The sequence below is a fragment of the Somniosus microcephalus genome, chromosome 6 (genome assembly GCF_052327205.1).
Source record: "Somniosus microcephalus isolate GS21.2 chromosome 6, FLI_Smic_1.0, whole genome shotgun sequence".
In the NCBI taxonomy this organism is placed as follows: Eukaryota; Metazoa; Chordata; class Chondrichthyes; order Squaliformes; family Somniosidae; genus Somniosus; species Somniosus microcephalus.
Genome location: NC_140992.1, coordinates 83,884,932 through 83,947,360, shown reverse-complemented (window position 1 = coordinate 83,947,360; position 62,429 = coordinate 83,884,932). Strand labels below are relative to the sequence as shown.

The window sequence follows — 62,429 nt, the reverse complement described above, 5'->3', positions numbered from 1 at the left end:
CCGTGGTCTCAACCGTCCCGCCGACCTCACAAAATGGCGGCCGCCCTTCACCCACCGGGCTCTGAGTCCAGCCCCTTCCCTCTCTCTCGCTCTCTCCTTCCCCCAGTCTCTCTCTCGCTCTCTCCTTCCCCCCAGTCTCTCTCTCGCTCTCTCCTTCCCCCCAGTCTCTCTCTCGCTCTCTCCTTCCCCCCAGTCTCTCTCTCTCCTTCCCCCCAAGTCTCTCTCTCTCCTTCCCCCAAGTCTCTCTCTCTCCTTCCCCCAAGTCTCTCTCTCTCCTTCCCCCAAGTCTCTCTCTCTCCTTCCCCCAAGTCTCTCTCTCTCCTTCCCCCAAGTCTCTCTCTCCTTCCCCCCAGTCGCTCTCTCTCTCTCTCTCTCCTTCCCCCAGTCGCTCTCTCTCTCTCTCTCCTTCCCCCCAGTCGCGCTCTCTCTCTCTCTCCTTCCCCCCAGTCGCTCTCTCTCCTTCCCCCCCAGTCGCTCTCTCTCTCTCTCTCCTTCCCCCCCAGTCGCTCTCTCTCTCTCTCCTTCCCCCCAGTCGCTCTCTCTCTCCTTCCCCCCAGTCGCTCTCTCTCTCCTTCCCCCCAGTCGCTCTCTCTCTCCTTCCCCCCAGTCTCTCTCTCTCTTCCCCCCCCCAGTCTCTCTCTCTTTCCCCCTGTGGTGATTATTCCTTGATTAGTAAAAGTATTGTGATTCGTTGTTTGTTAACTGCCTTGGGATATGTGTTGTAATCTCATTGGTAGTTGATGATCACATGATGTGTTGTGGCTACCTTAAATTCAGTCCTTTTCTAGCTTTAGTTGGGACTGGATGTAAAAAGATATGCTGCTGAGTTTAAAGTTAATAAAGCCTAGCTTTGGAAGACCAATCTATTCTTTATTTCACCCCCCCCAGTCTCTCTCTCTTTCCCCCCCTGTCTGTCTGTCTCTCTCTCTCTCTCTCTGCTTTCCCCCCCCCGTCGCGCGCTGCGCTCTCTCTCTCTCTCTCTCTCTCGCTCTTTTCTTCTTCCCCCCCCCAATCGCTCGCGCGCGCTCTCTCTCTCTCTCTCTCTCTTCCCCCCCCGTCGCTCACGCTCTCTTTCCCCCCCACCCCCCAGTCGCTCGCTCTCTCTATCTTCCCCCCCCCCACGTTGCGCTCTCTCTCTCTCTCTCTCTCTCCTTCCCCCCCCAGTCTCTCTCTCCCTTCCCCCCCCCCCCCAGTCGCGCTCTCTCTCTTTTTTCTCCCCCCCCCCCCCCCAGTCGCTCTCTCTCTCTCTCTCTCTCTTCCAACAACAACATGCCCGCAAAAGACCCTCGGCACCGCCGGGCACTTCAGCTAGTACATACATATATATATAAAAGGATCGATCTGTCTGTCTGTCCTCCGGTGTGCGTCTGTCCGGCTATGCGCTCGAAAGTTAGAGCGTACCTACGCATGCGTTACCTCCAAAGAAAGCTTACGGTTCCGGGACGGTCGTAAGCGTATTTACTTTTCGGTCGGATGAAAATTGTTCACAGCCTTATGCAAAAAAACCTTCAAAACTAAACTCATTATCTGCTAATTAGCATTGATTGACTGACGTCAAGGTTCGACCAATCCTGTGCCGTCACCATTGACCAATCCTACAGTTCAGTTGCCTGATGGTTGGCCAATCGCTGCGTCTGTGGGCGGGACTAATACTTTTCAACTCCGGCATCGGGCAGCCATTGCTTCACTACTTCCAGCTCAAACTACTCTGCTAATCCAGCTTCGAAAAAGTTAGTATCTCTTTTAAAAATTACATAACATTTACCAAAAACGTTTTATAAGTTCACTTTCATCTTTCAAGGTATTAAAAAGGTAGAAATGTTGCCTGGCAGCAGATTGAGAGAGGGACAGACAGGGCCCAAAAGCCTGGGACTCGATTTAAAATGTTGCCCGGCACCAGATTCACAGAGGGACACAGAAGCCCCAAAGCCTGGGACTCGATTTAAACCGCCCGGCCCAAAACAGCCCTGGCAAAGCCAGGCTCCCCCAGCTAGTATTCTTATAAAGCCACTGCAGAAGACACTGAACACAAACAACATTAATTAACAACAACTGACATTTATTTAGCACCTTTAACATAGTAAAATGTCCCACGGCGCTTAACAGGAGCGTTATCAAACAAAATTTGATATCGAGCCACATCAGGAAATATTAGGACAAACAGGTAGGTTTTAAGGAGCGTCTAAAAAGAGGAGGGAAAGATAGAGGTAGAGGGGTTTAGGGAGGGATTTCCAGAGCTTAAGGCCTAGGCAGCTAAGGCACGGCCACCAGTGGTGGTGCAATTAAAATCGGGGATGTGCAAGAAGCCAGAATTGGAGGAGCACAGTGATTTCAGAGGGTTGTAAGGCTGGAGGAGATTACAGAGACTGGGAGGAGCGAGGCCATGGAGGGATTTGAAAACAAGGATGCTAATTTTAAGATTGAGGTGTTGCTGGACCAGGAGCCAATGTAGGTCAGCGAGCACAGGGGTGATGGGCAAACGAGACTTGGTGCGAGTTAGGATATGAACAGCTGAGCTTTGGATGAGCTCAAGTTATTGTAGGGTGGAAGATGGGAGGCTGGCCAGAAGAGCATTGGAATAGTCAAGTCTAGAGGTAACAAAGGTTTGGTGAAGGTTTCAGCAGCAGATGAGCTGAGGCAGGGGCAGAGTCGGGCGATGTTACAGACGTGGAAGTAGGCAGCATCTCATGGTCAAATACAACACCAAGGTTGAGAAATGAAAAAAATTATGTTGGCACACGAAGCAAAACTTATTGGCCTAAAAATATCCAGCCATGCAGTACTTCTGAACTATTCTGTTTATATTTCACAGGTAGGGGTTAGAGCATGTTACTGAAAAGAGTAATATATTTGTTTGAAAAAAAATCAGTTTGACAATGAGAATTTTGTGGGAATTAGAAGATTATAAATTCTGTAATACTATAATTTTCTCCTAATGCAACTGACTCACTTCACTTTTTCTTCTCTTCTGACTGAGCACAGCAGTAGCTTTGACAACAACAGCACATCTCAAAGGGATGCTCTGGGACTTTTGCTGTTCTTCAACATTTCCCTGACTAGGTTTGCTTTAACTTCACAAAGGCTTTGCTTATTTACACTCATTGCCATTTGAGCTGCTATTCTGAGATTACTTTGCAAGTCGTAGGTTGCAAATATTTAAAATTCTTTTATGTTACCAATTTCACAGTCACCTTTCACTAAACTCCCTTCAATTTATATCTAAGGCATCATTTGCAATGTACTATTATGTCATCATAGTGTAAAAGGCACATCATACCAAGTAACCAGGAGGGGTAAAATTACTGATAAAAAAATTCCAAGTAGCTACAATTTTCATAGCTCTTAAAATTCCCATGAAAAGTAGAGATTCTTCTCAGTTGAAGAAATAAGCACTGTAGATGTTTTACTGAATTCCTACATGTGTACTGTTAAATTGATATTTACTGAAGTATCCCTTTTGAGAAAAATGAATGGTGCTAACCATATTTTGATCATTGCTTTCTCACATCAAGTATGAGGTAGCCAATATATAGAAGAGGTATTAATTCTTGGATGACTTCTGTACTAATGTATAACAACTTATATTTATATAGTACCTTTAACGTAATATAATGGCCCAAGGCACTTCACAGGAGCATTATTTTTATAAAATTGACACCGAGCCACATAAGGAGATGTTAGGGCAGGTGACCAAAAGCTTAGTCAAAGAGGTAGGTTTTAAGGAGCGTTTTAAAGGAGGAAAGAGAAGTGGAGAGGCGGAGAGATTTAGGGAGGGAATTCCAGAGCTTAGGGCCTAGGCAGCTGAAGGCAGTGGAGCAATTAAAATCGGGGATGTTCAAAAGGCCAGAATAGATGGAGCGCAGAGGTCTAGGGGGATTATAGGGTTGGGGGAGATTACAGAGATAAGGAGGGGCGAGGTCATGGAGGGAATTTGAAAACCAGGATGAGAATTTTAAAATTGAGGCGTTGTTTAACTAGGAGCCAATGTAGGTCAGCAATTACTGGGATGATGGGTGATTGAGACTTGGTACGAGTTAGGACACGAGCGGCAGAGTTTTGGATGACCTCAAGTTTATGGAGGGTAGAATTAGGGAGGCTGGCCAGGAGTGTGTTGGAATAGTCAAACCTAGAGGTGATAAGATTGTAATTAGTTTATTTAATAACTACTGACAATTAAGAAATTAAAGCTGATTTTGTATATCTAATTCTAATATACTATTTATCCATAAAAATCAAGCGAAAGAGTTTGCAGCTATTGGAGAGGACTGGAACAGTTTGCATGTTTTGAAAGCTTAAAAACCCTTGAATGCACAAAGGGTTGTTTAACAACAGATTGCATCTGGTGGCTTGAATGCTATTGTGATGTCACAATGCAAACATCAGATTACAGCCAGACATGAAGGTTGTAGGGATGCTGCCATTTTTGTACCAAACCAAAAGCGGCAACAACGCTCCAAAATCAAGTCCTGCCCTAATTCTGGAATGCAGTGATGCGAGGGCCAGTGCAGTGATAAACTGGGTTTAAAAAGATGTTGGATCTTTTGAGCTCTTCATAAGCTAACTGCAGAGTCACTTTTAGTGTTATGATAAACTGGCACCTGTGCTTTTAAAACTTTAAACATTGCCCATGTCCATAAGCACAGATGCACAGAACTCTCTCTGGCATCCAGCGTTCAATTCCCAGCCAGGTAACACAGCAGTGGTCTTTATACTCTGTACCTATTGGTTGTGGACTAGAAGTACAACATAATCACTGCGAAAGAGGTAGCGTAACCCAAGCTATCCATAATTATCTACAATTGTTAGGGATTAGGAAACCACAACAAAATAAAATCTTCACAACAATTTCTTAATTAGCAGTAGTTACTAAATAAACTAATTATAATGTAAAAATATTTAACATTATGGGTGAATAGCATATTAGAATTAGATACAAAAATTTAGCTTTAATTTCTTAATCACAATGTAAAAATATTTAATGTTATTTAGCTCATAACAAGTACAAAGGGACAATTTCATTTTGCTTCCAGCAAAATTTCAGATAGTAATTTCTTAAGCAGTTTATTTTACGTAAGGACTGAACAACCCAAATATACATTTGGACGCATTACTGAAAAAAGGAAATGTAATTGAAAAGTTTAAGACAGAATATCTGAAATTGACTTGGCTCCATGGCCTCGCCCTTTCCTATCTCTGTAACCTCCTCTAGCCTTACAACCCTCAGAACTCTGTGTTCCTCAAACTCTGGCCTCTTGTGCATCCCACACTACTTTTGTCTCATCATTGGTGGGTGTGCCCTTAACCATCTAGGCTCTAAGTTCTGGAATTACCTCACCAAACCTCTTTGCCTCTCCATCTCCTTTAAGACGCTGCTTAAAACCTACCACTTTGACCAAGCCTTTGGTCACCTGTCCTAATATCTCCTTCTTTGGCTCAGTATCAAGGTAACTGATTCACACAAGGTGTCACTAACATCAGGACCATGAATAAGTTATAATAGCCCATAATTTGCTGTCAAAATAACGGCAAGGCTAATAGCATTCACCGTTATTTATGCACAACTGTTACAGCAACTTCAGGCGAGGGCAGATGCGTGGTTAAACGCGGAAATCCAAAAGTTGCTGTCTGAAATGAGCCGCTTCGCATTAACTTTGCGAAAACCGCATCTCGCTGTCTGCCTCACTATCAAAATGCATTTTCAGCAACTTGCCACGCAAAAAGCTAAATGTGCAAGGCAAAGTCTAACTAACGGCAGATGCCATTAGATTTACTCCTACAGCAAATAATGGCCCAATGAGCTAGTCCTTGAAACAAATATCCTTTTTCAGCTTTTCTGTTGTACTTCTGATGACAAATGGAATATTTGCAGGTTTCATAATTTTATATAAACCAAGCCATTTTACAGTTGTATTATTGTTAAAAATAAAAATTTCTAAATGTTACAAATTAACTATGCACGTAATACATGGCACATAGGAGTGGTTTATTGGGGAAATAAACATCAATATTATTGGACCCAAGAAGCACAACAGTTATATTGGTCCTAATGGCTCTGTAATAGATCCAATAACTCATAAGCTCCACTCTCAAAGGCTAATAACTGACAAGTTTCATAGTAAATATGGACCATATGATTCATAAAAAATACCTGATCAGTTCTAGACTGTTACTAAGTTACGAGATATGTGGAACACAACATATACTGGTTGTTTACAGTGAGACATTGGGTTTAACAATTCACTAGTCTCACAGGTGTAAGTGTGTTATAGGTCCCAAATCATAAGACCACTTTTTCACGTAAATCACTGCTTACCTTCACGTATTATTTTTGTTTTAGTCAGATAAATCTGCCATTTTTCACTAATATTTCTAACTATGAATGTGTAAAATAAGTATGTATCCACCTTATTACACATCACTGTACCTCTGTGGGGGTCATATAATGCAGCTTGCTGATTTATCTGGAGCTACTGAACAGGAGCAAGAGTTCTGTTTACACTGGTTAGTGTGGGTACGTAGCTCAAATCCATTTTTTTCATTTCAAAAATATAACGGATGGCGATGCATGGAACAACAGTTACGTGTCTGTTTATCTGGTCGCTAGTTTGATGAAGGAACAGATCATGAATGGCTGGAGTGAGATTTTTTTGTGAACTGTCTTAGGACATAGATGACTATATTGCTGCAAGAGAAAAGGCAATAAGCCACTAGAAATAGTTCAACAAATGGTACATAAATCAGTAATTGGCTTTTCAAAAGCCAATAATTTAACCTTTTGTAACAAGTACTCGGAATTGGTTGTTGAGATGTTTTCTAGTCTCTCACCAAATGGTTTTGATCCCTCCGAGATCACTATGCTCCTCCAATTCTGGCCTCTTGCGCATCCCTAATTTCCTTTGCGCCACCATTAGCAGTCGTGCCTTCAGCTGCCTAGGCCCTAAACCTTGGAAATTCCTCTCTAAACCTCTCTCTCCTCTTAAGTCACTCCTTAAAAACCTACCTCTTTGGTTATGGCTAAGATTTCTTTAATTTGTCATTCTTAATTATTCAATTAGTATTTTAGAAATTTGTGGTTTTATTTAGCATTTTGTGTTTAATTCCTTTTTAATTTGGATTAAGTTCAGAGTAATATAATTCCATTTATTATTATACATTTATGTAGCTTATTTTCTTTATCTATTTCCTTGATAACAGCACTTGGATGAAGGCTTTGTTTACATAAAACTCTTAAGAAAAAAAGCAGTACAAGGATAAATCAGCTGCGAGAGGGCACTCCATTACAGAACATTTATTTTTAAAGGGTTATATTCTCACATGTTCTAGACACAAGAATAAAAGGTTTATTAAACCAGTTAAAGTTTGACCCGGCATACTTGAAAGGTCCCTCATGACTGCCAATGAAGTAAGTCTTTTGGCTGCTCATTTAGTTGGAGATTTAGGAATTTATTTCAGATTAAAAAAACTGGTTTGCAACATAGCTGCATGTCCCTGATGTGGGTCATGATGCCTAAAAACATATCTTGGAGTACTTTCATGAGTAAATATTGGGTATTATTTTACATGAAGAAATGTGTTATTGGGAATTTAAGCCATGATGTTGGAATATTTTTCATTATATTTAAATCAACCATTGGACATATAGGCTGGAATCTTTACCTTGGAGTCAGGTTGCGTGCGTGCGGGGCGCGTAGCGGGTCGGGAACCCAAAGATATGAACAGCGCATTCTGCATTGCGCATTTAACTTAAAGGCCCCAATTAAAACAGTCATGCGGGTTTCCCGGCCCAATTAAATGGAGCGGGTCTGATGACTACACCGATGACTCGTTTTCAGTTCAGATATTTAAAGCAGCTTTGCACACATCTCATTTGAAGGTTGATATACAGTGCATAAGGTGGTTTCCAGAGGTCTCAATATCATAATAAAACTGTGGGTCATGGAGACAAGGCAGAGGGAAGCGTCAAGGTTCAACAATGCCTTCCTGGAAATTCTGGTGCAGGCAGTAAGAGCATGTAGGGAGGTCCTCTTCCCTCGCGATCGACAAAAACTACCACCCAAAGACACAAAAAGGGCATGGCTGGAGATCGCAGAGGAGGTCAGCAGCAAGGATGTGGTGAGAGGGTTTTGTATCCAGTGCTACAAATGATTCAATGCTCTCATGAGGTTAGGAAAGGTGAATGCAATGCCACACTCACCTACATCCTGATGTGCCTGTCACCACAATGTCATCACTCTGCCTTCCCAAGCCAATTCCTGCACACCAACCTACCTTGCAGGTCCAGCCATCCCTCTGTCTATGTACCTACTCACATCCCCATCTGACTAACCACCACTGCCACTCACCCTTATCCTAATGCAATCATAGCAAGTAAACCACAGGTACCGTGGCTGCAGTGTGTACCACCTACAAGCTGCACTGCAGCAACTCACCAAGGCTTCTTCAGCAGCACCTCCCAAACTTGCAACCTCTTCGACCTAGAAGGACTAGGGCAGCATAGGAACACCGCCACCTCCAAGTTCCCCTCCAAGTCACACACCACCTTGACTTAAAAGTATATCACCGATCCTCCATCATCACTGGGTCAAAATCCTGGAACTCCCTACCCAACAGCACTGTGGGAGCACCTTCACCACACGGATGCAGCGGTTCAAGAAAGCAGCTCACCACCACCTTCTCAAGGGCAATTAGGGATGGGCAATAAATTCTGGCCTTGCCAGCGATGCCCACATCCCACAAATAAAAAAAGTAATTTGTCACATCACGCCCTCATAGTCACCCTCTACTGATGGAGCCCATCTTTTCTTACACTCATTCCATCATTCTCACTCGAAGTTCTCTTCTTTCCCTCCTTGCAGGAGAAGAGAGCCCACAACAAAAAAGAGGCAGAGAACCAGAGGAGGCCTTCCAGTCTTCAGTCAACTGACTCCAGCAGAGGAGGTGGCCCTAGAGATCTCAGGTGTTGTAGAGCTTCTGGTGGTGGGAGACAGAGGGAAAGCAACCTGGTGACAGAACTAAATCTCAAAGCCACATGGCATATAACAGTCACTCATATGGTGACTAGTCAGCAGCCAGTAAAATATCATGTGTGTTACGTCCGTGTATAAGAAACGGACTGCGGAGAACGGTACAACAGGCTATTTACTCAACGTGGCTCAAACTGCAACTGATCTGTACAGATTACTACTCAGCGTTATATACAGGTGTGGTCACTGCCGGTACTACAGTATACATGAGCTGTAAAAAGTAGTTCCCCCCCTTAAGGTACATACATTACAATTCCTCCCCTTTTAGATTAACAGTACCATAATACTCATTTAACAATTAAATATCAAACTAATTACAATTAACACTTTTAACATGCAACATTAGCTGAAAATAGTCTATTTATAAATTCAGTCTTTGGGGAGGCTTCCTGATCCTTTCTGGATAGTGCCTTTCCCGAGTGTCTTGCTCTTGGCGCGGAGGCGATTCTGGCCCCCTGTCGTCAGTTGGTTCATCAGCTTCCGATGCTACTGTTTCTGGGGTAGATGCTACCTGTACGTCGGGTTCATCACCAGGTACGTATGGGCGAGGCATGGGGTTGTCTTGTTCCTGTGACTCTAGGATCTGGTCAGCATAGCGTCTCACGATGCTCTCCCCAACGTCCACTGTGTACATTAGTGGGCCCTGCCGTGTGCATATCGTTCCTGGCTGTCATTTTTTCTGTTCGGTAGTCGCGGGCCAAGACTGGTTGCCCTGCATTGAAGCTCCTTGTTGGCTTCTCATGGATGTGCTGGAATTGCTTACTCTCAACATCTCTTCGTACGTTTGGTCTGAGCAAATCCAGGCGAGATCTTAACCTTCGGTTAAAGAACATCATGGCTGGGGCCTGGTTGGTGACTGCATGTGTCGCATTCCGGTAGGCGAACAGAAAATTGTCCACCTTGTGTTGCAGCAGAATGTTGTCATTGTACATAGCCTTTATTGCCTTCTTAAAAGGTTTGTACGAACCTCTCAGCCAATCCATTTGTGGCTGGATGATACGGGGCGGATGTGTAATGCCTTACCCCATTCTTTTTCAAGAACCTCCGGAACTCTTCGGACACAAACTGTGGTCCGTTGTCGGAGCAAATCTGTTCTGGCAAGCCGTTCCTGGCAAAAATGGTCCGTAGGACTGCAATAGTTTTCTCCGTGGTGGTGGAGGACATTTTGATGACCTCAGGCCATTTCGAGTGCGCATCCATGGCTATTAAAAACATTGAGTCCATGAATGGACCAGCAAAATCAATATGCACCCGTTGCCATGGAGATGAGGGATACTCCCATGGGTGTAGAGGGGCCTGTGGTGGTGCATTTTGGACTTTCTGGCATCCTGAGCAGCTCTTGGTCAGGTCCTCGATTTGTTTATCGATTCCCGGCCACCACACATAAGCCCTGGCTAGGCTTTTCATTTTTACCCCTCCCCGATGACCCTCATGAAGCTCATTGAGCACTCTATCCCTTAACTTGGGTGGAATTACCACTCGGGATCCACACATCAAGGTCCCCCGGCACACTGACAGCTGTTCTCTCCTTGTCGAGAATGCTGGCAACAGTGAGTCGCCATGTGCTGGCCATCCCTTCACCGTCAAATCATATACCCGAGACAGTGTCGGGTCATTTCGGGTTTCCTTTTCGATACAAGCGTTAGTTACCGGTAGGTATTCAACTATAGTCGAATGGAATATTTCGACAGGATCCACTGCTGGTGCTTCCTCCGCAGTAGGCAGTGGCAGGCGTGATAGCCCATCAGCATTTCCATGCTGTTTCGTGCCCTTATATTCAATCTCATAGTGGTGCGCCCCTAGAAAATGTAACCATCTTTGTAGTCGTTGCGCAGTCATCACTGGAACGCCCTTCTTCGGATTAAAAATGGAGACAAGAGGCTGGTGATCAGTCAGCAAGGTGAATTTCTGCCTGTGCAGATAGTGATTGAACTTTTTCACTCCCCACACTAGGCTGAGTGCCTCCCTGTCAATCTGGGCGTAGTTACGCTCAGCTGAGGTTAGTGATCGTGACGCAAAGGCTATTGGCCTCTCTGAGCCATCCGAGCATTTGTGCGACAGCACCGCTCCAATGCCGTAGGGTGACGCATCACATGCCAACCGAATTGGTTATGCTAGGTTGTAATGGGCCAATACCTCTTTCGATGCGATTAGTGTTTTGCTCTTCTGGAAAGCTCGTCTACATTCGTCATTCCACTTCCATGGCACCCCAGTTTGCAGTAGGGTGTTCAGTGGGTGTAGTATTGTAGACAAATTTGGCAAGAACTTATGGTAGTAGTTTACCAGCCCGAGGAACGACCTCAGTTGTGACACATTTTCCGGTGCTGGGGCCTTGACTACTGCCTCAATCTTCTCTGGGGACTTATGTAACCCCTCTTTATCGATAACGTGGCCACAATACGAGATCTGTTTTCTAAAAAACTCGCATTTGGGGCGGTTAGCTCAGAGCCCATATTCCTGCAATCTAGTGAGCACCTGCTCCAGGTTGGCAAGGTGATCACTGTCATTTTCGCCCGTGACCAGGATGTCGTCCAAATAACACTGGGTCCCTGGGATCCCTTGCAGGACTTGTTCCACTGCCCTCTGCCAAATAGCCGGAGCTGATGCTACGCCGAATACCAGCCGGTTGTATTGGTAGAGTCCTTTATGGGTGTTGATTGTGAGGTATTTTTTTGATGCTTCTTCTACCTCCATTTCCAGATACGCTTGGGCCAGATCAATCTTAGTGAAACATTTCCCTCCGGATAGCGAGGCAAAAATATCTTCAATCTGCGGAAGTGGATATTGTACGGTGTGAAGGACCGGGTTCACTGTTACCTTTAAAGTCCCCACAGATGCGAACCTTCCTTGGTTCCCCAGGCGTGCTGCTCAACGACTTCTTCATCACAGGGACGATGGGTGTAGCCCACTCGCTCCAGTCTACCTTGGACAGTACACCTGAGTGTTCCAGACTCTCCAGCTCTGCTTCGACGGCTGGGTGGATCGCATAAGGTACCGATCTGGCCTTAAAAAATTTTGGGCTTGCGTTTTCTTCAATTTTAATCGTCGCTGTCATGCCTTTTAGTGTTCAGAGTCCTTGCTGGAACACTCTTTCACGTCAGTTAGGATCTTTGACAGTCGCCCAGGTGTGACGTCGTCATCCTTTTTGTCGGCCACAGTCAGTGCCTGTATGGAATGCCAATCCAGTTGTATTTTCCGGATCCATTCACGTCCCAGTAATGGTGGTCCTCCATCTTGCAATACATACAGTTCTAGTTTTGGTGTTTCCTTACCGTTATATATAACGGTCACCCTTATTTTTCCTTTGGCGTAGACTTTTTGCCCCGTGTACATCTTCAAAATAATTTTTGTGTCTCAAGGGTATGTGTGAGAATAGCCGCTCGTAGTCCTGTCGGTTTATGACTGTTAGGGCTGATCCTGTGTCCAATTCCATCTTTACCTGGACTCCTGCTATCTGGAGAGTGACCCAAATGGTTCGGTGATCCTCCGTTGTGATCACATTATGTAGTTTCAGACAACTCAGTTCCCTGCTTTCGGAGTCGTTATCACCCTTTTGTTCGTCGGAACTATTCTCCGTTATCTTATGTACCTTCTTGTGCTTCCCTTTGGTCGGTTTCTTATTGCTGGTTTTCTTTCCCGACCTGCAGACTCGTGCTATGTGTCCTACTTTTCCACACTTTCTGCACACTTTGTCCTTAAACCAGCAATCATTCTGGTCGTGTGTTGTTCTGCTGCAGCGATAGCACTTCTCTGTTCCAGATGACATTTCGTTTGTGCCATATTCTTGCGGTCTCTGTTGTATCTCTGCAGCGCCCCGTGCTGCTGCTTCATATGATACCGCAATGCTGAAAGCCTTTTCCAGCGTAAGGTCCTTTTCAGATAAAAGCCGTTTCTGGGTTCCTTCACTTTGAAGCCCACACACAAACTTGTCCCTTAAGGTATCTGCCAGTCCCGCTCCAAACTGGCAGTGTTTCGATAGTTTGCGCAGTTCTGTTAAATAATCAGCATTGCTTTCATCCTTATGCTGGTTCCGTTTGTGAAACTTGAATCTTTCTGCTATCAGCAGCGGTGTGGGGTTTAAATGTTCCTTTAGTGTCGTTACTATGTCTTAAACTCTTTTCCATTGGCTTCGTTGGGGTTACTAGATTTCGTAATAAACCATACGTCTTTGCACCCATTAAATTTAACAATACCGACGCTTTCTTGTCATCTAACACCTCATTTGCCTTGCAGTACAACTGTATTCGTTCGACATATGTAGTCCAATCTTTGACTTCATTGTCAAATGCGGTGATACTGCCACTCTTCGGCATTTTGGGTGTGGTTTAAAATGGCATCTCCTGCGCGTTCCTTCCTCCCCCCACTGCTGCTGATGCCGCTCCCGGCGGTTCTCGTGGCAATGGCGGCGCCCTGTAGGTTTCGCGCGCTTCTCTCTCTCCCTCTCTCCAACGCTGCTCGGCCCCTGAACACTGGCTGCACCCTGCCCTCCCTCCCTCTCTCTCCCCGTTGACGCTGCTCGGCCCTTTGCTGTGCCGCTCGGTCGGGCTCTAGCCCACCGCCGTCCAGGAAGGGTCTGCGCACTACCTGTTGCCAGCCCGTTTCGCTGGACCACCTCGACTGGAAAGCCAAGCCTGGCTCTCGACAGCCTCCCCCGCAATTCTCGAGTCTCTGCAGGATGACTGGCCGGTTGCCCGTGGTCGATGCCCGAGTCTCTGGCCTTGACCTCCAATCCACTGATCTCCAGGAACGAATCCCCGGGAGGTGATGCAGAGTTGCAAGTAGGTTCGAACCTGCCTCGTCGCCAATGTTACGTCCATGTATAATAAGAAGCGGACTGCGGAGAACGGGTGTTTACTCAACGTGGCTCAAACTGCAACTGATCTGTACAGATTACTACTCAGCGTTATATACAGCTGTGGTCACTGCCGGTACTACAGTATATATGAGCTGTAAAAAGTAGTTCCACCCCCTTAAAGGTACATACATTACAATGTGCATAATGGTAATGTTACCCATTCTTATTATAACATATTTCTATTTCATCTCTTTACTCTCCCACAGGTCGATCAAGTGCCCCCACCACTGTCCAGCCAGAGGAGGAAGACGACTTCTCAGAAGAAGCTTCAGCCTCTGAGGGTGCACCATTACCAGGCCTAAGAGCAGCCAGCACCAGCGCAGATATCCACACCTCGGTGGGTCCTATGCGAGATAGTCGTGTTGTCACCTGGTGTCTCACACATAAGTGAGCAAGAGCAGATGGTGTTGACGGGGACAGCAGTGGATACTCCTCATCAGAGAGCGCAGGACGCTCCAAGCTCTGCTGAGCTGTATGCAGATGCTGAGCCTCGGGGGCCATCGAGAAAGAGGGTGATCTTGGAGGGGCAGCAACAATTGCATGAGGCTCTGGCAGCTTTTGTAGCCGTGATGTCTGCAAATGTGCAGAGAATGGAGGAGTCCATCTCTAACATGAGCACCACCATCTCGCAGGTGATGGCAATGATGTGCTGTTCCATGGAAAGGATAGCCACCTGCATGGAGCAGCTAATGCACCAGACACTGGAGAACATGCTAGCTGTGGACAACAGATGGGAGATACTCATTGACCTCATCTCGAGGAGGAATATAAACGTCACCCCACTGATGTGCAGCAACGTGTTCTCCAGCTCCTTGCTAGCAGGGAAGAGTGGGTTGCCCATGAGAGGGATAATGTAGAGGGGACATGGAAGTGGGGCTCTTCTCAAAGCACTCCCACTTCTCTTCCATTGCCTCCCCCTCAGAGCCCCACATGCTGCCTTGGATCCCGCTGGCCGAGTCTGCCTCTGCACAGTCGCAAGCGGATCAGTCTTTCGTGGGGCACTCACAGGCTCCAAAACCCAGAGGACGTCCACCCAAAGTGTCTAAGCAGTCACAGCAGGGAAGTGAGCAGCCTGCTTCTACCTCTGTTGAAGCCACAAGGATTGTATCTCGTAGAAACACACAGAAAAGAAAAAATACACAATCATAGATGCACAAGGGTATGCACGTGGATGTATGAAGAAATGTTAGTGATAAGTTTCAGTTATATTTATGACACAGATAAACGTATTACTTTGCAGTCTTGTCCATTTGTGCCTGCTACCTGGGAAGTGGCTTTGTCACTTGGAGTGAATGGTGAGACATTACTTAACCTCGAGCAATGGGAGTTTGGGTGAGAGGAATAGCTTGGTCATTGTGGCACTGCTTTGTGGTGTTGTTGATGGCAGTGGGGGGAATGAGTACAGCATGTGGCAGCCATATGTGTGCATTGGAGCAAGGTAAGAAAATCTGGCCATTATGAGGCTAACCTATGCCTCCCGGGCAGCAATTTGCTGGTGCCATCTCCACCTGAGGTTCATCCTCCTCTGAAGAGGCTGTGCACTCTGCGCCTTACTCCTCCTGCAGCTCCAATCCTCGCTACTGCGCTATGTTATGCAGCGCACAGCAAACGACAACGATTTTGGAGATAAAAACAGAAAATGCTGGAGATACTCAGCAGGGCAGGCAGCATCTGTGAAGAGAGAAACAGAGTTAATGTTTCAGGTCGATGACCTTTCGTCAGAACTTTATGTACTATTGATTTTGGAGACCCTGGCTGGTGCATACTGAAGGGCTCCTCCAGATCTGTCAAGGCATCTGAAGCACATCTTCAGCATGCCTATTGCTTGCTCTATGACACATCTGATGGCGATGTGGTTCTCAGTATAATGCTCCTCAGCCTCAGTACTTGGCCTCCTCGAGGGTATCATGAGCCACGTCTTCAGTGGATAGCCCCCGTCTCCAAGCAGCCAGCCAGTAAGTCTGTTTGGAGGTGCGAAGAGCTGAGTGAGGGTGGACTGGCGCAGAACAAAAGAGCTGCCAGGGAATCTGGCGCACACATGCACGATGATCTTTTTATGATTGCAGACGAGCTGCACATTGAGGGAGTGGAAGCCCTTATGGTTCACAAACACTCCTGGGTGATGATGGGGTGCCTTGATGGCCACATGTGCAGTCGATGACGCCCTGCACCTGTGGGAAGCCAGCCAGAGCCGCAAAGCCGAGCGCCCGCTCAGTAACACTGGCCTCATCAGTGGCAAAGTTTACATAATTGGCTGACTTGTGAGACATGGCATCCATCACCTGCATGATGCATCTTTTGGCAGCCGACTGCGAGATCCTGCAAATGTCTGTTGCAGATCCATGGAAGGAGCCTGAGGTGAAGAAGTTGAGCGCAGTGGTGATTTTGACAGCCACTGGTAAGGAGTGTCCACCAGGACCTCTGGGCAGCAGGTCTTGTTGCAGCAAGCTACAAATGTCTGCGATGACCTGGCGCAATAGCCTGAGCCTCCTGAAGCACTGCTGCTCAGTTATATTGAGGAAGTTCATCCTCTGCCTGTATACCTTGTTGGGAGTATCACCTTCGGCACAGTGCAGCCCTGTGCTGAGCCCTCTCTCCTGTAGAGCATCAGGTCATTGAGGAGAAGGCTGGTGTTGTGGTTGTTGTTGCTGGTGTGGCTAATGTTGGTGCTGGGGCTCATCTTGGTCCGATTCTGAGATCCAAGGTGAGACAGCATACGCGGCACCCATACTAATCTAATAAATGGTGGGTAAAGTGGAGATCAGAAGCCCAATCCTTCAATGTAGTGATAGTGACTAGCAATGTGGTGAGAATGGCTTCCGAGGTTGCAGAAATCACCTGCAAACTCCTGACAGCTAAATCTCTGCATAAGATGGAGTCAGCAAGAGCCTTTCTATTAGCCAAGTAATCAGGTGTGTAATGTGGGAGCATTTTTGTGTTTTTCCCAGCTGTCAATTAATGAACTCGCACAATGGCCACTGAGCTTCCGCCTCCACTTCACAGGCAAGGATCCCGAGGTGCGTGAATGCCATGCTAAAGAAGTTAAAGCTAAAACCTGCTGTTAAAAAGTCTTGTAAGGGTCTCCCAACAAGCATTTAATTACTTCAATGAGGTCGCCCGCCTCTGCCAAGCGGTTCCGTGGCATGCTGGGAAATGCAGAAGTTGGTGGGTTCCCGACATGCTGGCAATTTCGGTGATTTTTACTGCTGACCCGCCCCCAAACCTGCACCCTCAGGACTGAGAAAATTCCAGACATAAAGTCAGTACATGCTTCTTTTCATAAATGGTTAGAAGCAAGTATTACATAGAATTACATAAAATGTACAGTGCAGAAATAGGCCATTCGTCCCAACTGGTGTATGTCGGTGTTTATGCTCCACACAAGCCTCCTCTAACCCTACTTCATCTAACCCAATCAACATATCCTTCTATACCTTTATCCCTCATGGTTTATATAGCTTCCCCTTAAATACATCAACTATTTGCCTCAACTACTCCTTGTGGTAATGAGTTCCACATTCTAACCATTCTCCGGGTATAGAAGTTTCTCTTGAATTCCCTGTTGGATTGATTAGTGACTATCTTATATATATGGCCTCTAGTTTTGGTCTCCCCCACAAGTGGAAACATGTTCTCTACGTCTAACCTATCAAATCTTAATCTTAAAGACCTCTGCCAGGTCTCCCCTCAGCCTTCACTTTTCTAGAGAAAAGAGCCCCAGCCTGTTCAAGTATTAAGTATTCATATTACTGCTTGTAGGATAAAGTAAAGCCAAATGAACTTCATGTGTTTATTTATTGTCTCATCAATATGTGGAACTAGCTGCTTGAGGCCCCATGAAAATTCTTTATTCTAATTTTACTTTAATTGAATCATTGACATAAGTGGACCATCATTGCTAATGCTGTTAAATGTCCCACCTAGTTATTACTTTAAAATAGTGAGCATAATTCTTGATGATTAGTTTTTGTTACATTCAGATTAAGTATAGATAGTAACAGTTACAGGGTGTTATTACAGGGTTGTTATTACAGACTTTCTTATTCAAAACTGCCATCGGCAGGTCTTCCCATTCGAGGTCAAAATACAGCAGACATTTTACAACCAGCATCGAGCCTTCTTCTGAATGCAATCATCTTAGATATTTTAGAGATTAGAGGGTTGATTTTCTGAGTCCTTGCCCACCATGAGCAGAAAATCATGGGCCGCATGCAACAGGCGAGGAGCCAGAAAATCAAGATGCTAATATTTACTTTTTATAAGAAAATAGCTACAATTCCAAGATGCTAGGTAACCACCACAGAGTGCGTGTAAGCACAAAGAAGCACCATTATGCCACTTCCCACTAAGAGCGGCCTGATAAAACACACGTTACTGTGAATAATTTATATACATGCATAGGGTTTTCTAGGTTTTTAATGATATATTACAAATAATTTGAATTCTTAGCTGACCTGTACACCAAAACTATTATCATAAAAGCTTGTGACCTCAATCCACTTAGTTGAACAAACATTACTTTCATTTCTCACACGTGTTCCTAAATAACACGAGCATTCAGGGAGGAAGTTAATAGCCTAAGAGGCCCATATGAAGTTAAAATTGAAGTTTAACAGGAGATAGTGAACATTCTAAATAACTATTTATTGGAGTTTTTAAACCAGAGAGAGAGGATGTTAACAATATACCATTCAATGACAAACACACATTCCTTGTGCTCTGGGATTCTGAAGTTTGTGAAACAGAACCTCGAGATAGGCTCAATGAAAAACACAAAATCCACTGGGATGGATGAACTACACCTCAGGGTATTTAGAGAAACAAGGAAATCAATTTATGAAGCACAGATGGTCATTTTGAGGGAATCAATGAACAAGTTCTGACAGTCTGGGAACAGGCTCATATTCAGGAAGAGAATTGAGTAGTACAATTCTCTACAGACATATTAGCCTGACTTCAACAATCAAAAATTTGATGTAATCAATAATCAGAATGGATGAATACACATATGAAAATAACCTATTAAATGGTACCAATAAAGGGATAAATATTGTGCAACTAATCTTTTTATCTCGACAGGCAGAAGTCATACCACATGTACCTGGACTTCCAAAGGGCTCTTGAGAAAGTTTTACATGACACACTCCTTTAAAAAAACTAAAGTCTATGGCTGGAATTTTCCTTACCGCGGTGGGTCCGGTGCCCGTGGCGGGCCCTGACCCCGCTGCTGGCTCCATCCTGCTGTAGAAAATGAACTTACCTTAATGGGGCCTATTAAGCCCACGCAGCACGTTACCCGGCCCAGTGAGACAGAGCGGATATGGTGACGTCATTCATGATGCATTTTCAGTCGGGATCTTTAAAGGGACGATGGCCACATTAAATTTTAAGTTTAATCTAACATAGTGGATGTTGAATCTTTACTGTACAATAATATAATAAAAGTTATATGTGTGACAAAGAAATATTTAAATAATATCATTAAGTAATATGACGCCACCTATAAATACGATCAAGAAAATAATTAAAAAACTACATTCATTGGGAAGTTATTGGTGCTTTGGTCACAAATCTATAGGGGGAGAAATTCGGTTGCTAGCGCCAGCGATTAGCGCCTAAAGAGGCCGAGAATTGGGGCGTTACCCAAGTTTCAGGCAGGCGCAGCAAACCCAGCGCCTCTCGCCATATTGAGTGGTATTTTAGCGCCGGCACTAAGTCTTAGCGCCCGGGCGCAGGCAGATCATGACGTCATTTCAGTGTGCAACGCCTTCTTGGCGCCCCGGACCGGAAATTCAGTGGCGCCCCCCCTCAGTTCCGCCCGGCGCTAATAAGGACAGCTTCCAGGAACGTTCCCCAGTGGCTCTCGGGCTTAGGGGGGCGCTATTTAAAGGGCACTGCACTGGTATAAAAGCGGCAGCCATTTTGGGAGCACAACTTATTTGTGATTTACACAGATTGGAACAGTTGAACTCTGGCCATTTCACTATTGACCCAGCGCTGCCAGAGGACCTTCAGCCTTCATACCATCACCCTGCTGCTGGTGAGCGCTTACACCCTTTTAAATTTCTGCTGACCTATTATTATGGGGGCTGCTTTGGAGGGGAACGTCCTGCTGCTCGACCATCTTGAAAGGGCACAGGGACGGAGGGAGGGCCAGGAATGGCCAGATGGAGGAGGGCCAACAGACTTCGCCACACCAGACCTTACGCTGCCAGGGTATTCAGGCAACAGTTCTCTTACCTCAACATGTCAGAGGAGCAGTGTGTTAGGAGGCTGCGATTCCGAAAGGAGGTGGTGACTGAGCTGTGCCACCTGCTTCAGGAAGATCTGCAGCCGCAGATAAGGTGCAGGACCTCTGTCGGTGGCTGTGAAGATAACAGTGGCATTGAATTTCTATGCGACCGGCTCCTTCCAGTCAGCAACTGGGGACATTGCCAACATATCCCAGTTTGCGGTGCATAGCTGCATCCTGTTTAAAAGGCGGCATCAGTACATCTCCTTCAATGTGACACTGGAGAAGCAGCTGGAGTGCGCAGAGGGTTTCGCGGCAATAGCGGACTTCCCCATGGTGCAGGGCGCCATTGACTGCACGCACGTGGCTTTGCGGGCGCCTGTACAGAATCCTGAGGAGTTCCGCAACCGCAAGGGGTTCCACTCCTTGAATGTGCAGCTGGTCTGTGACCACCGACAGCTGATCCTGGCGGTCAATGCACAGTTCCCAGGCAGCAGCCACGACGCTTTCATCCTGCGCCAGACTTCAGTCGCTGACCTTTGAGGCCCCGGCTCACCCAGAAGGCTGGCTTCTCGGCGACAAGGGCTATCCACTGTGCCCATGGCTGATGGCCCCGCTCCGTACGCCCAGCACCCCTGCAGAAGAGCACTACAACGTCAGCCATCAGGCGATGAGGAACATTGTGGAGCACACAATCGGTGTGCTCAAGCAGCAGTTCTGCTGTTTGGACCATTCGGGAGGAGCCTTGCAGTACTCACCAGAGAGAGTCTCCCACTTCGTCGTTGTCTGCTGCATGCTCCATAACCTCGCCACCCTGCGCACCCAGCCAATGCCAGCAGAGATTGAAGGACCAGCAGAGGAGGAGGAGGAGGACCAAGACGGGAGGGTCCGAGAAAGTGGAAGGGCCGTCCGTCTGAGGCTGATAAGGAGTCGGTTCTAGGCCCCTCTCACGGACTGCTTGGTGCCACTGGAAGACCATGAATGGAACCATTCGGATAACCCAAAGCCTATGAAGGCCACAATGATTGTAAATAGCAGACATGGCCAATGACATTAAAATTCTTTGTTTATTTTGAAAACTTTGCTTCCTTCCAACATGACAAAGCAATGGCAACTGAAAGCTTAACTAACAAACTAACACATAAGTGACTCGCACACCCGGGAGACTATCCAAAACATGACTAACATTCAGACCACCATCCACGGCCTTGATTTCTAGAAATAGGACATTTCTGCAGCTCCTTCTACTCTTTCCCCTTTGATGGAGATCTACTTCTCTTGCGAGAACGGCCCCTTCCCTCCCTGCAGCTCCTCCGTAATGGGACCCCAGTGGCTGCATGAAGGCTGGGGGACGCCTGCTGACTGTTCGAATGCGCTGATGCCCCTGAGGGGTGGCCTGGATGGACTCTGGGCTTGGAGGGGCTGGATGCTGACTGCTCCAATTGGGCATGGGTGGAAGCAGTCTGTCCTGCAGGTGATGGCAGCTGCAGTGGAGACGTGCCAGTGTTGGCATCAGAAATGCTGACATCCTGAGAGCGGACACCAGCTCCGTGGTCGGCAGACACACTGGCACTCTGACGGGGCAGCACCGCAGCATGCGGACCCATCGGCTGGTCCACAGATTGCTGGCCTGATGTGGTGCTGCAAGGGCCCCGGGTAATCCTGCCTGAACCATGGAGGGTGGCAGCAGTCAGTGCTTGTGTGGCCTCAATCTGCCTCTGCATGAGGCCAGCGAGGGACTGCGTGGCAGGTGCCAGTGCATCGGTGAAGCCCTGGACAGTCCTTTCCAGGGCTGCCCCGAAGCCCTGGGCACTCCTTTCCAGGGCTGCCCCGAAGCCCTGGGCACTCCTTTCCAGGGCTGCCCCGAACTCTTGCACACTCCTTGCCAGTGTCTTGACGGCTTCAGGCATCCTTCCAACTGCAGCCATCAGCTCAGTGTGCCTGAGTCGAGCCTGGGCGCTCATTTCGGCGAGGGAACGCACCTCTTCTGCGCTCTGTGCAGCAGTCATCGTGGCCTGACGCGCCCTCCGGGGAGATGGCTCCCGAACTTCCCTCCCCCCCTTGCGCTGCTGGAGGCCGCTGGTTCCTGCAACTGGTTCCTCCTCAGATCCATCCCCCCTGCTCCCTTCCAGGGAAGCACTATCCCCAGTCTGCAGATGGGCTGGCTCGCCTGAGGGTGGGACGGATGGTCCGGCTTCCTCCTGGTCGTCGCCTCCGGAGTCAGTGTCCCTGGCAGCTAGATGGCCCGGCTCCCGAGCTGGTGACGCAGCATCTGAAAGCAGGGAGGTTGAAGAGTGGATTTAGCGAAAGGCCAGGGTGGTAGCAAGGGATGCAAGAGTGCTGCAATGCTCTGACATGGGTCCAGGCTGAAAAAGCATGCTGGTGGGGGGAACAAGTGGAAGGAGAGAGTTCAAAAAAGGTGATGACCTTACCATCGCTGTGCACAATGGGGTTGGCAGCTCCAGTGGTGACAGGACCTATCATCCGGCCTCCAGCAATCTGGTGGACTCTTTCCTCCAGGTCAGTCAGTTCCTGCAGCTGAGGAGGGCCCCCGCCAGTACGATTCTGTTCCCTCCGGTTCCTGGCCAGCTTGCCCTGCAGGAGAAAGGACGGGAAGTTCTGAAACATGCTGCCCTGAGTTGTCATCTCATGCCCCCGCATGGTGGATCAGCCCTTACAGTATGCCCCGAGTTGTCATCTCATGCCCCCCCCATAGTGGATCAGCCCTTACAGTATGCCCTGAATTGAATGTGCGTGTGTGTTCCCAGAAAGAGCCATGGGTCCTGGCTGACAGATGGCCATTGGGGCATCGCGCACCCTCTGGCCATAAAGTCAGGTGCAGATGGAGGGATGAAGAAGATTGCCAACAAGCCACTCACCCTAACGACCCGAGTGAGATCGTTTAACTTCTTCCTGCATTGCACAGGAGTCCTGGGCGCCACGCTGCTGGAGTTGACTCTTTGACAAATGTCCCTCCAAGCTCTGCGGTACTCGTACTGAGGAGGCCTCTTGCCATTGTCAGGGTACAGCACTGCTCGCCGGCGCTCCACTGCGTCAAAGCATCCAATGCCCTTTGGGAAAAGCGCTCTGCTCTCTGCCTCACCCTCTCCATCTTGTCAAAGTTTGCAACGCCTCAGTTTGCACAGCGCCGAAATTGAGGCCTTCAGGGCGATGAGTCTGGCTGCTGAACCTAAATGACCCGCCCCTTTAAGAGCTGGCCGGCGCCTGCATGTCTCGTGCTTATCGATTATTGACAGCACCTGCGCTGCGCCCGTCTGCCCAGATATTGAGTAGCGCCGGCAGATTAGCGCCTTAGGAGTCTCGTGCAGTGCCTGATTTAACGCCGCAATCACCCTCAGGGGTGCAGCAACCCAATATCGCTGGAGGTGGCGATAAAATTTGTGCATCGCCAATTCTATCGCCCCGAGCGGGGCTATACCCAATTTCTCCCCCATAGACTTTTGTTGCAGTAACTAGTACCAATAAAAATGTGTGTGTATAGTTAAGACATAAAATTAAGCAGATTTTAAATGTAATTGTAAAGGGGTGGATTTACAATCTTATGCAAGTTCAGCACAAGAGCTGCGGAATCCCTGACAAACAGTGTAAGTGGTGCTTACAATGTGTTTCTGGTATTTTTGCAGTTCTTCCGTTGAAGTTAGCAAAGGACAAGTGAGAGAACCTCTGCAGAAATTCACCCCCAAAGTCTCAGACTGAAAAATTACATTTGTCATATTCAGGGACTGAAAGCAAATTGAACAAGTGGAATGAGTGATGAGAATGAAATTATTACAGTTGATGATTTGATTTAATTTGTAACTGGACAATCACAGTACACTGAGAAAAACCTGACCAGAAACAACACAAACATTTGTTTAAATGGTATATGTCATTTTTTATAGTGCAGATTAATTCACTACAATAACAGTTGAGTTGGAAGGCAACAGCCAAGAATGGCCAGTGAAAAATGTATTTCCCTCACCATCCAGGGTAGGAGGGGAGCCTTCAGCACTCGCATCCCTTCAGGAGTTTCTGAATTAACATTTACCAGTAGCTTTCCAAGCAACAGAATCTCCATCAATCTGTTAGCTGATGTAATCAACATGTTTTTATTTTGGTTTGTTTTCCATGCGGTCAAGTAATCAGCTGGAGCAATGGCCACGGAACTCACGCCTCAGGTTGACAGACGTGGTTCCCGAGCTGTGTGAATCCCGTGGCCATGTAGGGAAATTAAAAAAGTTGGGGGAAAAACGCTCTTAAGTGCCTGTAAAGAACCTCAATGATTTCAATTCGGTCCCCCACCGCTGCAGGTCAGGTCCATGATGACAGACTGTGGGAGCGAGATGACAGTTCAATTCTTAGATGATACCAAGCTTGAAGGGGGGAGGAAAGAGGGGCTATGGAGACTGAGGAAGCTGCCATGATCTGACAAAGAGAGTTCGACACAGTATATACCTGTGCTGATTATGGTAATGTAATTTAATACTGATAAATGCATGATACTGCATATAATGGAAGTAAAAATACAAGGTACATGTATGGCACCACGGAATAGAACTTGCCATGGGGAAATGACCTGTCATGTTAGCTGACTCTTTGCTCACTAAGTCTAAACAGTAAAAGGTAGAATGAACATAGCAAATATGTTACTGGGTTATATCACCCAAACAGTTGAGTTCAAATCCTCAGAAATCATGCTGAAGTTGCACAGTGCTTTTATCAGGCCGCACCTGGAGTACTACGTGCAGTTCTGGTCCCTGCAATGCAAGAGGGCCTCCCATGTGGGCAAAGGAAAGCAGCGAGACTGATTTCTGATTTTAAAGTAATGAGTTAAAAGGAACAACTAGATTAGCTATAAATATAAACAGAAAAGGCTGGAAATCCAGCATTTTCAGTTTATTTTTCAGATTTCCAGCATCCGCAGTATTTTACCATTTGAACTAGATTAGCTATAGCTGTTCAGCTTTCAAAAAACATGTCTTAGAGGGAGACTTATAGTGGTATACAGTAATAAAGTAAACCTAGAACAGTACTTCCAGATATGCTAAGGCAATAGGCCAATAGAAGATAAGTTTAGGATTATGGAGGGCAGGTTTAGGACAGAAAAAAGAAAGTAATTCTTTAATGATAAGGTTGCCATGAAGGAAGTTGAGGCTATGACTGGACTCATTTAATAAACAGCTGTACGCTATAATGGGAGATGGTATTCTCAGCTGAGGAGCCTTCTTCATCTAAACCAATCTTGTGATCAAGTAACTTGTAAACAGACTAGTCAGCAGACTAAAGGGCAGCACAGTTATTACAACAAAGTTTCTGTGTTTAGTTCTAAAACTTATGATTTCCAAGTAAAACAAAAATCAAATGTTGACAATTTTATTAAAAATGATTGATGAAATTAAATTAAAACTGGACATTTATTAAAATCAAGCAAATGATTTTGAGGAAGAAATTTTTACATAGCAAACTCATGTGGGAGTCCCTATTCCAGATACAGTCACATACATATATACATATAGTAGTAAATTCTTTAAGATTTTAATGGGTTACAAAAAGTCTGCCACATGTTTTAAACACTCATGAGTCCTGAAAGTGTGAGCAGGATATAAACGTATTTCACAAGTGAAAAAACTTCACTAATCTCTAATTATTGGGAAATTACTCCTTTTATACAGGCTTTTCTAGATTCTATGGCTTGACATTGATCTGCACCTGCTTTTTCGAGTCCTTGTGGGTGGGGGGGAGGAGAATGGGAGGTGGGATAGACTGGGCCGGCAGCGGCTCCCAGTTGTGCTCTGGAGCTTGGCTCCACATTAAAAAAGACTTAATTTTTGGTAGCGACCTCCGGTTGATCACCGGTTAGGCCACATGTAAGGCTGGAAAGTCTGAGTAGAGCAGTCCCAGAATCTGCACTGCTCAACACTGCCCAATTTGCCAGTGGGATCTTTAAACGTGTGTTAAGCCCCTCATTATATTGAGCACAAAATCCAAGCTGACACTTCTACTTTTTTGACTGAAGCAGACCCCAAGATGTATGAAACCCTGAAAAATTTGCTTGTTCCCGCCAAGCTGAGGGACACGCCACTGAAGGAGATCAGCACTACAGCCCTGAGCCCCTGGAAATTGCTGAAAGCTATCATTATGGAACACGCAATCAATTTTGGGAATGGTACCGTAGTGGTAATGTCACTGGGCTAGTAATCCAGAGGCCTGGGCTAATGATCCAGAGAAGTGAGTTCAAATCCCACCATGGTAGCTGGGGAATTTAAATTCAGTTAATTAAATAAATCTGTAATAAAAAGCTAGTATCAGTAATGGTAACCATGAAACTATAGGATTGTCGTAAAAACCCATCTGGTTCACTAATGACCTTTAGGGAAGGAAATCTGCCGTCCTTACCTGGTCTGGCCTATATGTGACTCCAGACCCACAGCAATGTGGTTGACTCTTAACTGCCCTCTGAAATGGCCTAGCACATCACTCAGTTGTAACTAACCACTATGAGAAACAATAATAAGAATGAAACCGGACGGGCCGCCCGGCATCGACCTCGGCACTGACTACGGACACGGCAACGGCACACCCAGCCGAGGCACACCCAGCCCAGTCAACCCTGCAAAGTCCTCCTCACCAACATCTGGGGACTTGTGCCAAAATTGGGAGAGCTGTCCCACAGGCTAGTCAAGCAACAGCCTGATCTAGTCATACTCACAGAATCATACTTTTCAGCCAATGTCCCAAACTCCTCCATCACCATCCCTGGGTAGGTCTTGTCCCACCGGCAGGACAGACCCACCAGGGGTGGCACAGTGGTATACAGTCGGGAAGGAGTGGCCCTGGGAGTCCTCAACATTGACTCTGGACCCCATGACATCTCATGGCTTCAGGTCAAGCATGGGCAAGGAAACCTCCTGCTGATTACCACCTACCGCCCTCCTTCAGCTGATCAATCAGTACTCCTCCATGTTGAACACCACTTGGAAGAAGCACTGAAAGTAGCAAGGGCACAGAATGTACTCTGGGTGGGGGACTTCAATGTCAATCACCAAGAGTGGCTCGGTAGCACCACTACTGACTGAGCTGGCCGAGTCCTGAAGGACATAACTGCCAGTCTGGGCCTGCGACAGGTGATGAATGAAACAACACGAGGGAAAAAGCTACTTGACCTTGTCCTCACCAATCTACCTGTCGCCGATGCAGCTCTCCATGACAGTATTGGTAGCAGTGATCACCGCACATTCCTTGTGGAGACGAAGTCCCATCTTCACACTGAACACCCGCCATCGAGTTGTGTGGCACTACCACCGTGCTAAATGCGATAGATTCAGAACAGATCTAGCAGCTCAAAACTGGGCATCCATGAAGCGCTGTGGGCCATCAGCAGTAGCAGAATTGTATTCCACCACAATCTGTAACCTCATGGCCAGGCATATCCCTCACTCTACCATTACCACCAAGCCAGAGGACCAACCCTGTTTCAACAAGGTGTGTAGAAGAGCATGCCAGGAGCAGCACCAGGCGTACCTAAAAATGAGATGCCAACCTGGGGTAGCTGCAACACAGGACTACGTGCATGCTAAAAAGCGGAAGCAGCATGCTATAGACAGGGCTAAGCGATCCCACAATCAACAGATCAGATCAAAGCTCTGCAGTCCTGCCACATCCAGTCATGAATGGTAGTGGACCATTAAACAACTAACGGGAGGAGGAGGCTCCAAGAATATCCCCATCCTCAATGATGGTGGAGCCCAGCACGTGAGTGCAAAAGACAAGGCTGAAACATTTGCAGCCAAAAGTGCCGAGTGGATGATCCATATCAGCCTACTCCCGAGATGGCCATCATCACAGAAGCCAGTCTTCAGCTAATTCGATTCACTCCACATGACATCAAGAAACGACTGTGCGCACTGGATACAGCAAAGGCTATGGGCCCCGACAACATCCTGGCTATCGTGCTGAAGACTTGTGCTCCAGAACTAGCTGCGCCTCTAGCCAAGCTGTTCCAGTACAGCTACAACACTGGCATCTATCTGACAATGTGGAAAACTGCCCAGGTATGTCCTGCCCACAAAAAGCAGGACAAATCCAACCTAGCCAAGTACCACCCCATCAGTCTACTCTTAATCATCAGCAAAGTGATGGAAGGTGTCGTCATCGACAGTGCTATCAAGCGGCACTTACTCACCAATAACCTGCTCACTGTAGTTGGTTTGCTTTGGTGATTCAAATCACCCCTCCTACTTAGTTCTATACAACAGGAATTACGGTGAACAGGATTGGGACAGAGACAAGCTTTTCAGACTCAACCGTACAGTGTTTAATAAGGTTAACACACACACCCGCCTCCAGTACGTAAAATGCCCGGTGGCGTAAAACAAACAGTACAACAATACAACTTGGCCCCTCGAACAGGCCCCTGTCTCGTATCAAGATGCCTAAAATCACACTGTGTTGCATACAGAGTATAAAATACACACAGAACTTCCCCACTAAACCCCTCTGGATTAGTTGGGACACACAACACCCCCTCACACAGTACCAGTGGTCTTAAGGATGCGTGGGCTTGGACAATGCTCACCTTGATTGTCCATTCTCTTGCTCGTTGTTTCCCTGTGTAGAATGTGTCTCCTGGTTCCGTATCGCCGATGCAGTATCCAAGTCCCAGTTTCGAGGTTCGTTCCTACAGTCGGAGAGCAAGGCAAGGCTCTTGTCACTCGTGGTGGTTTCTTCTCTCCGTCCCGGACGGAGTGCTTGGTTCTTGGTAGCAAGTGAGAGAGAAAGAGAGAGAGAGAAAATGGCAAAGCTGCCTTCTCTATATCCCAAAGGTTCATTCTGGTCTGTGTAGTTGCAGTGATGTCTTTTTAATCACCCTTTCTTTGCCTTCTTTGTCTGGTTTCCCACCTTTCAGGGCTATCCCATCTAGGTGCTGGTGTTAATGGCAGATGATGGGTCGCATTTCTCACCTAATCCTGGGTTAAGTGGCTTCCCATTAATTTACAATGGCCCTCTTTTGTCCGGTTCCCGCCTTTCGGGGCTATCTCATCTAGGTACTCGTTACTCCATATCGGCCTACTCCTGAGCCATGCCTCTAGCCAAGCTGTTCTAGTACAGCTACAACACTGGCATCTATCTGACAATGTGGAAAACTGCCCAGGTATGTCCTGTCCACAAAAAGCAGGACAAATCCAACCCGGCCAATTACCGCCCCATTAATCTACTCTCAATCATCAGCAAAGTGATGGAAGGTGTCATCTGAAGCTTGTCTCTATCCCAATCCTGTTCACCGTAATTCCTGTCATATAGAACTAAGTAGGAGGGGTGATTTGAACCACCAAAGCAAACCACCTACAGTGAGCAGGTTATTGGTGAGTCATCTCCCCGGACCCATTGTCTTCCCAGAGAATTCTGTCTGCCCAGACATTCTCCCATAATTAGTTTGTAGGCCTGGCTGGAATCTCCTGTCCACGAACACCTGGGCCCCTCCCATCTTCTCCAAACAGGCAGTAACAGTCATTCAAAAAGTCTGATACCAAAAATCATTGGGTCCTGTGTTCGATGCTTCCAACACTGTCCAGTTTGGGTTCCGCCAAGACAACTCGGCTCCTGATCTCATTACAGCCTTGGTCCAAACATGGACAAAGTAGCTGAATTCCAGAGGTGAGGTGAGAGTGACTGCCCTTGACATCAAGGCAGCATTTGACCGAGTCTGGCACCAAGGAGCCCTAGTAAAACTGAAGTCAATGGGAATCAGGGGGGAAAACTCTCCACTGGCTGCAGTCATACCTAGCACAAAGGAAGATGGTTGTGGTGGTTGAAGGTCAATCATCACAGCCCCAGGACATTGTTGCAGGAGTTCCTCAGGGCAGTGTCCTAGGCCCAACCATCTTCTGCTGCTTCATCAATGACCTTCCCTCCAACATAAGGTCAAAAATGGGGAAGTTCGCTGATGACTGCACAGTGTTCAGCACCATTCACAACTGCTCAGATAATGAAGCAGTCCATGCCCGCATGCAACAAGACCTGGACGACGTTCAGGCTTGGGCTGATAAGTGACAGATAACATTCGCGCCACAGAAGTGCCAGGCAATGACTATCTCCAACAAGTGAGAGTCTAACCACCTCCCCTTGACATTCAATGGCATTACCATCGCCAAATCCCCCACCATCAACATCCAGGGGGTCACCATTAACGAGAAACTTAACGGTACCAGCCACATAAATACTGTCACATCAAGAGCAGGTCAGAGGCTAGGTATTCTGTGGCGAGTATCTCACCTCCTGACTCCCCAAAGCCTTTCCACTATCTACAAGGCACAAGTAAGGAGTGTGATGGAATACTCTCCACTTGCCTGGATGAGTGCAGCTTCAACAACACTCAAGAAGCTCGACACCATCCAAGACAAAGCAGCCCGCTTGATTGGCACCCCATCCACCACCTTAAACATTCACTCCCTCCACCACTGGCATACCGTGGCTGCATTGTGTACCATCTACAAGATGCACTGCAGCAACTCGCCAAAGCTTCTTCGGCAGCACCTCCCAAACCCGCGACCTCTTCCCCCTAGAAGGACAAGGATAGCAGGCGCATGGGAACACTACCACCTCCAAGTTCCCCTCCAAGTCACACACCATACTGACTTAGAAGTATATCGCTGATCCTTCATCGCCGCTGGGTCAAAATCCTGGAACTCCCTACCTAACAGCACTATGGGAGTACCTTCACCACACGGACTGCAGCAGTTCAAGAAGGTGGCTCACCACCACCTTCTCAAGAGCAACTAGGGATGGGCTATAAATGCTGGCCTTGCCAGCGATGCCCACATCCCATAAACGAATAAATTAAAAATTAAATTTCGAGGGTATCAGTGAGTACATTGTAGCTTTAAAAGAGCTATCCATTCACTATCATAATCAGCACCTGTGAAGAGACGCTCGGTCACTCGACCAGGAAACACGAAGGGCTGGATTGTAATTCAGGGGCGGGTTGGGGTCGTGTAATCCGCATTTCGTGTGGGAGATTGATACGAATTTAATTTAATTGGCCAATTGAGTTCCAGCGTGTGGGAACCCATGGCAAATGAGTTTTTCCAGTCTGAAAGTTGCCTCCGATGACGTCATCATTGCTGCTGCATTTAAGGTCTGCAACAAGCCTTGCTTCTTCTGCAGACTGCCAACCTTTTAGCCTTTGCTGCTACAGGGACCTGGAGGCAGAATGGCCAGTGAAACACCTAGGTCTTCTCCAAGATTTGACGACGTTGCCCTGCAGGCTTTAGTGGAGGGAGCAAGAGCTCTTAAGGAGGTGCTCTTCCCTTCATCAGGGAGGAAGAAGCCACCCCAGCAGACCAAGGCTATGTGGCTGCAAGTGACAGAGGAGGTCAACTCCTTATCGGTAACCCGCAGAACCTGGATACAGTGCAGGAAGAGATTTCATGACCTTCTGCGCACTGGAAAAGTGAGTATGAATTTCCCATCACCCTCAATTTGATCCCCATTGCCTTTCCTCACCAGCACTCAGCTTTAGCAATCTCTTCCTCCACATCCCACTTGACACTGACATCCATGCACCCTTACCCATTCAGTTACTCTCTATGGTCACATTCACCTAACTATTCGACTATGCAGCCCTCACACTCCCCATCACTGTGATGCTATGAAAACAACTGACAACACACGGAGGGCCCTTGGTCTTGCCACCTCACTCCATCTTTGTCTCCTTCTAAGTATCTATGTTATGGAATCTCTACACTCACTCCTTCATTCTCACTCAACCTCCACTTGTCTCCCTCATTGCAGGAAAAGAGAGCTCACAATAAGCGAGAAAGAGCGAGGACAGGAGGAGGGCCACCCTCAGTAGCCTACCTCACCCCTGGGAGGAGGCGGTCCTGGAGATCGTAGGAGTGGAGGACAATGCGCAAGTGGGGGACAGACAGAGGGGTGCATCACAGCAAGCTGGTGACAGAATAGTTTTCCATCTCTCTCATTGACATTGCATGAGTCGCTGATAATGATTCTGAAGCTCTAACAGATGGACTTATGATCATCTGCAATATGCAATGTGCATGTAACCTTGGCATCACATCTCTGACTCTTTCCTTCACTCCCCCACAGGACCATCACAAGCACCCGTCCCCACTAACCAGGAGGAAGAGCCTGAGCATCCAGACTCCTCAGAGGAAGCTGCAACCTCTGAGGGCGCAGTGTTTGCAGAATTCAGCGCACCCAGCACCAGCGCAGACACTCACACCTCGGTGGGACCTTTGCAAGATAGAGTAGTGTTGTCACCTGGTGTATCACAGCTCAGTGAGCATCAGCAGATTGTGGAGACAGGGACAGCAGTGAAGAGTCCTAGTCAGAGGGCGCAGGACTCTGCCAGCTGCATGTCGACCCTCTGCCTCAGGGTCCATCCATAAGATCAGCGGTGCTGGAACTCCAGAAACAGATGCAGGAATCTCTGGCAGGTTTTGTCTCCAGGGTCGCTGCGAGTGTGGAGCGAATGGAGGAGTCCATTGCGAACATGAGCAGAGCCTTTGTGGAGTCATTGGCGCATGAACGCATCACCATGGAAAGGATGGCAACCTCCATGGAGGTGATAAGTCGCCAGAGTGCAGAAAACATGGTGAGTGTTCAGAATAGAATGACATCTCTGGAGGAGCGATGGTCATCTATTGAACAGAGAAACCAGAGCTTCATGGAAGTCCAAAACATGGTGAGTGTTCAGAATAGAATGACATCTCTGGAGGAGCGATGGTCATCTATTGAACAGAGAAACCAGAGCTTCATGGAAGTCCTTCTGAGTAGGACTGCCAGTGCAGATACGGATCCCCATGGCCCCCCTGATGTGCAGCAAGGTGCTCTCAAGCCACTTGCAAGCGCTGAGGGGGACCTGACCCATGAGAGGGAAGCTGGTGGCAGACATCAAGGAAGTGGGGGCTCCTCACCAAGCGCTCACACTTCCATGCCACTGCAGAGCCCTCGGTCAGAGCCCCACCAGAGTCCACACCCAACTGAGATTGGCGTCTCAACCCCTGCACAGCCGTAGGAGCAGCAGACTGTTGGCGAGCCCTCACAGGTTCGCAACCCTAGAGGACGGCTGCCAAAGGTGTCGAGACAGGAGCAGCAAGAAAGTGAGCAAGGGGCCTCCACATCTGCTGAAGCCACAGGGGAAGTACCATGTAGGAGCACACGTAAGAGAAAGATACTGCACAAATAGTCACAAGGGTAGTCACTTGGGTGAAATTTGATGTTTAATATTAAAAAGCCATCAGATGGTTACTGTAAATAAAAAATCTGATGGCTACTGCTGCAGTTGTGGCGTGTGTCATTTCGCTAATGGGACTTCCACATTGAGGGCTTAGGATTACTTGGTATATGCCTCAGTTGAGGAAGCGCTCAGTGAAGGTGGCGAGAGGGGTTTCCCAGGAGGTCACACTGGAGATGGGTGTCAGGCTCCAAACTTCCACAGCTGTGGTTATGCATTCTAAAAGTTCCCCCAGACCTGAGACAACAAAGTCCTGCCACCTGCAAATGATGGCTGATCATATCTCCTATTTAATGGTTGAGCTGCAGCTGATAGTCAGCAATCCAATTGTGCTACCGCCAGGTTTCACCGTCGTGTTTCAGAACAGGCGGGCTTCACGTGGGAACAGGGTTAAAATCACAAAGGCCTATCAAAATGGCATTATAGAGGCAATTTAGTGATTGTTAAGGGCCTTAACGGCCTATCCCGCCTCTTGGAGGCAGGACAGAGATGGGACCAGTAGACACGATTTAATGAAAATTGCTTGGAGGCGGGATGGAGGCAGGGTTGGGCCCGCCCACCAGTTTTTGCAATTTTAACCCCCCACACGCCTCCAATCCCGCCTCAACGGCCCGATGAAAATCGAGTACATAGTCAGTCAGTGTGCAACATGCCAATCGGTGAGCAAGAAACCGCCATCAGTACCATTACAGCCATGGAAATGGCCTCCCAGAGTGTGGCAAAGGTTACATGTAGATTTTGCCGAGCCAGGAGGACAGCAATTGTTCATAGTGATAGTCACTCCAAGTGGGTAGAGGTGTTTCTGATGCAGATGATAACAAGTAAAACACTAGACAATTTGCAAAGATTGTTTTCTTCATACGGTCTCACAGAAGAAATTGTGTCCGATAATGGGCTGCAATTTTGTTCAGAAGAGTTCACACAGTTCATGAGCAGAAACAATGTGAAACATACCAAAGTTCCAACGTACCACCCGGCTTCAAATGGTGCAGCAGAGCGCACAGCACAAATTGTCAAACCTGCCCTCATCAAGCAAATGTTGGATCCAAATCCAAAGAAACATCAGTTGTGGTTGGACCACAAACTGGCAAATTTTCTGATTACATATTGGAATACTCCTCATACCACTACTAGTAGAAAACCAGCAGAGTTGTTTCTCAAATGATAGCCACGAACCAGGTTCTCGTTGTTAAAGCCAAACTTGGCACAGTCCGTAGAAGAGAAACAGAGTCCGTAGAAGAGAAACAATCAAGGCAGAAAGAGAGTGATGATAAAAGTAAAGTTAGAGAGAGAAGGTTGAAATTAAACCAGAAGGTTAGAGTGAAGCATCATCACCATAAATGGTTAAAGTGGTTGCCAGGAAGAGTAGTGAAGATATGCGGCCCTCGCACAAATTTGGTCAAGATGTTTGATCAAGGAAAGGTTAGGTTTGTTCACATTGATCATATCATATGTGGAAGGAGTTGAAAGCTGGGATGATTCAATTTATTCTGATGAGTCAGATAGTCTTGTTACAAGTAGAGTACCAGTAGCAAATCCTACATCAGATGTACCAGAAACAAGTCCAAGAGAAAGTCAGACTTTAAGTCTGAGCCCGAGTCAGGCAGACCAACAGTCTGAAAGTGTAGAGTCCAAATGTAGATCAAGGTCAGCCCTTGGAGAAAAATTCTCCTCAAGCTCAGCCTAGAATAAGTCAAAGTCCTACAACAAGATCTGAAAGTTCTGTTCAAGGAAGAAGGTATCCTCTTTGAAAACGAGTGGTAAAGTTTAATCTGTAAAGATGGAAAATAAGTTCATATCTTTTGTTTGTGTTACAGAATTCTACTATAGAATTCGGAAATATAAAAGGGGTTCCATTTGAGAAATGTATACCAAGAGTTGTGTATACCATGCAAGTCATGTACGATGATTATTTGCTATGATTAACTTCTTCAATAAGGAGGGAGAAGTGTAATAGCACCACCTGGTGACTAGTGATGTATTATAATAAGCACATGGGCAGTACAGTTCTTACGGGAAGCCATGTTGTGTAGTTGTGTATAGATATGCTGTGTCCCAAGATATCACACCTTCACCACACGCACTGCAGCGGTTCAAGAAGGTGGTGGTGAGGGCAATTAGGGATGGGCAATAAATGCTGTCCTTGCCAGCGATGCCCAAATTCTATAACCAAATTTTTAAAAAGAGGCCCCGTCTGCTCTCTCAGGTGGACGTAAAAGATCCTATGGCACTGTTTCGAAGAAGAGCAGGGGTGTTATCCCCGATCTCCTGGTCAACATTTATCCCTCAACCAACACCACTAATAAAAGAGTATCTGGTCATTATCACATTGCTGTTCGTGGGACCTAGCTGTACGCAAATTGGCTGCGTGTGTCCTACATTACAACAGTGACTACACTTCAAAAGGTGCTTCATTGGCTGGAAAGCATTTTGGGACATCCTGAGGTCATGAAAGGCACTACATAAATGCAAGTTTTTTTTTCAATAACATATGCGAGGGGCATAACAAATATTTTAGACAGCCTCCAGAGATACGTGGAAAGCCACCTTTACCAATATGGCGGTTCCTGTAACTCAGGCGCAGATTGGCGCCAGACTTTGCATCCTGAAAGTGGTCCTTATTGCCCACATTTTCCAGGCGGAAGACAGGCACAATCAGGACCAAATTCTCCCTCATTTTTAACATTAATGGTAAATGAAGAGCTCAACATGCAAAATAACATGAAACTTACCGGCTATCAAAGGACGTTTCTAATTAGTACACCTTGGAGGATACCTATAAAAAAAAATCCTCAATTAGAATAGTTTCTCTTTAGCCTCGTACCAATTGTGTTCCTGCCAATACTGTAGCAACATTGACATTTAACTCAGTGTCTCAGTAAGTTTTATTCATAATGCTTTACACTGAACTGAGATAAATTACATGAATGATAAACAAGAGTAAGATTTGCTGCAGTGTTCAACTATGGCTTGTGAGTTAGGTTATTCATTGAACCTTATATCATAGGCACAACTATGGTATGTTGGAATTATCCCTATCCCTAGATACAAGTATTAAAAGGCAATTACATTTTATCATTCAAAAAGAAAAGAAAAACAGTGCAAGTGCTGGAAAACTGAATTAAAAATAGAAAATGCTGAAAATTCACAGGTCAGTCAGCACCTGTAAAGAGAAAAGACTGGTTAATATTTTCAATGTGTGCTTGTCAACAGAACACCTGAAATGTTTGCATGTCTTTTCCCCTTATAGATACTGACCGACTTTTTCTTTTATTTGTTTGTGGAAAGTCGGTGACGCTGGCAGGTGTTGTACATCTCCAGTTGCCCTGGCGATAGGCCTGCTTGAACTGCTGTAATCCTTGTGATGTTGCTCTCACAATGGTGTTAGGTAGGGAACGCCAGGATATTGACCCAGGAATGATGAAGGAACAATGAAATATGTCCAAGTCAGGTTGATGTGCAACTTTGAGGGGAACTTGGAGACGTTGGTGATCCCATGATCTTGCTGCCTTTGTCATTCTTAGTGGCAGAGGTGATGGTTGGGGGTGGGAGGGGGAAAAGAGGTGCTGTTGAAGTACGTGGTTGACTCTTAACTGCCCTCTGAAATGGCCTAGCAAGTCACTCAGTTGTAACAAACCGCTACTAAAAACAAGAAGAAGAAAACCAGACGAACTGAAGGGATAATTACTCGTCCTAGCCCTTTTAGGGCTACCCCGGATCATGCGTATTCCCCAGACGTTCACTTTCAACTAAAGTTTAAGGTAGCCGAATCCTAAAGACGCTTAATTGGATCTAACGGTCCAGACTATCTCTCCCTAAAGGAAAGGAACAACCTAAAGATGTTACCATCCTCCAGATAGCACTTCTAATAAGTTTAGCTAGACTGTAATGTTCGACTGTAATGTTCCGGATATTATGATGGTCCGGAAAAACTCCCCCAGAATTCTGCAACTCCACACCAAAGAGCGTACAGAGATTGAGTTCGCGAGTTTGATACAGAAGTACTATGTGAGACAATTCTAAAAAATATATCGATTTATTAAAGAACCAACATGTAATTTACAGTTGGTGATTCAATCGCAACATTGACAGTTCCAAAAACAGAAATCTTACAATTCTATTATCAGAGATCCTTATTCTCAAATCTTAACTACTCTAGTTTTACAGTTCTTAGTTTATTCCAGGATATCCACCAAAATCAAATACAATACCTTGATCCCCGAGATACAAAGAGTTGAAGACTTACAGAGCTTGCCTCTGAAGCAGAGAATCATTTTGCCCCTTTACAGCGAATTTATCGTCCCATTTGAAAGTTCAATTTTTATACCCTTTCTCAGTGGTATTTCCTTTGAAGTTTTCTGCTGATGTAAGCTAATTATCTCTAGTCATTTTTCTGCTGACCCCTTCTATTCTTAGTGTCAGTTCAACTGGTAGCAAGCAGACTTGTGTCTTTCCTTTAGGTGTTTGAATGTAACAGCAGGTTCATTTATTTGATGTCATTCTTACCAAAGTCTTCTATGCAATTCTTAAGTTGCAACACAGAATCATGTCTCCTAGGTGTTCCAAGTTCAGCACAAAAACAATGTGATGGCTGGTGCCTCCCCCATTTGATGCCATTCCCACGAAGGCATATGTTTCTTAATTTTCTGTGTTTGTTTACAAAGTGTACTTTAAAACACCTTAACAGGGTATACCATTGTGTTCTTTCCAAAGCTTCAGACTATCAGGAACCTCCAACCTCCTGTTTCAACAAGGCTATTGATTCAGTGTCAACAACTTATTTTATCTCAATAGCCTGTATGCTGTTTACAGCTTCTTCATTGTTGAGGCTTCCAGATTTCCAGACCTAGTATGTCATGTTTTAATAAAGTCAGAATTCTTTTATAGAATGGTGTATTTTTCTGAATAGGTATATTACTTATTCCTTCACAGGACTACCCGGCATCGACCTCGGCAACAGCTTCGGACACGACAACGGCACACCCAGCCCAGTCAACCCTGCAAAATCCTCCTCACTAACATCTGGGGACTTGTGCCAAAATTGGGAGAGCTGTCCCACAGACTAGTCAAGCAACAACCTGACATAGTCATACTCAGAATCACACCTTTCAGCCAACGTCCTAGACTCCTCCATCACCATCACTAGGTAGTCCTGTCCCATTGGCAGGACAGACCCACCAGAGGTGGTGGCACAGTAGTATACAGTCGGGAGGGAGTTGCCCTGGGAGTCCTCAATATTGGTTCTCAACTCCATGAGATCTCATGGCATCAGGTCAAACATAGGCAAGAAAACCTTTTGCTGATTACCACCTACCACCCTCCCTCAGCTGATGAATCAGTACTCCTCCATGTTGAACACAATTTGGAAGAAGCACTGAGGGTAGCAAAGACACAGAATGTTCCCCAGGGTGGGGGACTTCAATGTCCATCATCAAGAGTGGCCCGGTAGCACTAATACTGACCGAGCTGGCCAAGTCCTGAAGGACATAGCTGCCAGACTGGGCCTGCGGCAGGTGGTGAGAGAATCAACATGAGGGAAAAACCTACATAATCTCAGCCTCACAAATCTACCAGTCGCAGATGCATCTGTCCGTGACAGCATTGGTAGGAGCGACCAGCGCACAGTCCTTGTGGAGACAAAGTCCCGTCTTCACACTGAAGACTCCCTCTATCATGTGTGGCACTACCACTGTGCTAAATGGGAGAGATTCAGAACAGATCTAGCAACTCAAAACTGGGCATCCATGAGGCATTGTGGGCCATCAGCAGCAGCAGAATTGTATTCCACCACAATCTGTAATCTCATGGCCCAGAATATTCCTCATTCTACCATTACCATCAAGCCAGGGAACCAATCCTGATTCAATGAGGAGTGTAGAAGAGCATGTCAGGAGCAGCACCAGGTGTACCTAAAAATGAGGTGCCAACCTGGTGAAGCTACAACACAGGACTACACGCACGCTAAACAGCAGAAGCAGCATGCTATAGCCAGAGCTGAGCAATCCCACAACAACAAATCAGATCAAAGCTCTGCAGTCCTGCCACAGCCAGAATGGTGGTGGACAATTAAACAAATAACGGGATGAGGAGGCAGCATTTGACCGAGAGTGGCATCAAGGAGCCCTATTAAAATTGAAGTCAATGGGAATCAGGTGGAAAACACTCCACTGGCTAGAGTCATACCTAGCACAAAGGAAGATAGCTGCAGTTGTTGGAGGCCAATCATCTCAGCCCCAGGACATTGCTGCAGGAGTTCCTCAGGGCAGTGTCCTAGGCCCAACCATCTTTAGCTGCTTCATCAATCCTGCATCACCATCTCTGCATCATAAAGGTCAGAAGTGGGGGCGTTCGCTACTGATTTCAGTGTTCAGTTCCATCAGCCATGATCTCATTGAATGGCGGAATAGGCTCGAGGGGCTGAATGGTCTACTTCTGTTTCTTATGCATGTGTTTGAATTTGTGCAACGTGGTCCTCAAAAGTGGAGGAGGGCATTGGAGAAATCATGAGGGAAGAAAAGCACTCATAGGGGTTTGAGTGACAGTGGAGGCAAGTGCAAAGGCAAACAATGTTGCAGAGGTGGAAATAGTGGTATCATGATGGATAATTAATGGGGTTTGTAGACCGAGGTCAAACAGACACAGAGGTACTGCATTGTCTTATTCAGCCTGAGCAGGCAGTCTCGATGGGGGACAGGGTAGGAGGTAGGAGGTAGTTGGCTTCGGTCTTCCTGACGTTCAAGTGGAGAAAGTTCTACCTTAGCTGTTAACTGCTCATGTAGGCAGCCTGACAGCATAGAGGTGGTTGTGGAATCAAGTGTTAGTGTCATAAGCACACATCTGGAAACTGACCCCGTGCCTTGGTCTCCGAGGGGCAGCATATAAATGAGGAAAAGTGAATAGTTTAAATGAAATCTCAAAAACATATTTTCTTTTCTGTATTTATACTTTTTCATTTAAAAGGAGATTCAAATAGCCATTATTCAGTTGTGATGCTATATTTTCAGATGTCAAAGTTTTGAGAAAATACAATAGTTTAACACTCGTACATATTAAAGCACAATATGATATCCAAATATATTGGTGTTCTAATATAATTTTAACAAAACAGAATTCAATTACAGCAAAATGAAACATTTTCCGTGTGTGAATGATGTGATCGCATGGTGCAGAGCAATCCTCTGGGTAAACAAATAACCACAGAAAGAAATAGTTGTATTTTAATTCCATCATCATCATCAATATCCTGGAATTCCCTATTTAACTATCTTGGAAGTACCATTACTGTGGTTCAAGATAAAGCACCACCACAATCTTCTCAGGTCAACTAGACATGGGAAATACAGTAAATATAGCCTTGCCAGTGTCACCCACATTCCGAAAATAAATTTAAAAGAAATCCAGGAGAGACAAGGGGTGACTACTTTAACCAACTACAATCTTCAATACACATTACAAAGTCCCATTCTGTTATTTATTTTTGGAATTCCTAGTACAATGTAATAATTACTTAATGTGTTGCATGTGCTTGGATTGATGGAAGACCACAGGTAATGAACACTACAAGAAGACTTCTTTCAGCACATGCTATTTCTTAATCTTTCAGCTTGCTATTGGATGACTTATACTTGGCTGTTCCATTGTAACTATGCTCATTACCATTAAATGGCATTCATTGAAACCTTATACCTCTCGCAACAGTGTAAATGCATGTGTATAGAAGATATTGGATATGAAATTGTTGAATACAATGAGGGAAAGAACTTATGAACAACAAAATAAAGACTGAATTGCATGTGTCTCTTTTACATATGGAACATTATTCAAAAACTTCATATGTAGTGTTGTATTCACGAACAGTATCGGTGCATTTGTGTGGTACAGTCAAAAATTTTAAAATAATTTACCTGTTTCGTGGAGACTTGGTCCATAGCATGGTATTTTACTGTGTTGTGCACAGTAACATGTGGATATACTCTAAAATAATTAAAAGCAGTTGTTGTTGCAATATTTGTAATGTTAGCAGTTGCCACGGAGTTGAAAAGAATCCAGTTACAGTATAGAGTTTGCTCGAGTGCTGGTAATTATAGCATGCTTTAGTGGGTTACTTTAGGTGGCAGCTGTATAACTGATGTTCTACGTCAGTTACTTAGCATTAGTGAATTTGTTTTTGCCACTGACTCCCCAGAATGCTTTGAAGCAGTTAATAAGAGGAATTGCCATCATTGCAGCTAGGTTCCCCAAGGGTGAGTATTAATAAATAGCATTAGTTTAAACAGCTGATAACGTACAAGAAAGTAGGTCTGACTGGATTGTTATCTTCATTTATAGAATAAATTGTATATACATGATACATCAATTGCACATCACTTTCAGTTCTGGGCTACCACTTATATAAAATGGAACAGTGTATAATTCAAGGGCTATAATGGTGATCACAAATATTTTCTAAACTAATCTGTTTTGTCACTTATTGTGAAATTGCTATAAGGTTAGTAAATTTAAAGAGAGTCTCACCACAAGGTTCCCCTTTAAAAAAATCACTTAAAAATAACTAAAATAAATTTTCTGATATCTTATCAAATAAATTGTTTTTTTTTTGTTTAAGCAGTGAGTGTTGATGACATAATCAAGATAATGACTTGGACAAGTTATTGAGTCCAACTGTAAAGGTGAAATAAATTAACAGCCATCACTAACTGAAGGCACTTCAACTGTGTGGATCAACTGATATTAATGCAATGGTCAACATCAGTAAATCCTCCAAGCAATCCAATCTTCCAATGCCAAACAAAAATCCAAATTGGCCAAATACAAAAAAAAATCCAAATACTGTAGGTTGATCATAATTATTTTAAACTGTTTGATTTTTAAAAAGATGTCCTCATTTAGAACCCCTCTCTTTAAACCCTGAAAGATGCAGTGACTATAATATGTATATATATATCACGGAGATTACTCAAACTGGCAAAAGATACATTTTGTTAAAACACTTATTTTAGCAGATTAGAGCTACAAGAAAATAATTATGTGCAGTTTCTGCAACTCCAGGTTAACATTAGATTTAAATTATTCATTTAGTAAGAATGATTTATAATTTAAAGATAATAATTTCAAGAATTCTGCGCATCCACACCCACTGAACTTTGGCTTCTATTTCTACAGGGCAAGTCCTTACAATCAGTGCAAGTGAAATGTTAACAGAATTAATAAAAACCATAAGAGTCACAAACTTTTTTCCTTTAAAATGACAAAATATTTGTATTTTATTATTCCATAATGTTGCCTCTTGCAAGTATTTGTACGTAATAACAAAATGAAAGTTCAGTTTGCAGGTTAAAATAAAATTTCACAGATAGTTGTCATCTGTCGATCTAGATAAAAAATTCTTCTTCCTCTGTACCACTTTCATAGAACTGTTGGGGGGCTTCAAGTGACTTCTGACAAAAATGTGCATGTTTCTCCTCATCATTGGAGAACTGGCACTTTCTGCTCAAAATACTGTTACTCTCAGAAGACATCCCACCTTTGAGTCCAGCACTTACTGCTGGTTTTAATGCATGGCTTTTTGTACTTGAATTAGGAAGACTGCTCTTCAAACCTGTTGAAAACGTGTCTAAGGAACAGAGACTATCATCAGTAAATGAGTATGACTTTGTAACTATGAATCCGGTGTCAACATCAGTTTCTGCATTTTGTATTCCAGTGGTGGTTTTGTGATCAAAGTTTTGGAACTTTGTAGATGTGTTGTTGTAATAGTATGCCAGATCACAGCGAGACAATGTTCCTGGACTGCTGCGCTGTGATGAGTAACAGGAGCTGCTTCTGGGCGTGCTGCACCAACTCTCTGAGGTGCTGCCTTCATTTCTGTCCAGCATTCCATGCAAACTGTTCCTTTGTTTTCCTTTCACATACCTCCTCTCTTGTTCATCTGCTGCCAAAGTGGAGAGCATTTTGTTCTTGTCATGAGGCATTTGGTTGTAGAGCCACTTATCTGAACATGGCACTGAACTACATGAGTGATTGCTCAAACCACTGCTGCCATACACTTGAGAGGCACAGCAACTTCTGTCCAAGTATCGAATGCTCCCTCTGACCTGTTAACAGAGGTTTAAAGTCAGTAGATTAGTGTAAAGATCCTTAAAAGGCACATGATATTAGTTAGCAACAACCACTCCAAATAAAACAAGCTCATTTAATTTTCAACGAGCCTCTGTTTAGCACAAGTAACCACATAATAAAAGCACTACTTAAAAGTCAACCTTAAACACTAACTTCCAATATATTTGAATTATCAGAAAGGAGGTTATCAGAGTAGGTGCTAAACCTGAAGGTAGAGTGAATGAAAGGAACTGTGTTATTCTGCAAAGGGGCAACAGTCAAACTACTCTGCCTTCAGTTTAACCAGTTATTTACTGAAAGGAATTTGCTTTGTAATGCTTTACAAGTGTTCCATTTCCTTTTCAACAACTACTTTTGAGGCATTTGATGAAAGATTTCAGATTGAACTATCTTGAAAAATCTTCAATAATACTCTTATTGAAAAGGTTACTAGTAGCTTGCATTCTACTGAACACATTTTGCATGAGACATGTTGGTTCACAAGCCAAAGAGAGTTCTGGCAACAAACTCTTTCACGTTGTGCTTATACTGCACTAAGCACATAACAGGTATTCCCTCAGTTGCAGTAGAAATTCTACTCAGTTTACACTAGCCACTGTGAGCCCGTATAACTGATAATGATCTGTACAAAGTACTAAATACATACTTAAATGAACACCACAGACTGATGGGCAGATATAGACAGGATAATGCCAGGGCCTTTACTACTAAAGCAACTGTAACAGGCCAATAGGAAATAAATTCCAGAGTGTTGACATTGATAAAGCTGAGAATTGATAAGGGACAGAACCTACATGAAACTCATTAAAGGTAAATTGTTAACTTGTATTAAACCTTGGTTAGACCACACTTGGGAATACTGTGCAAAGTTCTGGTCTTTAGAAGCATTGGTGAAGGGGCATAAAAGATTTCCAAGGATGATACTGGAATTGAGAGGATATACTTAGCAGGAAAGGCTGAACAGGCTGGGGCTCTTTTCTCTAGAAAAGAGAAGGTTGAGGGGTGATCTGATAGAGGTCTTTAAGATCATGAAAAGATTTGATAGGGTAGATGTAGAGAAAATGTTCCAACTTGTAGGGGAATCCAAAACTAGAGGTCATGAATATAAGATTGTCACTGATAAATCCAATCAGGAGAAATGTATTTACTGAAAGAGTGGTAAGAATGTGGAATGCGGTGCCAAAAGGATTAGTTGAGGCAAATAGCATAGATGCAATTAAGGGAAAGCTACAGAAGCACATGAGGGAGAAAGGAATAGAAGGATATGCTGATAGGATTAAATAAAGTAGGGTGGGAGATTTGTGTGGAGCATACATGTCAGTATAGACCATTTGGGCCGAATGGCCTGTTTCTGTGCTGTACGCTTGATGTAATTCGATGCACGGAATTTCTTCTAATGATCCAAAATAAGTTTACATTTATAGACAATGAGTGATAATGGCGTAGTACCTTCTGTGCTGCACTGAGTGGTTGATCTGGGTCCCTATCTGTGACTCCTCATAGAGTGAATTCACAAACTCACCAATGGGAGACAAAGAATGGACTGAGTGGATGTGAGGTCCTTTACAAGAGGAAACAAATATCATGGCTCAGTCACCTTCACCCCATCTCCCACTCAAAGACTGGCATGAGAAGATGAACTCTTCCTGGCCTGGGAGGGCGTAAGGGACCCAAACAGGAGAATACAATTATTTTTAAAGATTGTTATATTTTTAAATAGTAGTATTCAGCTATAATCTTATTCCTACTATAACCGTATTAAATTTTTCATGAATTAATAATATTTTGTCAAACACATGATAACAGTACCATGTGGAGACAATACAAATCCCTTTATTAGGACCTTTTTATTTGGCATCTAAACTACAAGGGGGAGAAATTCATTATAGCCCCGTTTGGGGCACTAACTTTTAAAAGTTAAAAAAATTAGCCCTAGGCACTAACGTTTTTCAACTTTTTAAAAATTCGGTTTTGCACTCCAGGATGCTGCAGGGGTCGAAACTAAAGTTTGGGTCCGGGACGCAGCCAGGGCGATGCGCACGGCGATGACGTCACAATCTACGGGTGAAGGAGATCGAGGCGCAATGCATTACCACCGCCGCAAACCTCCCGCTGAATTTAGCGGGAGGCGATATTCTCGCCGCACCTGAGTGGTAAGTGGTTAGCACCCCGTTATCGCCCCTCGGCGGCGATAACGGGAGGTGCAAAGGTACCCAATTTCTCCCCTAAATGCCTTAGTAAAGCTGGGTCGTGGACTTTTCAACTCCTGCTGCTTTTTGCTAAGCACATGTACCAGCACTGAAAATGAAGGCGGTTTTAATATACATGGGAAATGTTACAGTTTGGAGATGTTCATCATTACATAAACCAGTGTTTATTCCCATTGTATTTTTCAATTGAAAACAATACAGGTGTATAAAGCATGAATTTTAATTTATAGTCACTGTGTTCATTTTGACACCATTCAGTAATACTGTACAAGTAAAAGAAGCCTCGCAGGCTGAATTACCTAGTGTTTGTATAATTACAGTAATCTTCTTTATAGGTGATCTATCCTACTGACAGAAACACTCAGCACTTACTCAACACGCAATACCTACTTGGAAAAGGATCTTGTTTCTATCATAGTCTTCAGTTTGCCATCTAGTATTGCTGATGGGGATACACGGATTTGGAAGAAGTGGCACCAGCTCTCCTATTGCATGCACTCTGAACTGCAGCACAGCTGATTCTTTCAGATCAATGGGAACTCCAAGTGGCAACTGTTTTAAAGAAAGCTGGATACAGAAATTCTGGCTCGAGTACACTGTGAAACAGCAGAAGTCAGTTTTCTGCACAGCAGCTTTCTTCTGCAAAATTAACTGGTAGAGTTTGACAGCATCTTCAAAATTTTCATAACTGCAGCACACGGTGACTCGCAGAATCTCATTCCCATAATGCACTTGTCTTACAGCCCAGATTGGCATGTTGGCATCCAAAGAATAGAAGTCATGACAACAAATCATATATGGAAGGATTTTCCCACCAACACTTTCACTGTGATGATACTGCCATGGTGGGCCCTGGAAAAAGTCATGAACTTGTAAAATTCGTTCTTCACCAAAGTCTTCATGCAGGAACAGAATAACAGAGAGAGATGGGTAGCCAGAGTTTTTTCTGTGCTGTGTCTCACAATGTTTCATTGGGGTTGCCCGCTCAGAAACATGAAACAACTGGATATCTGGGCTTAGCCAATGCAATAGACAGTCTAAGGTTTGCTGTAATCCTTGAGATTCACCAGGGTTTGCAAGAAGATGCAAAGTCATCTGGAAAGGGTCCTGACTCTCTTCCTGCACAAATTCACCTTAAAAATAGAGCAAATGGTATCAATACCATAATAACACAAATACTTAAAAGGATGGTAATGCAAACTACTGAAAAGATTTGATAATTCCACAGTAGTTAAGGATGTCAAATATCCAAGACACCATACACTAAGATAACATACCCTACAGAGGAATAACTACAGATGTCAATACCTTCAATATGTGTTCACAAACATTTTATTTTTAATTGAAATGTTAGGAAAGCCTTTACATTAGCACTCGGTGTGGAAGAACATGTCTACATGAGATAGTCTTTGTAAATTTTGTCAGAAGTGAAATGGCTGGGTTATTATCTTCTGTGGTTTGGACAAGACTGCAGATAGGAGCACTTACGGCAGCTAGGAATTTAAATTCAATTAATTAAATAAATCTGGAATAAAAAGCTAGTATCAGTAATGGTGACCATGAAACTACCGGATTATTGTAAATACTCATCTGGTTCACTAACGTCCTTTAGGGAAGGAAATCTGCCGTCCTTACCCGATCCGGCCTATATGTGACTCCAGACCCACAGCAATGTGGTTGACTCTTAACTGCTCCTCTGTGGTTCAAGGCGGCTCACCACCACCTTCTCAAGGGCAATTAGGGATGGGTAATAAATGCTGGCCTTGCCAGCGATGCCCACATCCCATGAACGAATAAAAAAAAATTACAAGTTGAACTGCTTCTTCAGGCATTGTGACTAGAATTATGCTCTGGGCAGAAGTCTAAGCACGAATCTAAAGTTTTAAAAAAAAAATGCGTGTGAAGCAGAACACAGTCCTTAAATGCCCATAATAGAGCTGCTGCCAAGATCAAGGCAAAGTTATTATGATGTTCCACTGAATTAAATTTCAGCATGGTTAAGGCGGGATTCAGTTACCTGTTGCTCCCCAGTGGGAAATCTACTACTTGCTTAAAAAAGTACTTGAAAATGAAACATCACATAGAATAATCAATTTATTTCAAGGATGTATTAGATCATTAGCCTAAGGTAATGTCAAACTATTCAAATTTTTGTGATTTATATCATCAATCGATGTTACTCCCTCGCAGTACCTCCTATCTGGTTATCCTCTACAAACATATTATTCCATATAAAAATCCATTTAGTTCCAGAACCACCATTTATGGAGTTTAATTAAAGACCAGTGAAGTATTCTGAAAACTAGCTATCCTTGAATGTTTTCATAAACATTGTTATAGTGAAGATAGACTATCACCATGTGTGATATTCTAATTATACTCATGTTTACTCACACATTAATTTAAATCTTGTAAAGTTTTTTCATTAAAATCCCTGTAATGCTTGTTTTTAAAATATGAAATATAAGGAGAAAAAAAGTTATTGGATTTCATTGACTTTCTGCAGGAGGCCATTGTTTGACTGTGCCCAGCAGGACATTGTCCCCATTTTAAACATTCCTACCTTATGAATAGGGAATGGAGAAATCATTTGGTACAGGACTAATCTGGAGCCAATTACACTTCAGAACTAAAAGTTTGAATTTGTTTATGGAGAGGGCCAACTTTTAATTACTTTTGGCAGTCTAAATTTAATATTTGACTCAATCTTTTGGACAGATCATTATTGTGCACGCACAATGGATTCCAGGAGATTAGCTTTCCTTGAGTGCAAGACAGATGAACAACTAAGCAAGCAAAATCTACCTTAACGAAGTCAGATTTGGAATGAAATATTTGTACACATGTCTGCATGTGACCTGGAAATGGGGGGGAGCAGAAAAGAAAGAGCCATCCCAGTTTCTGTCGAGGAGAAGAATTTTACGACTTTTCTAGAATTTTCTAGATTGCAAAACTCTACTACTCAGCTTCAAAGAAAACATTAGATTCTGTGGTTTGTAAGGTAACACAAACTAGAACTTTATATTGGTGGAGGGTTACTAATAAAGTAATTTATTTGCCCTGCATTAAATATAATTGCTGATGATTTTTTTTAGGGGTGCAGGGAGTAAAGACTTGTGGTATTATATTAAATATATGAAGTGTAACAAACAATTTTAATGATTTTCCCATGGTTTAATGCAGAAATGCTTCCTAGATTGTGAGCTCTAAATCATAGACAAAACTATAATCTTGCTTTATAATTAGGAAACAGATCTAAAAAAATTAAATAAATCAGAATTAGTCATATGGCATAATTATTGCAGTGTTAATGAGCTATGTGTGCAAAGATACTGTAGCTTTCTGATTGAGAGATTACTTTTGTTGTGGTGAATTTTTAAAATTATTTTTACATACATACTTCAAAAAATATTTGTGGAATCCATTTTTCAAATGATTACTCAAGGACAAGGCCTTAGTTAGAAATGTACAGCTCTATCAAGGAGTTTCCCTTTAATACAAATGGTCGCCTGTAAAAATTCCACCCCGCTCTGCTTGAACACAAACATTTTTATGCCGTACGTTTCCTCAAGAAACAATTCCTTTTGAAAGGTTTGGCACCACCAATCTTTGATATGCAAGGGAGGTTAATCATTTCTGAAGTTGGGCCAATGCTTTCTCTGCTGCATGCTGATAAGGATTTTGGAAATAGTTACTGTATTACAGCAGTAGTCATCAGGAAATCCTGGTTAATTACAAGCTCAAAGTAAATTTCCAAAATAATTCAAATTTAAGTCTGTTTTTAAAGGGGGGAAAAAACTATTTGCTATAAAAGTTTGAAATCTGCCACGACAAAAACAATACCCTCTTCATGTGCCCTTTGCAATTTTCTTTCTAGAATTCCCCTCAAGGCTGTTGATATGATAAAACAAATAATATACAAACTTTACTAAAATATAAACTGACTATTTCTTTGGAAGAAGCAAGGCAATTTCCCAATTTAAAAAAAGAGTTTCTCATTTAAATATAAATCTAGTCAACTTTCCGGGATCATTGCTGGCTAGACTACTTGATTCTTTCTAAGCGAAAGGAATTGCTGGATCATGACAGACCACAGTGGATGCCAGCATGCAGCACCTGGCTCTATACAGTGAGTGATCCACTAACCTTCCTCTACACAAATGCTAGGGATTCTGACAACCCGACGATACAAATTTAGGGTCTGTGTCTTCAATTTCCTGGATGAACAGGACTGTATCATGATCCATAATGTGGTAGGTCCAGAACATCTGAAACAGATCTTCTACCAACAAAAGAAAGATACGACCCAGTTCCAGTTATGTAGGTGCATTGGAGTGAGGCAGGTAAAGTACATTTAGCGCTCACTCCTAAAGCCTGTTTGGATATTATGCACATAGCCTCCATATGTCCTTATCTAAATTGTGTGCAACGTCCGATGGACATGCCGAATGGAGAGAGGACCTGCTCACCAAGGACATAGATAGTGGAACTAAGTAAAAAAAAAAGGGACACTCCAATAACAACAGACACCTACTTAATTGAATTACAGCTTTTTATTCATTCTGAGTTAGTTAGTTGTTTGAGGAGAATGATTTGGTGTTGAAATGAACTACTTACTGTTGCTGCAGGCTTTGTTTGGAGACCATGAATGCAATAAAGCACTGGGTACTGAGATTATGCTACTGCTAGTTTAAAAAAACAACAGAGGCAGGAGAATTGGGATGCTCTCCATCTGTTGTGGCATCATAAGCATGTACTTTGGGAATGTATTTACGATGTCACTATACAATGCGCCAAAGCAATTCTTCCTCTGAAATTTGGTGGGGTAATGGGATTAAGGCTTAATACAGCTCAGATAAATGAACATATCTTAGATAGCTTCAAGAGGTCTTTTGCAAAGTACTTTTGAAAGGAATATAACTAAAGTACATAATAATTATTTCATTTCTTTTAAACAGACTAATTTTGTCTTGGATATCAGAAAGATGCTTGTCTGCCCCTCAATGATCCACTGTTGTACCCTCTCAGTGGGTGTAAAAGATCCCATGGCACTCTTCGAAGAACCTAAGAGTTCTCCCGATGACCTGGCCAACATTTATCCCTCATCCAAAAGCTAAAACAGATGATCTAGTCATTTATTTCATTGCTGTTTGAGGGAGCTTGATGTGTGCAAATTGGCTGCTATGTTTCCTAAATTGCAACAGTGACTACTTAACTGTAAAGTGCTTTGGGCATCATGAGGTCATGAAAAGCACGATATAAATGCAAGTCTTTATTGTTCAATTTGTGGTGCATAGTCTCCTTTTAAATATTGAGTATGTATAAATATTAAGTGATCAAAACAAATTAGGATCTAAGCCTTTTTTTAAATTGCTGGTGGAATGCTTTAAGTGTTAACTTGAAAATATCCATAGATTATTCTTTGTAAGCTCGAAGGGGTGGGAGTCAGCATCAGCATGTTGTTATAGGCAAAATCCAACAAATTATAATTCCAAGAGATTCAGCAGCATGGTTTTGTTTGGTTGTGCATATGATCCATGTAGATTTGGTAAATGATAATGTTTGTGCTTTTTTGCCAAACGGTAATTCATCTTTTGCATTTTAAGCTTCTGAATCCTGACATTTTATTATTATTTAAGGGGGGCAGAAATGGACAACTTTTTCTTCTTACTGGAAAAACAATTCTGTGGTTGTAACATATTGAGGGTGAAATCATATTGAGGGTGAAATCATACTGTGCAATGTTGGCATGCAAATACATACAGCATGATTTCACCTCATTTGTGCCTTATAAGATGACAGCTTTTTTTTTTGATCGTAGCACTAATTAAATCAATTGTTTTTGCATTTGCATTATCAAGATAGTGTAGCCAGGATTACAACTTGATGCAGGATGGAAAAGAGATTATATATCCACCATCTGTGAAGGTCTGTGTGTATCAACATATAAATTATATGCATCAGTTCAAAGCCACAAAGAGCACGTGCAATTTTTGAGGATTATTATTTCTGGGATTCCTGCCAGTATCTTCTTAAAAAAAAAAAAAAAAAATCTGATGCTCTTACTGTTCAAAGTATTTTTGTATCTCCAATCTGAGAGGTGTCTTCATGCAAATCACAACTCTCCTTCATGATGATGAAAGCATAATTGATTCCATTATCATGTCGACCCATTACTCCCGACTCAATTTTTAACTTCAGGCCAGTGTGGTTGTTTGATTTTTCTAAATTGTTTTTAGTGGTTTTGTTTAGACTGAAGAAGTGGTGGGAGCTAAAGCCAGCTATGAAAAATGAAATGAGTCACTGGCATCATAGCAGCCAGGATGCAATGCCCAAGTGGAACATTCAAACTTCTCAGCATTTTGTGAGCCAGGGAGATAAACTTACAAAATGTTGTTGAATGTTTCGAAGGGGATATATTCATCTTGTCATGGAAAGGTAAGTGCCTAGTAACTAACTTCAAGTCTACTTCAGTGTACTTTCCTATTTTATTGCAAGAAGCAATAACTAGTTCAGAGTATTTTAAATGTAAGAGAATCTTGTAGCATTGAAGAATGTAATGAACAATGATGTGCAAGCAAGGAGATATTGTTTAATGACTTTTAGCCCAAGGAAACGCCATTCTAACATCATAAATGCTGCAGTATAAAGTTACTTCATTGCTAATGATAACATATCCTGTATTATTTCTCTCCATTTTCTTGGGAGCTCCCCATGCCCAAAAAGTGATCTGCTTTCAGCCTCTGTTATACCTCTCTAAGAGGTATGCGAGTGTACGCCTGAATGATTCTCCTTTATATTTTATCTTCCTCCCTGCAGAGGTCTATTTAGCTCTTATCCATAGTGGCAAGGATGAAATTAAAAGCTTGCCATATGGGGATCATGGGTGGTACAATGCACTGGGGCTCCAACATGCTAATTGTAATACCGTACTTTCTGGTTTATACTCCCAATAGCAGCTGTTTAGCTTATAAAAAGACTATGACACTTTTATATCATCAAGGAATGTGACAAATAAACCTAATAGGATCCATTCTCACCTATCCCTGTGCAAACAAAGTCAGATACCATATATCTATATAAGAGGAATGTGACACTTGTAAAATTTAATATGAACGATTACATTACTATTTTCTGTACAATAGTTAGTACAACTGGCTAATAATAATTTGCGATTGTATTTAAAAAATGATTAGCAACTCATCTCTGGCCTCCATAGTCAGCACCCTCTCAATGGCTGAGGATACTACATGCAGATCAACCAGCTCAGAACCTCTTTGCGAGCCTTATGAACACGCCGAGTTGCTCAGCCCAGCAGTGGTCAGAAAGCATGCCGGCTCCTCGATGGCAAGACCCTTTGTGCAATCCACAACTCTTCAGCATTCTGAAGTCTGCCAAACATTTTTCCATGAAGTCAGTGCCGCGTGTTGATTGTGGTTTTAGTGCCATTGTTTAACTTCTTTTGAGCATGAGTTCAAATCACTGTTGATATTGTAAAACACTGAATACTGAAGACAGATTTGTGAAGAATCAAATAAAATTCCTGCAACCATATCATTCTATTAAAGTCAGTGAAAACTAAGCTAGGCTTCAACAAATCTAGTGTAGTGGGTTTTAAGAGTTCTGCTACATTTCATGCTGAAGCTATGGATGCTCGAGTGGTCTGCAGGAAGAGAAAGGAATGTGATTTGAGCGCACTACGGTTGCCGATGCAACCAGAATCAGAATGGGGATTCAGATGTGACTATGGTTTCCAATCCCATGGAAGAAACAAAGCTCAAGCACAGTACTAGAAATAACATATGGGAAGAAAAACTAGATGCAAAGACACTTCAAACAAATGCTGTTTGGCTTGATGTGGTAAACCACTTTTATCGTTCACTATCGTTACACTATAGTTCTCACTGTTGTATTGTTATCACTGTTCTCACTGTTGTATCACTATACGAGGTCGCCTCTTGTCGCGCTGTTATACCTGGGCTGACCACCTCCGACTCCGCCCATGGCTCCACCTACCTGCCCAGGTATAAAGGTAGTCGACTGGCTGGTATTCCTCCTTGTTGGACCCGATCACCCACGAGGGTGGGCTCTGTTATTTAGTCAATAAAAACCTTTAGTTACGTTCCTAACTTGTCGCTTTTTATTGGACGAATTGATAGGTATATCACTTGATGATGATGAAACCTCTCCAAGATTTACAAGAGTAATCTAAGTGCATTAAATTATCAGCATAGTTCTGATAGAGATTTGCCAGGATAAAGTTTAGCATCAGCTAGAGATGTGGTATGCTTGGAATTACTTGGAGAAACAGTAATTGCTGGATATTGGTCCACAGGCATGTACCAGTACCTTTGTTAAATTTGTCTGCTGTATTACATGTTTTAAAAATCAATTTATGCTGGTCAATTTACTTTAAATAGCTGGGGGAGCCCAGCTTTGCCAGGGCTGTTTTGGGCTGGGCGGTTTAAATTGAGTCCCAGGCTTTGGGGCCTGTCTGTCTGTCCCTGTGTGAATCTGCTGCCGGGCAACATTTCTACCTTTTAATAGCTTCAAAGATGAAAGTGAAAGTACTTATAAAACGTTTTTGGTAAATGTTATGTAATTTTTAAAAGAGATACTAACTTTTTCGAAGCTGGATTAGCAGAGTAGTTTGAGCTGGAAGTAGTGAAGCAATGGCTGCCCGATACCCGAGTTGAAAAGCAATAGTCCCGCCCACAGACGCAGCAATTGGCCAACCATCAGGCGACTAAACTGTAGGATTGGTCAATCGTGCCGGCACAGGATTGGTCGACCTTGACGTCAGTCAATCAATGCTACTTAGCATATAATGAGTTTAATTTTGAAGGTTTTTTGCATAATTTTTGTCCGGCCGAAACGTAAATACGCTTAGGACGGTTCTGGAATCGTCAGCTTTCTTTCGACGTAACGCACGTGTAGGTACGCTCTATAACTTTCGAGTTAATTCAAGACAGACAGACAGACGGAATGACAGACAGAAGTATCCTTTTATATATATAGATAGGTAGCACACTCTTTCCTTGCTTGATCATTAGAAGGGAACATAATGGTGTTCCCGATGCTGGCATTTGATTTTCTAATTTGTTTATATTAAAAATAGAAATAGTTTTGTAATACAAGCTGACTCCCTTGGTGGCAAATTTGCCCCATTTATACACCGAGATTAAATCAGCAATAATGAAACAACTGCACATTCATTTGTGTCTCTCATTCTACCCTCATCTTTTTTTTTTTGAGGGATCAACCGATTCATTGCCAGAATAAAAACAATCAGCAAAATGCCAATTGCCACAGGCAGCAGCCATTTACCTTTGCCTACAATTTCAATTTGCCTCTGGAGAGGATTAGCAAAGTCCCCTGCTGACAAGTGTTTTGGTGCCTCCAGTAGCGCTGCCATCAGGTTGTTTAAGCAAGGAAGGTGCCCTTGACTGCACCAGTAAGGTAAACAAAGCATTAAGCAAATGGAACTGTGCTGCATTGAAATGTCAGGACACTTCCAGTACAAATATCACTCCGATTAGACTGAAAAATCTGTTCTGCTATTAGTTTACTATGTATTGCACTATTCCACTTCATCAAATAATCACATCTTCAATTTAAAAAGGGACATTAATGCTAGCAAAATATAAAGGGCAGAAGAAGAAACTTCCATTTGCACAAAGCTTTCTATAAAATGCATCTTTTTCCACACTGCATCTTGCATGAAGATAGATTTACACAAAGATTTACACTTTACTGTTCTAGGCAATAAGTAAGACTTCCCCTCCCTTACTTTCAATAGCAATTGTTTTCTCTTTCTCCCTTACTTTTAACAAGGATCCAAGAATATGTTGAGATGCAATGGTCACAAATGTAATTCGTACTTACTACTTGAAGACATCCTGCTGGAATCAGATCTGTAAAGGAATAACGATGATGCAAAATTAAGTACTATATGTACTGCACAACCGTAAAGAATACATACTGTCAGTGGGGGTAAAAAAGCAATGCTTTAACAAATTTAGTATACTGGGTTTCAAAGTTTTTGCCACATGCATGGCTGAGGCCTGAAAGCTTTCAATTCCATTCATTCAGTGGTTTGTGGGAGTCCCAGGAATGTGGTGCAAGATAGCTTGGGTTTCGGAATGCTAATTTCTGATACGCTTCATTCTCTATTATACCACCAATCTTATGACCAGTTGCAATAAAGTTTTCTTTTTACACTACCTGTATTGTTATTGCAGGATATAAAAGGCAACATAAAATTGCTGAATTTGACAATTGCAAATGGTATGTTGAATGGCATAACTTCCTCTCAGTATTGATCTGCATGGTTTGCTATTGAGCCATTACCCATGTATTATTTTTTTTTAAATGGAAAATTAGCACAAACCATACTCAAAGTACAGGAAATCAAAATGAGAAATAAAATTAAAATAGTTAAAATGAGAGAAAAAGGCCTGTGGGGCTAGAATTCTTTTTAGAATCAAAAGCAACGTACAGGACCAACAAAGACCATTGCAATCCATTTGGCCAGTGCCAGCATTTGTCCTACAATGTTTGTATATTACAGTATCTGAATCTGTGACTTGGAAATCTGTGAATTGGAATTTCTATGATTCTATGAAATCAAAGCAGTAATGGATTTATATACTTACTACAGTTAAGCAATAATCTTAAAAATACTTTTTCTTTAGTTCCTGTCTCAGAAAAAGAAAATACACTTTACCAATTAAATACTGAAATTGATAACTGTATTAATGGTTTATCTTCCACATACAACTCCAACTTGATTATGATCCAACTTTGGCTCTGGTGGCTTCACATGGATAGTGGTGTCACTATTAATAAGGATAGCAATCCTGTTTCTACTACGCCTGTACTGAGAACTCAGAAGATATTTGTTACATCTCTGCTGGATGAATGAAGAATGTCTCCAATTATAAATAACCCATTGCAACCTCATCACGCCAAAGTTAAGCAAAGTTAGGACATTTTTTTTAATGCTGCATCAGGCAAATCCTATGGCACAGTTAAAAGCAAAATCTACTGATCCTATTTAGTAAAACATCCCTGTTGACTATTAGTCAGAATGTACTGAACAAAAGAAATTTTTATTTTATTTTGTAGCACCTATTACAACATCAGGATGTCCCAGCCAACTACATTTGCAGTGTTGTTTTGGAAGTAAACACAGCAAGGTGATAAATGGCCAGTTGACTTGCTTTGGTGATATTGGAGGTGAAATATTGGCCAGGACATGAGGAGAATTGCCCTGCTTGCCCGGTTCTTCTTCAAAAAGTGCAATGCGACCTTTTACATCCACCTGAGTAAGCAGAGCAAGCTGCTGAATGTCTCATCCGAAAGGCAGCACCCTATTACAATGCAGCATTCCCTCAGTACTGCACTGAAGTACACTGGTCAAGTCTCCAGAGTGGGGCTTAAACTCAAAGCTTCTGATTCAGAGACAAGACTGCTATCACTGAGCCAGGGATGATATTTCAATAGGATTTGCACTCAATATATTATAATAAACATTAAATGTTTCTACAATTAGTAACAGCCCATGGAAAAAGAGTCAACGATGATTTAAAAGATCTATTTGCATTGCAGTTGCAAATGGAAAAACAGTGCGACTTCAAACAGGAAGAGATAGCCTGCTAGCACATTGCACCAAAAATTATTCTAGAAAAAATCCTGCAATAACCTCAGTATTAATTGAAAAATCTTTTGCAAGTTCTGGTAAAAGTCTATACCCTTGGCTCCATCTCACGGTCCTATAATTCTGCTACTTTGCAATGCTTTGCTGATGAATTTTCTGGAAGGCAGAGTTTAATGTTGGAGGGAGGACGGAAAGTGGGGGGTGGATTAAGGGAACTAATTCATTATTCCAGTCTCAATTAAATTTAATAGGCCAGAGTTGCATTGAAAAGATAATTTTGAGAGAATGCATCTGCTTAAATATAATTTTACCACATCTGACATTTTTTTTTCTCAATTTGAGTTAAACCAGCACAAGATTCTTCCTCAATTCTCTAATTGACAGTTGCGCATTAACATTTTTAGTCTGCTAACCCCCTAGTCCTGTATTAAATCCATATATCTAGTGTCAATGGATCACTCTGTTAAACAAAGGCACAATTAAAATTGGTCTAATAAAGGGAGCAATATTTAAACATTTTACTCAAGGTCTGAGCCAGACCATTTTATTTATTCCTCCACTCCCCTTTCTGAAGATATTGAGTTTAAGTTCTAGAACACAGGAAAACAAAGCTCCCCATTTTAATTATTAATTTCATTTCTGCAAGTTTCTGATCAAATGGCAAATTAATTCCTTGTAAGATTTGAATACAAAAGTAATTCCATACAAGATCCTCCACATTATTCAATAGAAGCATAAAGGGGGTTAGAATGTATTTTTTCTTGCAAAGGATATGATATGATTAAATGCTTTACTGCAAATGGCAACTGAAGCAGAGTTGATCAGGCCATTTAAGATGCAATTAGATAAACATTAAAAGGGTACAGGGAAAGAGCAAGCAAATGGGGTTGGAATTGAAAGCTCCAGTGGGGAACTGGCTTTAGCACAGGCAATATAGGCCGAAAGCTGCCGCCAGTACCATTTTTATGACTATGTACTGAAACACTAGTTAATATAAGTGGAATTATCTACACAAAATATATCTGTGAGGATGTTAAAACAAATCACCATTAAAATGTTTAGCTTTATATTTTCATCAACAGGGAACTGTTCAATGTTTTGTCAAATCTCTAGGATTTGAGTTCCAGGGCTATGTTGAATTTGATTGAAAGCACCTAGTTCTGTAGGATACTGAAGTAGCTTAAATCAGCAAACAAACTCAAGAATTTAAATAGTTTTGGGAAAAGATCAATGAATTGATTATGGCTCCTCTCCGGACCGAGTTTTGTGGAAAATTAAACGTATAAAAGTAGAAGTTCATGGTGGTCGGTTTAATGCTTGCTAATTATTTGAAGAGCACCCCCAGCGTAACAAACACGTATAGTTAGGTCCAATAGCCTGTACACATTGGAGTCTGAAAGGGATTCAATATATTCGCTAAAGAAAGCTGTTTATTTGATGCTTAATTGGAAGTAGATTCGGCTACAAAAATAAACGTTGCGTTCTTCATGTTTAAAGTTTGATATAAAGGAGACAGTGAAATACGCCAGCTCACTGAAGAGAAATTGAACTGAATGGTCTGCGGTTACCAGGGCAACAGCGATTTACTCTGTGTTCTGAATTTTGATTTAGATTTCTATTTAAACCGCGCGGCTACACATTAACTGCCAGAAAAAAGCGCAGGCATAAGTTTTCTGGTTTCACAGTACATCATTGTAACCTTCTAACATTAAATTATATTGTGGACAGTGCGAATGCATTGCGTCTTCACAATTGCCCTGCAGATAACACCATACCAGTGGAGATTCCTTGATTATGTAAGACTCCTTATTGTTAATGTTATTACATTAGAAACCTGATCTGCTCCAACACTGAGAGACGCGCCATATAAATTTCATTTTGGCTCAGACTGTGGCATCTCGTCTTGCTAACAATGAGTGGCGTCAAACTGCGGTGATCTAAATGCATGCCGAAATACATCATCCACAAAGGAAGAGAAACATGCATAACGTCCGGGACAAAAGCGCCAAGATTTCCTATTACGTAGCTTGTTGCAAATCCATTCTTCATAACGCTAATCGTATGGGAAAATTCTTCCTTCAGCCAGCACTGTACATTGTGTGAAGTTTCCTGTAGAAAGGAACTTTCTGCACATCAACCTCCCCCAAAATGGGATTTTTCCTTCTGTGCCTGAACACCATGTATTTAGTCTGAATTTTCAGAGGCATTTCTTTTTATCTTCCCAGGCACGAGTTCACTTTACTGTAGCTTAAAGGTCCCATTAAGCGTCGCAAGCCTGCTGACAGCGTCAGTTGAACAAGATGCACTGTAAGGGGCGTCCTGCCTTCTTCATTTCACTTAAATTCCGAGTATAAAATAGGCGAACTCAAAGCCGATTGAAGTGAACGATTTGTACAACATTGCCTGGCAGCTGCATCAAGCGTCTTTTTTTGTTGTTGCTTCCCCTCCCCCTCTGTCGTGCCCCGCCTGGAAACAGTGAAACAAGCCGCCCCTTTCCCCCCGCTCCCTTTCAAACACAACGGGCCCATAAAGAGGAGCCATGAATGGCACTCACTCACTCACCCTCCGGTCTCAGCTCCCGAATCTGCGCACTCCTCCGCAGCCCCGCTTCTGTTCCTCATCATGTCTTTGCGCAACATTTGTTACCGTGCCGGACTTTGACGGTCAGCGTGCGGGAGCTACAAGCTTCGCTTTCATTGTTTCCCCGCAGGTTGATAATAGTAACACCGCCCGCCCACTGACGTCACCTCGCCTGATAGACAGGGGACATTGCCTTTGATATGCAATTCTAATTAAAGGCATATGATTTCCTACTGCTTATCAAGCAGCTAGGAAAATAATTTTGGGGAGGGAGGGAGGGAGGACAGCCCTGGCTTAGGAGGTAAGACACTCGCCTCTGAACGCCTGAAGGTTGTGGATTCAAGTCCCACGCCAAGGACTTGAGCACATAAAGCTAGGCTGACACTCCAGTATAGTGCTGAAGTGCTGAGGGAGTACTACACTGTCAGAGGTGCAGTCTTTCAGATGAGATGTAAACAGAGGCCCCGTCTGCCCTCTCAGGTGGATGTAAAAGATCCAATGGCACTATTTAAAAGAGCAGGAGTTAGCCCTGGTGTCCTGGCCACCATTTATCCCACAAACAACATAACAAAAACAGATTATCTGGTCATTATCACATTGCACTTCGTGGGACCTTGCCATGCCCAAATTAGCTGCCGCGTTTCCCACATTACAACAGTGACTGCATTTCAAAAGTACTTCAGTGGGTGTAAAGCGCTGTGAGACATCCGGTGGTCGTGAAAGGTGCTATATAAATGCAAGACTTTCTTTTACAAGAAAAAAGAAAATACTTACAGTAACTATGCTAGAAACAAGACAAAATCATCGATGCAGGATGTAATGACCACAATAGTTGGATTGGAGACAGGCAAACATTGATTGCTGAAGCTCTGCATGTTCACGAGGTTACAGCAATCAAAGATCCCTCAGTATTTGGAATTTGATACATAGCTATGCAGGCCCATAGTACTGCAGGGTAGTCTAGCTGGTTTATGAAAATCAGTAGTATAGTCCTGTCACTGATGGCCACGATTCTTCCCAGTTCTGCAAGTTAATGCCCAAACACCAGCTCACAGCTAGGCAAGCAGGAGAACTGCGTGTTCTGTGATTAGAACTCCCCCAGAGTGGGTTTTATCCAAGTCTTATTGCTGACTTTTGCCTATGTTCTCAGCGTTGACTAGTCAAGTATGTATTGTACTTAATCAGCCAGTTACATAGGATTGACAGCAAATAAACAGGTTTCTCAGTTCTCAATTGTGTATCGCTCTAGTAAATCTGTTTCATACCTTCCCCAGTACCTCTATATCCTTGTCGTAATATAGAGACCATAACTGTGCACAGTACTTCGAGTATGGTCTAACCAAGGCCCTATAAGTATAACATAACTTCTCTGCTCTTCAATTTTATCCCTCTAGAAACAAACCCTCGTGCTTTGTTTGCCTTTTTATGGCCTTATTAACCTGCATCACTAGTGCTCACTCAGCTCCTCTGTCATTAGGCACTTATTTTCTAAAGGAGTCTGTGGCCTCATTCTTCCTACCAAAATGTACCACCTCACACTTATCTATATTTAAGTTAATTTGCTAACTACACACACATTCTGCTAGTTTATTAATGTCATCTTATATTTTGTCACAGTCCTCCTCCCCCCCTTTAGTGCAGTCTGTAAATTTTGAAATTGTTCTACTTGCTTCTGTAAAAAGTTCAAAATACTACATCACAACAGTGACTGTGCACTTCAAAAGTACTTCATTGGCTGTAAAGCGCTGTGGGACGGCGTGAGGTTATGAAAGGCACTGCACAATGCAAGTCTTTTTCATTTGTCTGTACTTCTTGAAGGCAACATGACGTTACCCCATAGCCCTTCATGCTACTTGCCACAGGAACAGTGACTATTAGTTCACTGCCAAATTAAATTATATTTCACAGCGGTTCAAGGTGGCTCACTACCTATTCAAGGCAACTAGGGATGGGGCAATAAATGCCAGCCTGGTCAGAAATACCCACATCTAGCAAATGAATTTAAAAAAATTGTACCAGGAGGTACAGTACTTCATTGCAAAGCAAGCAGTGGCCTATGGAAGTAAAACCAAGTCAATTATGTTAATTCTTTGATTTATTCCTCCCAACACTTGCATCTCAAAGTGATTCACAGCAATGATGTACTTTTGAAGTGTAATCACAGTTGTAATCAAGGGACATGTGGCAGCCCATTTGCACACAGCAAGGTCCCACAAATAGCTAGTCAGATTTCCATTAACTATGCTTCAAATATCCTGATTCAGCAAATACTGACTTTATTTAGTAGACTTTCTAAACCTATAACATGGAGATGAAGCTATAGCTTATGTTCTCCTAATACTCAAGTATTCCCACCAGCTACATTGTCACTTTTTTGTCCAGTGTAAGTAGGATTTAATTGAGCTGAAAAGGTGAATTTGTATTGCAGAGAATTTAACCATTAAAACAGTAGTTGTAGAAAATTAGTCTATCTTTTGATACATATTGGACTGTCAG

The 62,429-nt window shown here is 43.5% G+C and overlaps 1 protein-coding gene across 3 annotated transcripts; it reads right to left on the bottom strand.

Moving 5' to 3' along the window:
• Positions 1 to 41,670: 41,670 nt before the first annotated feature.
• On the bottom strand, positions 41,671 to 60,095 carry fam124b (family with sequence similarity 124B). 3 transcript variants are annotated; one of them, XM_085990463.1, is made up of 4 exons: positions 59,916 to 60,095; positions 55,580 to 55,608; positions 46,085 to 46,827; positions 41,671 to 43,459 (listed from the first exon to the last, which is right to left on the bottom strand). In XM_085990463.1, the coding sequence occupies exons 1-4, from the start codon at positions 59,990 to 59,992 to the stop codon at positions 42,737 to 42,739; spliced, it is 1,572 nt and encodes a 523-aa protein (XP_085846589.1). In that variant the 5' UTR covers positions 59,993 to 60,095; the 3' UTR covers positions 41,671 to 42,736. The 3 variants fall into 3 exon arrangements, with proteins under 3 accessions (XP_085846589.1, XP_085846588.1, XP_085846590.1); XM_085990462.1 differs by lacking the exon at positions 59,916 to 60,095 and adding an exon at positions 59,179 to 59,745; XM_085990464.1 differs by lacking the exons at positions 55,580 to 55,608; positions 59,916 to 60,095 and adding an exon at positions 55,022 to 55,140.
• Between the last annotated feature and the right edge of the window lie 2,334 nt (positions 60,096 to 62,429).

Excerpts from the sequence above, each read along its gene's own strand:
- fam124b (XM_085990462.1), bottom strand. The coding sequence starts at position 59,402 with ATGAAGAATGGATTTGCAACAAGCTACGTAATAGGAAATCTTGGCGCT. Across the intron at positions 55,609-59,178 it reads GAGCAGATCAGGTTTCTAAT|ATCTGATTCCAGCAGGATGT; the intron begins GTAATAACATTA and ends ATTCCTTTACAG. Across the intron at positions 43,460-46,084 it reads GAAACAAGATCCTTTTCCAA|GTCAGAGGGAGCATTCGATA; the intron begins GTAGGTATTGCG and ends CTCTGTTAACAG.